The following is a 72089-nucleotide window of genomic DNA, read 5'->3' on the forward strand; positions in this document are numbered from 1 at the left end:
CCGAAGTCGACATGAAGAAACCATTTTCCCTCTCTGCTTGGCCAAAGGAAAAGAAAGAAGGTAATAGAACCATTTACTCTCAAACCAATGTTTCTACAAAAGATCCTACTACTAGGTGTAACATAACTTCCAACCATACCCAGCACACGAAACAAGAAACAAAAAGGACATGAAACCCAGACACAAAAGAAGAGGCCAAAACAAAGGACCTCAAACCGCAAAGGCTGCGCAAGCACAAGATGCCTCGACTGCCTTCACAGCGCTTGCAGTGAATGAGCACTCGTGCAACCGCCATGGTGTGATCCAAAGCAATTAGCTCACACTTGTAGAATCTGGCTAACAGTCCATGCTAAGAAGAGATGAAGCATAGAAAACTGCAGCTCTATAGGCACAAAGAAAAAAAAAAAAAAAAGAACCTGCCACATTGGAAGAATATAGGAACAGGGATGGGGGCAACGAGTTTGAATTACCTGCCCACCTGTTCCGACGCAACTTCGCACATAACCCGAGCCTATTTAAGGATCTATATCACATTCCCACCCGATCTGATCGGCATTCCTAATCAGTTTTATTTTCATATGTTCAGTGACAATGCAAGCCAGTTTTAAATACTCTACTTTTATAATATTACTTTTCCGTACTTCTCACTGCAACATTTTCATGGCGAGCATACTGTTCTCCAGATCACGAGAGCCGCGCACAAGTAGCGAGCCTCAGTTTGGGCATCTAGGACGTAGTACGTAGCAGTTGTGCGTCTCGTACGCACTGCAAAATCTGCGTAAAACGATCCAAACTTCTTTCAGCAAGCGCTGTGACCCAAGGGGGTATCGGAGGTCGAGTGTGTTAGCGCACCGCAGCTCGTACAGCGAAAGGTCCCGCTGCCAGGGATCCCCACCCCCACCGCGTTTCGATCTGTTGTGAGGCACATACCCCAGGCTAGCAGTCGTACTGTAGTGGCTAAATTTTCTCATATACAGCCTGAAACGGTGTCGCCAGAACCTAGACAGGCCGATCGCACGCTATTTAAAATAGTGAGCGTCTTATTTTCTTCCGATGTGCCCAAAATGACGACAGTGCATGCGATTGAGACCAGCGGACAGGTGGGCTACCACTCTTGCCTTCGAATCGTTCGGGAGTCGGGCACCTGCATTTGCACCACGATCGAAGAAACAGAAAGAAGCGATGTCAAATCACATTCACACAGAATCACTCCAAGCTTCCTTGCTTGTGCCGTCAGCCGTATCAACGCTAATCAAAATTAACAACGCCTGCCGCGCGCGTTCCGCTGCTCATACAAACAACAACAAACAATCAGGGTATTTTGCTGCAGAAAGTTACTTCCGCCAGTTTTAGCGAAATGCGGAGCTCAACTGGCTCAACCCCTGCTGAACCGACGTTATTCAAGGTATTGAATTTGGCGTAAGGGTAGTGTGTTTGGGGTATGCGAAAAAGACTACGGTATTGACTATGGCGTACGCCGAAATGACTACGGTATTGATTTTGGCGTACGCCATAACCACTACCGTAGTCGAAGCAGAGGGGTAGTGAGATCGGCGTCCTACACCGGCGCTATGCGCCATTTAAACACGAGGTTACTTTTCTACTAGACTGTAGCTATGTGGTGTGGTTCCTTACACATAAATGGACTACGTACAAACAAAGCTAAAATAAAATTGGGCGGCTGCTTGCGCCACCTAGTGAGTATGCGGAAAACTACAAAAATGAAGGACATTTCGGCATTTATGGAAGTGACACGCTCGAACACGGCGGCAGCATACCAACACCACATCACAGCACATACCACAAGATCAACATACAAGCAGCTACATACACAAACAACGAACAGAGGCACTAATAACCCGACACTCCTACTCAATTATAATAGAAACCCGCTCGGTATATATAGCAGACTTTTTGTTTCAGACGAAGGTCCGGTGACACCCCCCGTATTTTATATGAACGTAACGATATTACACAATTATTACTTATATAGTACGGCGACATAAATATAATTTGGGAAGGTACACATTTCTCTTAGTCTAGATTATAGCTAAAAGACACCCTATATTTTTAAAAAAATGTTTCGAGCTAGCCAAAATGTAGCAAAATCTGGTTTCTTTTTGGGAAGTTCGAGCGCTCAAGGCTGGAATGCGCTAGCGAAGTGTGTGCTTGCTTCTGTCAAACTATAATCCATTGTATGACGCTCTCAAAGCTGCTGGCTGCAGCCCCCGTCTTGGTTTAGGGTTTGATTTACACGCGCTCCTGTGGAAATGAAATTATGCGCGCTCGAGTCGATATTATTGACAGCGTGAAGTATAAACCGAATGTAAACGATTTTGCGAGCGACGAGAACAGCGACGGCGACCCGCTTCGCTGACGCTCGGTCACTCGCGCGACGACGCAAGCCGCATGAAAGCGGAACGATGTTTCCTAGAAATCCAAAAACCGAGTGACGCGACGAGCGATAGTAAGAAATCTTCGTAATACGTCGCTGACTCGTCGCTGTCGCCGTCGCTCGCTAAATCGCTTTATGCAGTTCAGCCTTTATACTCACGCTAGTGCCGACCTGCATTACCCGCTGAGCCCAAGCAAGCGATAAGGATATTCAAATATGTCAGAACAGTGGCGTGCATATGCATTCGCTAAGAAAACATATATCTCAAATTCCTGCAGTTTGACGTCGGGATCCGTTACTTGTTCTGCTGTCACCTTGGCGAAACGGTCACTAAAGAGAAACTAGTCAGGTTGTTTTATCAGAAATTATAAAAACCTTATCTAGCCACTGTTATGCACAAAAGCACTCTGGAATTTCATATAAATAGTTTAGAATAAACCGAACACAATCGGTAACTTAATTTTCCAAGCATAATAATAAAAAAAAATCTTAGAAAACAATGTATTTTTAAGGTGTTTCAAATAAAAAAAAATGAAAAAGGAGCCTTATTTCAGATGCACTATCACGTAAATACTTTGGGAAAAAAATATCTATTGAGAAGTAGGTTTTGCAATCTCTAATTTGCTTCTTTCAACTTTTCAGTTACTTTATGCGTACTTGCAGATTGTATCCTGACAAATCTAGACAAAATTGTATAAAAAGTAAGAGTCTATATAAAATTTATAGCTTAATTAAATTCACATTTGTTTGATAATGTTCAATCTTAAATATGAGTTTTAAATTTCACATCTATTATTACAAATGATTGAATTACATGCTGCTTGATGCATGCTGTGCCGCCCCCCCCCCCCCTTTTAAATATATATATCCTGTATATTTGCTGGTTAGTTGTTGTAAACCTCTTAATGTTGTGTTATTTGTTTGTTGTTGTAGGTGTATGAATGCATATGTTGTACCCCACTCCTACTTGGGCCTTCAATGGCCAGTAGTATCCTCTAAATAAAATTAAAAAAAAACAAGTGAGCAGTAAAAATCTGGAAGACAAAAGCAAACACAGAGCCGTGCAAAAAGGCATTCAGTATATGAAACAGATACAGATATGGGCCTCTGGCGGTCCATCGGTTCAGCCTCCAAACCGCCTAAAGACGGCAGTGTTGCAATATTACGAACCAGCGCACAGGTAGGCAGTTACCAAAAATCCAAACACAAAAAACTCACATCAGCGCTGTGCGAGTGTATATTTTTGTGTATTTAAATTTTGAGTAACTGGTCTACCTGTGCGCTGGTTCGTAATTATGCCGTACCAACTCGCCCAATCTGCCGTATTAATGGTGTTGCAAAATACTTAGATCAACTATAATGCTAATGACTGCAGTCTATAAAAGCAAGCTACTCGTCGGAACGAGCTTGACGGTACGAGAATAAAGAGAATGTTTTCGCAGTTAAACTCAGAGTCTGTTGCACCGTCTCTTCCGTCCTCAAGATTGAAAGTGCTACAGATTGGTGACCTGGACATGATGATTGACTCCGAGCACCTGCTATCCAGGGGAATGTTCTTCGTGGCCAAGGGCACGGCAATGGCTCTGCCTTTTCGGACAAAAATGCAGTAGGCACATATTCAACTTTCTCAGCCTCCACATCTGCAGCGCCTCCGCAACCACCTCTGCTCTGTCGCATCTAGCACCGGCATCTCCCAGCAATGGGCTGCGACCACCTTGCTTGCCCCACCGGCTTGGCAAGTGAATATTCATCGACATCTTTACACTGTTCAAAAGGCATGTTGCTAGCCGACCAGGGTCTCCTCATCGTTGCCATGTCAGGCATTCGCTCTCAGTTTGGTTCCTCATCTTAGGGGATGTTGCATCGGCCCCGCAGTCGGCCGGCATCCCCCTTTCAGTCCGAGGCTGTACACTCCAAACTGATCGAGCCGGACTGAAAGCACGACAGGGTCGATTTCCCCCGTCTGCTGCCTCATTTCCTGACCTCGGCGTCAACTACCATGCACGGCTTCCAAACGCTCTCTTTCCTGCTATCTAGTATGTCATCCTGCTTGCGGTACATGTCAACAGCAACGACACCTCTCTGGAGTCGCAATCACTTCAACAAAATCGTGCCATTCCTCACAGTGCAGAGCTGAGGGCGATAGCTCTGCGGCAGTCTATCGGTTCAGCCTTGGCATCGCCAAAGATGACAGTGCTACTCATACTCGTCACCACGAGCTCAACGACATGAGAATAAACAGAATGTTTTTATTGCTCGGAGTCGGTCGCAGCATCTTTTCCGTCTACAACATTGTATACTTTATAGGTAGTAAGCAAGAGACACACTTCAGATGAAAAGAACAAATGCTCAGATCACACATGCCGCGGGTGTCCAAAATTATCCATCATGTTGAATATTGTTTTGGTTTTTTTAATTCTAACAGAAGACAAACATGATTATCGCGCAATCAAAATGAATACTTACTAAACACCTAAGTCGCAGTGTAAGTGCTCATCGCTGAGCTGCGGCTGTGGCATATATGTATTTATTTAAAAGTGCACCGATGATAAAACCTTCAGGTTTGGCAACAATACCGAGATTACAACGGTTGTTGTCCATTATAAAATACAAAAGAAATAAAAAATACCGGAAACAATGCAAGGTACGAATCTGCACAACAGGCTTCCGAATTCAACTACTTCGTCGTACTGGAGTTTGTTACAGTAATAACAGCTTTGGATGGGCTGTGAGGACAGCATTCACACTGAACTGGGTGCCTTGGTGACTATCACCAGTGTTGAGGAGTTGCCACTCCAGAGTTGGAACGATTCCGCACTTCCACAACCCTGGAATCGAATGCAAATAAAATGGTGGCAGCACTGGAATGGAATGGGAATGAAATTAGTAGTTACATTTTGCCCAGAATAGAGTAGGAATGGAATAGGCTTTGTTCTAATGCGAGCTGCTTAGATGCCGTCAAAGGGGCTTTCGAAACGGCATTATTGCACTTAGGTAACTGACGGTTTGGTTATCTGACTGCTTATGTTCCTTCGAGGATGAAAGTGGCAACCCCAGTGAAGCAACCCAAACTGTAGAGTTGTAGGCTGACAAGGGCAATTTACTCGATTTTAATCCAGGGTAAGGGTTTTGTACCTCAGCGTTCCAAAAACTACCCGTGCCCAGCACTTTTCAATCTGTGTTGTCACGTGACACGACCCACCGGAGTAACTCGGATCTATTTGGGTAAGATTTGGAACACAGCCAAAGTGTCGTTCCTGGTGCTGCGAGATGCAACCATAAGGCCGTTGGGACCATGTGTGATTACAGCACCAGTTGCAGGCCACCAGGCAGGGACAATGTCACACCGCCCGCACTTCGTTAATACACGTGACTCCTCACTTATTATGTATCTCGTAAAAGTGGAGGACATATACGGTTCTTTTGTGGAAAAGATGGGCGACTTAGTTTTCCTCTCTGTTACGAGACTTTTACACCTGGTGGTGCGATCAATATCTGCAGTGCCCCCATACCAATTGCCACTAGTGCTATGTGCGACCAAAGCTCAACTTAGTAAAATCAATGATTGCGGGTAGGGTTTTGAATTTTGCAGTTGTCTACGCATTTCACAACGCCAGCTTTACGCCGACGTTATTTTCTGGTAACTTAGTACTAGCTGTCAAGTGCCATTTTCACAATTGGGAGGGATTGAGAGGAATGGAATGCAGCAGTTCAGCCATTCCAGGAGTGGGAATGGGCCCAGTTTTTCCTTTCCAGGAGTTCAAAGGACTGGAATTAGTATTAGAAAATTCCAATTCTCTGCAATGGAGTTGGGTGGAATGGGGAATCTTTTGTTTGTTTGCACGCCTAGAATGTTTGAGATGACTCGAGAATCTTGTTTGATCGAGCTCGGAACCTTCTAGATACCTACGGGCTTACAAAAAGAGCTTCGCATGGCTGCTCGAGTCAGTCGTCCTTTTGTCGCTGTCGAAGTATGTGCGGTCTTTGTTACTTTATGTTTCTCGGCACAAGTTCGCTGCATTTAACATTGATCTGAAGTTTTATTAATCAAGTTTGTTTTTGTTCATGACATTTTGGTGGATGTGCAGGGTAACTCAGTCTATGCCCATAAAGCGTACCATCTGTGAACACGATAACTCTGAAGACGACGATCGTGAAGGCGACGTCCTTGAAATCATCCGAGGACGACTCCAACTCTGACACCAATGACGACCTCAACTATGGCCTCGGAAGCGACCCGGACAATGAACTTGACAAAGCCCCTGGCTACCACACTTAGACGAAAACATCATGACGACTTCTACGCTGATGATGAAACGGACGACAACTCCAAAGACCAAACCCGGCTACAATGTCAACAACCAACCTGACAACGGCCTCGATGACAAACAGTCTTCAACCGTGGTGACGAGACTGATGACGACACTGATGATGACCCAGACGAAGACTCAAACAATTTCATAAAAGACGATCCCGACTACGGCTTTGACAGTTATCCAAGGACAATCCGGACGATGACTTTAAAGGGCAACTCCAGCCAAAACTCGAAATTAAAGAAATTACTGGTATCGCTGTAGTGACACAAAATACGACCCCAGCCAAAATATTACGTCCGTGGGATGCCGCATTCTCAACTAATGCCGATAATAAAAATGTGACCCGCCGCGAGCCGCTGCACCTTAGCGGTCGGCTAGCGGGTTGCCGATCACTAAAGCAACATTGGGCCGTGACGTCAGTATCATTCTTTTTTTCCTCCAAGCGTTACGCGGAGTGCGCTTCTTTGAGCCGCTACCACCGCTACTTGGACTTGTGATTGTCATGTTTAGCCATTGCTTTTATCTGTAGCCCGTGTAGCTTCGGTATAGCCTTTTGTTTATTTGCTTGTGAGGACTCAAAGACTGGTTTTAGCGAGCAACTCGTAGCGCCCAAGACTGCCCAGCTGTTCCTCGAAGGATGCCGAGTAGAACTTGTAGTGCTGTGGGCTGCTCAAACAACCCGCTGCACAACCCGGAGGTGCTTTTTCACAAGTTTCCAACGTACCAGAAATTGAAGAAGGTGTGGGTAAACGCTGTTCGACTAGTGGACTTTGGCTTTTACGCACCCAAGGAAAAAAGAATGCAAAAACAGACATGTACAGCCCTAACGCAGCAGCCCGTGCCGGAGAGCCTCAAAGCTACGTGTCTGTTACTGACCCGCAGCGCGAAAGCGAGAGGGCCCCCAGTACTGTACTTCATTGGCAGCGCGTCGTAGAGCAACGCCGCTCCATCCACGGAGCCCCGATGACAATTTAGGCCTAGCGACAGAGTACGGAAGACTGCACACACGGCGACAGCCGCTGAGTACGGTACTGAACGAGTTCACTTGTTTTCCAGTCGCTACCTTTTGGGTATACTAGCGACAAGTACGGCATGGCGCACGCACGGCGGCAGCGGCCGCCGAGTACGGCACTGTACGAGTTTACGGGTTTTCCAGTCACTAGCTTTTGGGTATACGCACTAACTCTTCCTACATGTGCTGGATATCTACCACATATACAGAATTAAAATAAAATCAGCTTACCTCCTACCTTTAGACGGCTAGCGCAACAGAAGTAGCTGCTGATCAACCTGCGTACTCGTTGAACGAGAACGATCCTGACGTCACGTTCACATAGCGGCTGATTTCTAGTGCTGCCAGGGCCTCGAGCGGCTAGTTTCGGTTTTGTTGGCCTTGCCCCAAACAAAACTTTGAGGCGTCCACATCTTTAAAACTACGCACAATAACGAGGAAAAAATTACACCTTGCAATTCAGGGACGCTTACTGCACTAAAAACAGTCATAATCCCAAAATTGAAAGTATGGTCCGGAGTTGCCCTTTAACGACAACCACGACTACAAACTTGACGGCGACCTTGATGATGAACCCGATGACAATACCTACGGCAAGTGTGGTATCTCTCACGAAGACGAACAGGACGACGACGCCTGGTATGTCACTCAACGAACGGAGGAAGTTTGCCAGCTTGGTCGCATTTTGATGCAAGCCACAACTTCCTGACGATGACTGCTACAATCTTTGTCACCACGACGCCCAGTTTCAGCCTGGCTACCCACTGTGAATCTAAACACCAATTCATCGTCGCAGCAACGAACTGTTAAAGTGGTGCTTTGACCTCGAGGTTATTCGCTACATGAGACCCAAGTTGTAAGTCGTTGGCCAATGGCACATCAACATTGTCACGCTGCCCTCTGCGACCCGTAGGCGATTCACGTCTTCTGACTAAACTGAACTAGGTATGCTCGGTAGGACTGTGAAAATCTGCTATTTACAAGACTCTGTATTTTGACCTAGTCTTGCTTAAGCTGTTAATTTAATTTTGTGTTGCATAAAGACGAGTCTTTCACAAGAGGAGAGTACTGCCACGTGCAAATAGCCGAGTCAGCAGCGTGATCGACTCACATGCCGCTGACCCCGCCAGCGCACGTCCTTCTTTCTTTTGTTTGCGTGACTGGAATGATGAGACGACTCTAAATTTTTTTTTGTTCGAGCTCAGAAACTTCTAGATACCCACGCGCTTACAAAAGTACCTTCGCTTGGCTGCTTGAGGCAGTTGTCCTTTCGACACCATCAAAAGTCTTTGTTAATTTATGTTTCTCAGCACAAGTTCGGCGCATTACACACTGATTTTAAGTTTAATAAAGAAGTATGTTTTTATTCGTGACAATATTTAGATGAATTTTGATAATTCAATCTTCTGATATTTCAAACTAAAGTGTGTGGCTTCCAGCTCCTGTTTGCTCAAGCGCTAACCGCGGCTAAAGTTAACCGCAGTACCTAGGAGAGGGATTTTGAAATCACGTGACTGGCTCGGCAGGAATGCAGGGAAACATGGCGGTGCCCCAGTGAGTGAGCGCCGCTCGCTTTGAAACTAATATGTCGTTGTAGCTGCAATATTGGGCGCGTTAGTCAGCAATGAATGGTGCCAGAGGCTTTCGCTTTGCCTTACCTCATTTAAATCGCAAAGCATGAGCATATGACCTCGCCGCATTTTTTAGATAGTCTTTCGATTCTGGCCATTCCTAAGCCTAAATGAACGCGATAAATGTTAGCATGGCAATGTCTTTGGAAAGTGGATTGCCTTGACTCAATCGGCCGGGTATTAATAGCACACAAAAGCAGACAGCGTCCCAATAGACCATATTAGACCTTTCTCTAAATTTCCCAAGCACCGAGGTGCATGCTACAAGTGTAGTTACACGCGTTGCACGTGCTGGCGTCTGAAGTAGTAACTGTTCTAAAGCAAAAAGTCTAAAACAAATTTTGTCTTGCACATGCGTTGGTCAAATATTTATTATGATTATTTACTTCGAATCTTTTATAAGAGGAAGGCCAGTGCGCGCGGACCGCAGAATTATACTTCCAGCGTTCTTCTCGATGCTTGGGTAATTTAGAAAAAGGTCTATAGGGATGCTGTTTGCTTTTGTGTGCAATCAATACCCGACCGATAGAGTCAAGACAATCCGCTTTCCAAAGATGTTGCTAAGCCGACAATTACCACATTCATTTAGGCTTAGGAATGGCCAGAGTCGAAAGACTATCTAAAAAATGCGGCAAGAGCCTTGCTCATGCTTTGTGATGAAGTGAGGTAAGGCAAAGCGAAAGCCTCCTGCACCATTCGTTGCTGACTAACGCGCCCGGTATTGCAGCTACAACGACTAATTAGTTCCAAAGCGTGCGGCGCTCACTCACCGGGGCACCGCCACGCTTCCCCGCATCCCTACCGAGCCAGTCACGTGATTTGAAAATCCCTCTCCTAGGTACTGCGGCTAACTTCAGCCGCGGTTAGCGCTTCGAGCAAACGGGCCCTGGAGTTTGAAATAATGAGAGTCGACTGTAAAACACCATTTTTGCTACCCCAAGTAGCAATTTATTTTAGTGTAATTTCTGGAATCTTTTATTCAGACCGAACACTTCTTTTTCAATAAGCTTGTCGGCATAAAATTTAGACTATTTTTTATAGCCTAAACGTAGCAAGCGTTCAAAACAAATACAACCTAGTGCATCAGATACACAGAAAACACAATATTAGCAAATGCTACTTTTATTGAACACATCTGGAGTTTCTGTTGGATACATACAGCGCTGTGAAGAAGTACACCATTCTTATATGAAAATAAGCTTCCCACCAGTGAAATTTCTCAAGTTGGACAGCCTTGTTGTAAGTCAGGCATGTTAAAGGGAACCCTGCCCAAGTTTTCATAGACACTCTTACAAAGTTGTTTCATCCGTAAATAGCGACTTCAAGGTATATGTGTAGAAACTTCCCAAAGTGCAAACATTATGTGAAGAAACTGCATTTCAAAGTTGACGTCCTCGCAACCCCCCCCCCCCCCCCTATCGGTAGCTGCTCTACCGGCAACAATGAAAAGAACTATAGAAAGACCGCTGAGGCCAGATAACGTAAGACATGGTGTCCAAGATTCGCCATGGACAGCATTGTTGGTAGTTGGACTTGTTTGTGCTCACTCTTTTACCCAGTCTGTCGATTGACAGCTATTTAGAGTGCATGATAGGAACTATTTGTGCTGTAGACATAAAAACATGTACATGTTGCCCCCCCCCCCCCCCCCCCCTCCCCTTTGAATCTGGCAGGCGAGACCACTCGAAAATGTTTGAGAGTAGCTGTGTAGAACTGACATGTTCTAACATTCTGATGACACAATTATTCATATTAAAAGGTATGCTTAACCGAAATTCGAAGCTTGCAAAACAACACTGGGGCGGTAGGCGGGACGCTGCAAAACCCCCAAAACATCACACATAGAGCATTATTTCTAACGGATGGCCGTATTTTTGGAAACATGTGGGATTCAACAAGGACGACGAGACATGTGATGTCGCGATTCTCATTCCCTCTCCTCTAGGCTTCATCCCCTTAAGCAGGTGAACCGAAGCGGGAATGAGAGAAGCGAGGCCGCTTCCCCTCATTCTAAAGTGTACCAGGAGAAGTATGATGTCACATTTCTTGTTTGATTGTGCCCTTTCCTTTCCAAGAATACGGCCATCCGTTTGAGATATTAATGTACGAGTGATGTTTCGGAGTTTGTAGAGCTCCCATTCAAAGCTTCCGCGGCCTCATTTTATGAAATCCATATTTAGGTCCAGCATCCTTTTAAACAAGCTTTTTCAAATATTAGCATAATGAACATACAATTGGACAACTTGCTAACTCACAACAGCATCCTCCCGATGATGCCGTACAAAGGTTCTGTCACACGCACCAACCGAGGGGATTGCTGCAAGTCCATCCACCCTCAACTTTTAGTCACCTTTGAGACTGAAGAACTGCTGTATGAGGCCCGTCCAGCCACTGCGCACACAAAGAGAAACACGGGAAATAACACTCAGTGACGAGCAAAGTCTCTGGGCGGAAAGCCCTCCATGACAAATGAGCACTGTTGGGTTACGGCAACAGCGTAATACACAGGTTCTGCTTCTTGGATGCCTTCACCGCTGCGGTGGGTGGTCCTAGCTAGTCGTAGCAGATAGTGTCACGTTTGTTGCTCATACCAAAACACCAAAGCCGTGTAGTATTCTTGTTGCCGAAGTTCATAAGCCTACGTTCCCGGTCTACACACACTACACAAAGCCAGCCACGAGCAAAGCTAGCTAACCCCGTTTCTGCTTCGGCGACAAGCCGCCAGGGCGGTGACACCGCCGCTGAAACTTCTGCCTCGGCTCTTCAAACCAGGGCCCCTCAGTGCACAAGCATGACACTTGCTAGGCTGCTCTGCCTGTACCAAGTGACACGCGCCCGCATGTTCCCTCTCATAATTCTTCTGACTGTACTATCGGGGAAAAATGAAATGCGAACAGAGGAGTGCGTGGCTCGCGGTACAGGCTGCGCCGCCTGGAAGTGAGCCTAGGAGCGAGGGTGCGTGGCCAAATTCGATGTGTTCACGCCCCTCGATTGGCGCTCCCCCAGCTTCGGCAGTGCGCCTCTCAGTGCGCTGAAAGCTGTCACCGCTATCTTTGCCTGCTCGGTGAGTGCGGCGAGCTTCTTTGCACCGCACGCGCTGAGCCAGCAAAGATAGCGGTGATAGCTCTCAGCGCACCAAGAGGCGCACTGCTGAAGCTTGGGGAGCGCAGAGGGAGGGGCGTGAACACGTCGGAGTAGGCCACGCACCCTCGCTTCTAGGCTCACTTCTAGGCGGCGCAGCCTGTACCGCGAGCCATGCGCTCCTCTGTTCGCATTTCATTTTTCCCCGATAGTACGTGCCCCGTATTGTACACGGCCAAACTGTGCACATGGCGAAAGTTCCCTTTTGAAAGTGCTCCACGGTCGGCTTACAATGCTGCGAACACATAGCACATGACCACTATAGGTGACGACACTTGGGACACTTGCCTTCCGTCGTTGTGGCGCAAAGTCGCTTTCTCAGTCGTCCTCACAAGGGGCAAGGAAAGGCAGGCACTGCATAAAAAATCAATACATATTATAACACTGGCTGTGGCAAACTAGTTTCAAAGATGATACAGTCATGTCTTCTTAATATGGACACCTCCGTACTATAAAAAGATTTTTTTTTCTATAATGTAAGGTGTTTATATGAGAAAATTATATTTAAAACAAAAATTGGATAACAAGCATAACCAAACAAACAGTTTATTCAGCTAAAAGATAATGAGATGTGAGTTTGCTCTATCGCTTTAGAGCTGTTTAACATGTAGCACTACTGTCGTTTACAAGAACGGATACCCAGGCTGTAAAGTGATGATCGGCTGAATAGCAAAAGATGTTGCACTGTATGCACAAGCCGGATGTAATTGACACTTAGCTGCCGGCAGTTAGGATCCTATAATCTTATGATCGCAGACGGGAATTACATCTGGTGCCTACGGCTGGAATAATGTCTCGCTTTGTAATAGAAAAAGCACAAAAAAACACAGGATGGAGAAACCGGGTGTCACAAATTCAGGCTTCTCTTCATTTTTTTTAAATACTTTTATGATCTTTTTTTTGGACCACTTTAAGTGTTGGTACGGTCAAAAAGGGGGAGTGTGGTGCCACTTTTAATCTCAGTTCGTCCCGTCGTAGTTCCTTTCTAAGTCCCCAACGAATTTGCTCGTTTGCGGAATGGGTTTTTGTTAACGGGCGACGTAGATCATCCCAGGTCACAGTTTGTGGCTTTGACCTCGCGGACGGAGGGGTGCGTATGCTGGCTCGCGTATGGTGCCGATTTGACATGCAGGGGCGCCGCCGGGATACAAAGATGTTTACGCTGGCTAGCGCGCTTTTTGAAGGCGGCGGCTTTGCTCAGTCTGCCGCCTGTCGTGTTCTATGTATCGGCGATAATTGATGTTTTTGGACTCGTACGGGGGAATGGATGGGCACATATGTTTGGTTGTCTGAAAAATGTAATAGGTTTTGCCATTAGGGTCGTTGCTGTGTAGCTTTGTTTTTCTTGAAAGTTGACTGACCCCAAAAAGCGGGGAAACGGGAGGTTGGTCGGTAGACGAGCCTATAAAAGGGGGTTCGGGAACAAAGAAGGTAGTCCAACCCCAGAGCTGGCCGGGTCGCTACTCAACGCGGTTACTCCCTCCAGATGAGTCTTGGAACGTGTAATTTTTGGCTTCTGCCCTGCCTGTCGGACAAGTGTTTGAGTTTGTTGTGCTGAAGCGTGTGTGGCTGTGTGGTGCGCGGTGTCGACCTCATCAAGCCTCTAATTGGACCGCTGGACTTCGAGACGCCGTTCTTCGGCCGACAACTCCAGACTACGGACTGCTCTGGACTCGGCACCTACCGGAAAGCTAAGCCTGGTTTTCTAGGACTTGTCTACTGCATTCTCTGGCTCTGAAGTACGAATTGTTGAATGTTGGGAAGATTTTTACACAGTGCTACTTTCTGTCGCGACTGTTTTGGGGGATTATCCAATGTGTGTAGCGGTAACGTTTGAGCTCCATCTCGGTTTGCTCTCGTTGTTAGTGTCGGGTTTTCTTCACTGTTTTGTTGGCTTATTCCGGTTTTATGAGCGTCGAGTCTTTTTAGTATTAGTTTCTGGCTCGCAGGGCTCCATAGCTTTGAGCTGGAGTGTGGTTTGTGTTGAGTGCTCTATTGCCGTGTACAGCTTAGTTTTTCACTTTATTAAATCTAATCTTTTGTTTGCTTATCCTCCCTGTGTCATCATCTTTCTCTACTGATTATACACCAGGCGTGGACCTAGCGCTAGTCAATGGTCGAACTTAGCTCTCTTGTTCTTTTCCCGTAATTTCTCGTTTATTCTCAGAGTGCATCATTAAATTATTTTTATTAATTTGAACCCCACTCCGTGACACCGAAACAGATGGGAAAGCACCACAACGTATTAAACTCGTCAAACATTAAATGTTCTTGAATTATACCTCACCCATGCTTGCTACGTGATGAAGCCCAAAGGTTAGTTCAATGCCAATCAATATTAAATGTCTTTAGATGGGCACCTGCTGCCCGATCATGGCCTTTATTGCAAAGCACTGTTCACACATTTGCGAGTCCTGCAGTGCCTTGTGGAATGGTGGGTGATACTTGCCGTTCCGCAAGGCACTGCAAGACAGATCAGGCTCAACTTTTGAATGCCGACGTGCTTACGGAATGCTGCAGCAAATCAATCATTCGCCGAGGGAAAAAGAAAGAAAGCTGCATGCCTCCGTGTGCTCATTGCCAGTGTTTTCTGCTCTGCTACGTACCCTGCTTGTGTGCTGTGATTTGCAAGCCAGCGCGGGATATATTTCCTTGATTTGTTTGTCAGTTCAGCTGTGCGAGGTTGTGATTGAAACCACCAAGAAGTATAGACCGCCATTCTTTTCATCAAGCTAAGGCTTCGCTCATCCGAACCGGGGACGATGACAGCTGTTGTTTACACGATTTTCGACAGCTATGTGGAGTGGCTTTGTGTTAAAAATTGCAATCCTAAGTGCAAAAAGAAGTTACCGCAGACTATATTGTTAAAGGTTGATTTCAACTGGCAGGCTCTGGCTACAACCACCTTAATATTCATTCAACATTGTTTGCATTTCTACTTACCCGTGATCGCTTCATTTGCCAAACACGTTAGTGGCCAGTCACCTTACCAATGGAACTAATGTGCTGGTGTCTCCGGCGAAGAATTCCCTCACGGCTACATGCAATGCACAACCCAGTTTGTAGCCCGTTGTGACTGAAAGCTTTCACACTGGGGAAACGTTGTTATCACAAACGCAGTCAAAGAATGCGATAGGATTGAGGGAACAGGGGGATTGTCCAAGTTGACTGACTGCATGAGCATATGTTTCTATCGCCACCGTGTTTCCTCCACGCAGGCGACGGAGAAAACGATATAGAGACTCCTCGCGCTTGCCAATGCCAAGTTTCTCTAAAACGTCGAAATACGAAACACCCAGCAGCTAAGTGTCGATATTGCCGGAGAGAGCGGCGGGACAACGATCAGCGCAGGATCGCGGCTTCGCCACTCTTATGCGACGGTGTCTTCGGTTTCCGCTCTCTGCAGCTTCCAGCGGGACGCTAGCCGTGCCTAATTGTGCTAGCTTTGAGCACCACAGTTCATAGGGTTCACAGCGCCCGAGCGAAAGCTCGCGCAAAAGAACCGGCGAGCAGTCGAGTTGTTTCCAATCGACAGGGTGGCTAAACGCCGGTTGTGTGAATCGGGCTTAACGCCTGAGCCGGCTTGCTCAAAGCAAATCTAACGTTCTTGAATGTCATGTAATAAAAATCTGAGACGTGCTACATTCTATACAAACTTGATAAAAAAAAAAAAATCAAACACTCACCTTCGGCTGCTACGTCCGCCGTACCGCTTCAAGGCAGAAGCAACATGGCGCTCGACGTTTTGGGGTGTTGGGCTGGGGTGTTTTCAGTGTTGCTTACACGCCTAGTCGTGTAAACCGAAACCGAAACACCAATTTTTACTACCCCAAGTAATTTTTTGACGATTTATCACTAGCAGAGCGTGTAAAAATATGCTAACGAGTGAAAATGGGGTGTAAACAGGCGAAATATTACATTTTCGCTAACAGTGTAGCTGTGTTTGGAGATTTGTGTTCGTCCTTTGTCCCTCTTGTTCCCCTTCTCTAGGGATTATTCGCGTCATTGAAGAACATTTTCTGTAATTTAAATATGAACAGCATCCATGGTCAGTAAATAGATCGGCCAAGGTAACTTTCCCAATATGTGCTCAAAACGAGTCATCAAACCTTTCAGAATATATTAAAACGCGTGTAAAAACCTCACAATATCGCTGTCCCTTTTGCTTTACACCCTGGCGATTTACACTGGCCTTAATTAATTTATGTCCGAAATAATTTTGGCTTCTGCCAACTGTATGTTAGAGATACCGGGTTCCTTATAACCGTGAAATCAGAAGGAGCTTGTGCGGCTCCTCAATAGTTTCGGTTGTTTCGGTGTGTTGTGCTCCTGTACCCCATGCGCCATTTAGTTGCTGCGCTCAGAGTATGAACCTCGGAGCGTCGTAGTAGGCATAAAAAAGCGTGGACTTCACGCTCCCAATGGCGACAAACGAACAGAAAACGTGTATTCAGCACGTTGCCGCCCAGCAACGCTCCAAAAGGTTGATCTTCCGCTTCCCAAGATGGCCGTCCGGTAGCCGCAATCGCGGAGCAGAGAAGTGCGCACAGCAATTATCGTAAAGATCAGTGAGAAAAACGGAATGAATACCCTCCGAGCCTCTATCAGGTAGGATTTGCGCTTTCGCCAACCATGTTCCATTTGTCAATTTTTCACACGTCCCTTACTCCTCCAATGAAAACAGAACGAGAGCCCTCCGTGAACAGACTTAGCACCCTCGTGTGGCATATAACCCCGGATGATTGCCCCTCCTCCCCCCCCCCCCCCCCAAACAGACACACACACACCTGACATGTACTAAAGCCATAGAGCACGAGCTCAAAGCATGGCTAGATGCTCGCACTGAATGAACCCTCGTGCAGCTTGCGTATGTAGCAAAGCTGTTAGCCCGTACAGTCTGCCCGTATATAGCCTTCGCTTTAGTACATCCCAGGATGAGATGTAATATATCATAATAGAGCCAATGTGGTCTCACCATTTTGAGCAGAAGTGCGTGAGTAACCGATGCTATTTTTGTGGTCGCTTGCACGTAAACAACCAAAGGCTTGAACAGAACAAACCTATTCATCTGGCTCGAAAAGTAGTTGAGCGTTGGCTTGGCTTGGATGTTGTCTGCCAATTGTGCTTACTCAAACTGCACAATATTCGCCAAATATAGCGAGGCTGCCTCTTGACTTCTACTCTAGAAGTACATGTCTGTACTACTTTAGAAGTACAATTTGATAATTTCCGATTTTGACGACTCCCAAATCGTGGGTGTACCACTGCAAACTCTTCTTAAAGGGCAACTCAGCTTTATTTTTGATATTTATAAAACTATGCAGCCCTCTTAGGTATCATATAGGAAGCCCCCGTGTCAGATGTTACGATCTGGTAAATTTAATAAATTGGCAAGCAAACCTTCAAGCGAGCCAAGTCGCCGAATTCGGCCAACTCTAGCGTGCGACGTGAGGCGCAATAGTCAGCGCAAGCAATGCGACGGAGTTATGGCGCGTTCACACTGGAAGCGGATCCGTAAACGCGAAGCGGATCCGCGCGTTCTCGACCGCAAAGCGGCTAGGATCGAGCGGTTGGAGCGCGTTTTTGCCAACCGCTTCGGGACCGATTTCTCCCAACCGCTTTCACAAACCGCAAAGCGGCAACCAATCACAACGCGACGCTGACGTGACGTCAGTGACTTGCGAAACAAGATGGCACCCTTCGCTGGTGAGGCGTCCAAGCGCTGTAGTCCTAGCACTGTAGTCCTAGCTTTCGACAAATCAACGGAGAAACGTGATGTTCACGTCCGTCACTTGGATTCGCCGCGAAAAGAATTGAGTCGCAATTTTAACGGGCTTCGCAGCCGTGATTTGGTTCGGGTAAGAGTTTGTTTATTATTGCGGGTGCCACAGCCCAAGCTCGCTACGCTGCCTTGTTAGTTTCTGCCCGTAGAACGTCGGAACCCGCCCCTGATCGACCGCAACGTCAGTTTTTTTTTATCCACTAAGATAGTCGCGTGAACTATTGAAAGCTTTCGACACCGTGCGTGACCACCACGAAGGCCGATAGAGACGTCGTGAGCTTGATTGCGTAGCCAACGTACTACCGCGGAGCGGGCAGGGTACCTGCGCTAGCTCGACCTGTAACGTTTCCTACTAACAAAATAAAGAAAGGGAACCTAACCAAGGAATAAAGTGTACGTACCAGACAATGCAGAGGTAATCCATACGGCGTTTATTTGAGCTTAATGTCAAACAAACAGTAGACTTGATTGACGTGCGAGTGACGAGAGGAGAGTCCGCCACCAACGAAGCCACGACCGGCTAGCACCGAACACATTCCCCGCACCACGGTCCACCCCACCGCTCAGTCACAACTTCAAAAATGATAAGAGCGAACAACGAGGGGGGAAAACTGGCCCTCTATCCCGAAAACAAGGTCAGCTATTCGTGCGGGAAGGATGCACTTCGAAGAAAAGGTTGGTGGCATCCTGTTCTGAGTCAGCAAGGCGCGCCTAGCTGGGCTTTGCTTGTGGGCGAAGTCGAGGGAATCGCAGGCGAGTTTGGCGGGCCCATGCTTCTTTTTTCACCCCCTGAACTCGTGATGCGAGCAAACATCCCAGGAAAAATCTTTAGAGTGGCAAAACAGCAAAAGTTCGGCTTTGCATCGTTGATTAAAGTGGATTTTGGATTGTAAAACAGGGTTGCCAAACGCAAGTCTCGAAAGATCACGCGTGATCGCCGAGAAACCGCCAACCGCCTCTTGGTGTGTCTGAACGGGGTCGCTAGCAGACCGCATCCGCAACCGCTTCGCGAACGCGGATCCGCTTCCAGTGTGAATGCGCCATTAGAGCGGCCAACGTTGAGCCACTACGTCAGAGGCATGTGAACGCCATCCTCACGTTTTGCTTGTTTTTACTTCTCAGGGAGAAATTAAACGATGACGTCATGAGTTTCTCCTCCCGGTGTTGGCTCAATGGCGTCCACGTGATCACCGTAACGCAAATGCACCAGTTTGCGCTGCCCTGCGCGCTTATTCAGTACCTCTAAGAAATAAGGCCGTAGCGCTCTTGTTGTGACGTCGCAAAGGAAGGCCATCGGGGGCGCGAGGCGAAGCGAAGGCAACGCGCGTGGGTCGACCGTCGTAACGCGCTTTTCGTCACATACGCGTGTCTTATTGGCTGAAATGAAAGCTGCTCATTGCAACGGGTCAAAGAAACACTTTATTACACGGGCAAAACATTACAATGCTAAATAATCGACGCGAAATGGCACGAGATATCCTTATAAGACGTCTCTAGAAAAATGTGATTGTTTTAAGTAGAAAATATTGAGTCACGCAATTATTCCTATAGGAATACATACTTTCTACAAACATTTTTCGACAAAAAGGTGAGATACGCAGTGATTGGGCACAGCAATTCTGATCAGTTAAGAATCAGGTGTACGTAGCCAACGCGGTCACGGCTCGACAAGTGTCACGACCATGTAAGCGATGTTATCGCGTGCAGTCACTGAATTAAAATTCATGCAATTTCGATCGAATGACAATATAGGGCCGACAAATCAGCTTGCGACACTCTTATAATCACTCAAAAGAGCGAGCTGATTAAATCCCGTATTATTTAATCAAAATATATTAACTTTTCCGTGTGGCAGGGGTACTAAACTTACTATTTACAGTCAACTAATTTACTTCTCCTTATGTGCTCGAGCTGCCTACGAACAAAATATAGCCTATTTTGTATACAATAACACAATTACCTTCATACAGTTGAGATTCTAGTATAAACGCGGTAAACACAACAAAATAACTATAGTTCAAATAAACACGTAAGCACAAACAACGCACTTTCAATAATCACACAAATTTGGTATTTACCTTCCAGTATAAACTAGAATAACACCACTCATATTTACAAATGTCGACGCAATAGCAAACGGATAACGACGAAGAACAAAATTCCATTCTATCATGAGATTAAAAGAAAATTGACTGCAGCACTTTACTTGCGTCTTAGATGACCAAGAAAGCCCGTAACTACTTTGTTCCTCACCTGTCGATCATATCCATACGTCCCAAACGATCCATCACGAAAACATTTCAACACAAACTTCTAGAAGTTTTTCCGTTGAGAAAGAGGTCATCGGCCACTGTCATCGTTGATTAGTTGCCAGACACGTCGCTCAAACCGTAGCAGCACTTGTTTCGCGAATCCACGTAAATGCCGAAGTATCAAGTGAACACAAAGAAAAAACTACTCGAGTCTGCGATGACGAGAAAAAGACGACGGTTAGGAGGATCAAAAGAACCACACACACACACACACACGCGAGAGCAGCACCAGCAGTGTGGGTCGAGAGGCTTAACATTGTCGACCCATCTCTTGCTCGTGGGCGCTCCCTCCCTGCGGCGATGAATAGATCTTTTTTCGGTTCCTTTTCCTTCTAAAATGTCTCAGCGTACCTTTTCAGACAGTCAGCAGCTCACACGCAACGTAAATTTACCAGAACCCGAGCCCGCGTGAGGGAAGAATATGTCGCATTGGAAATTCTGAGCCAGTTCATTCGAAAAGTGGAGGAGCTGCGGGACTGCGCGCAGTACCGCGGTTACGGGGATAATCAAAAATATAAATTTGGTACTTTCAACCTTAATAGCGCGTTGTATATTACGTTTATATTATATATATAATAAAATAAAGAAGACTGCGCTTTTAAAACGGGTATTACTGTCGGATAAACGCGCACGAACATTAATGCGCCGACTGCGCCGATACGCGTCGACAGCCGCATTTTCTCACACAGTTGCGCCATGACCAGTGGCGTACCAACTTGTTTTTGAGTGGGGGGGCAAACCAGACCCTCCCCCCCCCCAAATCGAAAATTCGGCGCAACTTTTGTCCAACTTTTTTAAAGATTTGGCAATGATTCGGCAAAATTACAACGTTACCAGACTTAACATTGATATTTTGTTTTTTCTCACGAAACAAATTTTGCTTCTTCTTCTTAAAATAAATACAACTTGTAGTGCCTATTGAAAGAGTTATGACTAAATAAGGTGATATTCTAGAAGATAATTGTATCGATGTCGCTTTTGTGTGTTTACTTGTAATTTTGGTGTATGCTTCCAGAAAGTGGCGTGACAACGAGGTTGGGTAGTAGCCGGCACAGTCACGAATCACACTACGAGAGCTTTGATTTTGAGGCTTCATCAGCGCACGCCTGCAAGTGTGCTTACATTGTTAAAATAAAGGCAATCACTGCGTTCTTACTTTCTCTGGTAGTCGCCGTTTCGTGCGCGAAAACGGATGCAACGGTTGCTGAGCCTTCACCAGAAGAGATAACAATATTGTAAATATGCATGTTTTTCGATTTGAGTCACTTGACGTCAGCTTTGCATGAAAGTGCGCGTTCCATATTCGCAACGTGCCGTTTTTAACCTTTAAAATTCCGGTTTCTGGTGTTCGGACACACACGGACGTTTAGGAAGATGGGGAGAATTAGGAATGGTCGGATGTGCAACGTCGACCATGATAGTTCTGTGTTTAACGAATATTTTTCATCAGTGTCTACTAACGAGTGCTTGGATTCCGTCCCCACTCTCTCTGAAGAGCTTTACGAGCGCATGCATCCTATTAACGTTAACTCCGGCGGTATTATAACATTGATTGATAAACTAAAACTTACTTCGTCCGCTGGAACCGATAACATAAACTCTAAAATTTAAAAGAAACACCAGTGTTATTTCGAGTGAGTATTTAAAACTTATCTTTATTCAGTCCTTATCTCAAAGGTGCCTTCCATCTGACCAAAAGGTGGGAAGGGTAATTCCCAGTCTTTAAACAGGGCAGCCGCTCTTCCGCATCTAATTATCGCCCTAATTCATTGACTTCAATTTCTTGCAAACTACTTGAGCATATCCTCTGCTCCAATATCATGAGGCACCTATCATCCCATTTCTTTTCATTAAACAGCAGCACGGTTTTCAAAAAGGTACACTCTCCGGCAGTATGAAAGACCCACTGGGAGCGCGTGGCCGAGGCGGTGGCTGGCGGGGGCGCTGCGAGCCCTCCGGGCAATTCCATTCTGCTTCGAGGGGAGGACGCTCACTCGGGCTCAGATAAAGCGAAACGCGCTTATCAGTTTGTGCCGAGTGCCGAATGAGCATCCTCCCCTCGAAGCAGAATGGAACTGCCCGGAGCGCTCGCAGCGCCCCCACCAGCCACCGCCTCGGCCACGCGCTCCCAGTGGGTCTTTCATATCGCCGGAGACTGTACTTTCCTGCGAAACACAACTCTGCGACTTCATCCATGACTTGCACACTAACCTTGAACCTTGAACCTTGAAATGAAAAAAACTGACGCAGTTTTTTTTTTTTTCCAAAGCGTTCGGCCGTGTTTTTTATCAACGCCTTCCTTCTAAGCTATCAACTTTTTGCCTCGACCAAATAACCGTTTGCATAGATTCGTGACTTTCTTTTTTCCCGTGTACAGGTCACGTCCATGATGATCATGAATCTTCCTTAATAAATGTATCTCCTGGTGTTCCCCTAGGATTCGTACTTGGGCCCTTACTCTTTTTAATATTTATTAATGACATCCCCATTGGGATTTCTTCAAAAAACCGCTTTTTCGCCGATGACTGCGTCATCCATAACAAAGTAACTTGTGTGCAAAATAATAACCAGCTTCAGGAAGATCTAGAGAAAATTAACAATTGGTGCAAAGAGTGGATTATGTCATTAAACAAGTATAAACGCAAACTAATCCACTTCACCAAAAAAAACAAAAAAACACTGTCATTTAATTACTCCTTGTACTCCGATCTGATTGAGACCGCTACTGTGTATAAATACCTTGGTGTAAGACTAACATCTGACCTTCCCTAAAATAACCACATTGAAGTCATTACTGCCGATTCATCTGGAACTCTTGGACTAAGCAGACGTAACTTAAAAAGGGCTCCACCCTTTGTTCGTAAGCTAACCTTGGACACGTACGTCAGACCAAAAATAGAATATGCTTCAACCATCTGGAATACCCATCGACTGTACCTCATCAATACCCTGTAGAGGCAGTTCAGAACAGAGCTGCTCGCTTCATTTCATCCACTTATGACTTTTTTTTTTCAGTGTCTCAGCGCTGAAAACTGAACTAACCATGTCCTCTTTGCAGCTTCGCAGAAAATTCTCTCAGCTGTGCTTTATTCACAAAATCTACTACCACATTCCCGACCTCAAAACCACTTTGTTATTACCCCCCGACCGAACATCTTCTCGCCTCAACAACGTCTGCACCATCAAGCACATTTCTGACTCTACTAACGCTTTCAATTCGTCATTCCTTTCTCAAGCCATCAGCCACTGGAACAGTCCCCCATCCTCCATTGTCACCATCTTGGACCCTGCTGATTTCTCCTCTGCAGTAAAACTACACCTTTCTTGGCCCATGTGATGGTGTGCGGGGCTAGGCAGATAGGTGAAAACCCTTACGCAGAGCGCCTGCCGGGCCAGACTTGTACGTAGTTCAACTACTTTACTCAAGTTACTGTAGTTTAACTACTTTTCTGGGTAGTTTAGTAACTTTAATTACATTTATATTCTAGTAATTCGTAGTTTACTTTAACTACTTTTCCGAGTGACTTCCACTCAAATTACAAATTACTTTCTAATTTTAGTGGTTGTTTTGCCTATCAACACAGAAAAGATGTCGGAAGGTCAGCTGATATTTGCAGAGGGGGAAGCATGCGGAGTAGAAAAGGGGGGGATGGGAAGGAAGAAAGTGATTTAGATAGTCCAAAAAACCCCAAAATTTTAACGAGCCCCCCCACTGCAAGAACACTGCTACGAGGCGCGGGGAGCGAACAGACACGACGCAAGAGAGGTCGAGTAACTGTGGGATTAGAATAGTGGCGTTTCTTTGTATTCCGAAGCTCAAGGAGACTTGACGCATTTGAAGAAAGGGCTTGTCCCCGCTTCTCTCCAATGTAGGAATTCTTGCCCACTACAGGAGGTGCACACACTGCTCCTTTTACGGTGCAGGCGATAGAACCCCTAACAACGACGCTCACGCCGGATGGGCTGCTCGTGTATCACTCGAAGCGCGTTAACCCACCCCCGCGCCTGCGTTCACGCCGCTTCGCGGTGACGGTGTGCGGCTGCTAATTACAAATCTATTAACCCACCTAGCCCCCCCACCCCCCCGTACACGCCGCTTTGCGGCGTCCGGTCGGCAACCCAAGCCCCGCTGCCCCCCATGCACTTCCGTAAATAGAGTCGATACGATTTAGTTTAGCGATGTTTCGTCAACAAAATTCGTTTTTTTAGTGTTAATGGTAAAAACGAAATGTAAATATCGCCAAATGCCTCGACAAACAAAATGTTCGAGAAAAAAAATAAAAAGAAGTAAGCCGGCCCACACCATAAATAGAACCCGGGTCTGACACGTATGAGGCAGACATCTCACCACTAAGTTACGCTACCTCTTCGGAAACTCGCATTGCATCCGCTGCCTATGTTGACGGCGGCAGCGCCTATCTCCAAGCAAGCAAGCAAAACTTTATTTTGTGTAAGGGCCTACGTCCTGGTCTGGACGGCCCGTCCGGCCCATGTCTCGCGGATGGATTCCGTTAGGTTACCGTGTAGCCTTGTTCGTGGGGCAAGGCTCCACAAATTAGCCAATCCGGCGTGCGTGAGCACCGTTGCTAGGGTTTGTATCGCCTGCGCGTTAAAAATATGCCCGCGCGGGTCGGGGGGCAGTGCCCTTGGTATTCCTTGGGCGCCGCCGGCCTGTGTCTGCTCTGCGCAGTGGCGGCCGTTTCAGGGGGGGCAAAACGCATGCTTGCCCCCCCACTCTGAGAACTGGGGGGGCAAGTGCCCCCCTTGCCCCCCCAGTTTATAAGTTTATGCTTATAAGAATTCATAGTGGGGTGCAATGCAAACTATGGTTCATCGAAAGTCCGGGCGTCGATTGAGATGATCGTCTGCAAAAAGATCGCAATGCACCCGGGAGAAAAGCACTTCAGGCGATCGGTAGAGATCCCGAATTGTGTTTGCGGACTCGCGCTATCGTAGGGTGCTGCGTATCTGATTGTAACCATCGCGTGGAGAATGATTCCTGCAGTTTCTTCAGATTTCCGCAAAACCCCAAAACGCGAAAGAACTGGATAAAAAACATAAGGTGAGTCCATTACAGATTGTACTCTCATCGCGGGTTCGATAGAGATCTTCACCGAAAGAGCACATTCATTAAATTTAGTTTATACAAACAAAATTGCGAAATTGCGATAGACATGCAATATTTTAATAACCTGACAACCTCAATAATAATAATAACAAACGACTTATCTCGACAGCGTACGATTTGTTTCTCATTCTTGCCGGAACTACGCCGGTAATGCACTTCAGGTCGTCGTCGTAACTGATCTCCTTGACGTGGTGTGATTTTACGGAATTTTCGCCCCTCTGAACTAAGCTGGGTTCTTCACAGAACAAAAACCCACATTGCGGAGGCCTCTGCGGTCTTGGCGATTCACTTGCTTGTGTTTCTCGTTTACCGACGCAACGCAATGAAGACGCCCGCTGCAAATGAGGCCAGCAAACCTATCGTGTCGTCTGCTACCAAAGCAAAGCGGAGTGGAGCACTTCAGAAATGGTTTTCATCGTTGCAATACGACGCTGAGATGACAAGGACATCTTCATAATTAGATATCAAGAAGTTAGGTTGCTTAAAAAAATTATTTACTTACAAGCGAAAATCTAGCCTCGTGTGGAGTCTCCATGCATTAGTCCATAGCAGCGCCCCTAGCAACGGTTTGTTTGGACCCAGACGCTAAGTTGTGACGTCGTCACTTACGGGGTCAGTTAAGAATACACAAATAATATTCCACATTTCGCGAATCCGAAGACGTAAATCTGTTTAGTAATGCTTTGTGAAATGGAATCACATGAGAGCCTACATTTTTCGGAATTGAGCACAGTTGCCCTTTAACACGATTTCGGTACCCGAAGGGTGTAGACACATATACGAAGGGTGTAGGCCTTTCTGTACACCATTGAATGTTCAAAAACATGTACAAAAGGTGGAGGAACGGTGTGAGCTGGAAAAAATACCCTTTAACACGAACATGGTTGTTAAAATATTAGTGTGTACACAGTACAAACAGTCAGTGCTTTAGCTTTATTAAGCCTGGTTTAGTTTCGGGAATTTTAATAAGAAGTTTCCTTCCTAATTTTCTTTGACTTGCCCTTAGGCTTCTAACTCTTCTTCGGTTTCTTCTTTTTTTGCATCAGTGTCATTGGGCACACCTGAATCTGTTGTCAAATGGCATTCTCCGTTTTGACATAATCCCTCATCACCATTGTTGTACTGCAAATGAGAGAGAGAAAAAGGAGTATTGAAATTTCAAATGTTCCTGAGATGTACGCTCTAAAAAAGGGTGTATTATTGCACCCTTTGTCCCACATATATACCTCTAAATTTCAATTCGACGTACAACTCCCTACAGTCGAACAGACCACCCAATATATTACGAGGGGCGTGAGCCGGTGCAACTTATTAAAATAGCTGATGTGCGTGTTACTGAATACAAAAAAAAAAAATAATAATCAGGGTTTTCTTGGCCCTACTGCAAAAACTCAGTGTTTTCTTTGTGTGGTCTTTGATACGTTCTTTAGCTACTTAAAAATTTATATCCCACCGTTATTAATCCCCTCGCACAACTTGGGGCCGTCTGTTGGAATATAGGGCGCTCTGCAGCGTACTGAAGTTTTGAGGTGTATTATATATCAGAAAAGGGTGTAAGGTGATACCCTTTTTTTTAGAGTGTAATCTGCGATAACGGAACAGTTCAAAGTATGATATCCCATAATTTATTAAATCTACCGCTGAATATAGCCGTGAAATGTGCCTGCTACATTTAACGTAACAAATCCTACTCTAGACTTAGAGCGGAAAATCTCCACGGGATCTGATGTACGCGACATCACGTGAAGTTGTATTTTCCGCGCAAAGTTTATCATAAACTTATATTTGAAATACTTCATACTGAAATTAATTAAAATATAATAAAATATAACTTTGTAACGTTGTGCTGTGGCGATTGAAAAAAAAAAAAAAAGATTGCGTGTTAAAGAACCCAAAAGAAAATCTGGCCTCGTAATAAAAAGATTTCTATTCCCCCTTGTGAGATTTCTCAGCTGAACGAAGGAAGACATACAAAATATAGAAAGAGACAAGGAATATACACTTTTACTCAAATCTCACAAGCGTGAATAACCAACCAGCTCAGCTCTGGGAAATCATGATTGTATTCCAACTACTCTGGCTCACATTATTGAACTAATTTCTGTTATGTGGCATATGCACAGCGGTCAAACGAAGCGGTCAACTCATATTCTTCACTTTTTAATCGGAGACATCAGCGTCATTAGCCGCAAACAGTCTGCTTTCGAAACTCCTGTGGACGGCATGGTAAAGGATCATGACCCGCACAAAAAGATTGAGAAGCTCCTTTGTCTAGAAAGGAAATCATACTTTCATTTAACAATGTACCGTCATGTGAAAAAATTCCTCTCTATATTTAGGGGGAACATTTACCTTCTAAGAGTACTATCAAAAAGGTCACGTGAAGCCTCATGATTCTGCAGCGTCACATGACGTTACTGGACCATGATAGATCATATTAATGGATGTCAGTTACACGCTACGTCACAGTATTAAGTGACAATATATTTTCTACGTCTTTACCAACTTCAATTTCAGGACAGGGCAAGGTACAATAAGTTTGTTTGGGTTCAGAGTACGAAGGCAAAGTTTAGAGCATATACAATTTATTGTGTTTTGTGATTTTGAAGAGTCACCGCCCATATCAGAGATCATGGAGCATAGATATTTAGACTAGGAATTAATCTCATATAAATAATGTAGTATCATACCATCTTGAGCTGTATTCTTCTGAGGGAATCATAACACAAAAACTGATAATCTTTGGCATAAACATCGCAGCATAGGAACTAAAAAAATTAAACCGCGTGTACACCTCTTGGTGTTTCATATTGCAGAGAGGCTACTGTGAATTTGTTTGAAAATGAAAGGAATTACACTGCGTATGGGAAAAGCATACGTGTAAAACATATGACCCGCAAGCGCGGGAGCCAATATGTCTGGTAGCAAGATTAGATTTGCTACTCACAAAGCATCGTTCTCCGTTCCCGAAGAAAAATTTGTCCCATGATTTGGTCTCAGCGTTCCAGCAGTAATAGTCGCAGCCTTCTCTCTTTTCTTCCTATAAACATAATAAACCGAAGAAATGAATTTAAAGTAATATTCCCAAGATCTTGTTTACACAGGGTGCATCGCGTGCATGATATACGAAATTAAATAATAGTTTGCGGATGCATTTAAATTCATCAAGTACCTCAAAAACATTTTGACAGAAAAGCGGCCTACATAGACGCGTTGATTTTGTTTATACTTCAGCACACGAAATGTTTTCAAATATGTACTGGAAAAATTGTTACCGAGGCGGGTCTCGTTCCGTTTTGGCAATTGTGGGGCGCAGCGGCTGCGACGAAGGCCAGAGACACTGCAGACAATGAAGCGATAAAATTCAATTCAAGTAAAGCCACGCTCAAAGCTTTTATCTAACAGATATTTGTCTTCAGCGTTTGTCTATCGCAACTAATAATGTAACAATAAGCAAACAAAAAGAATTATGAAGTGTTAGTTTATTCAGGGGCTACAAGACACCAAAAATATATGGAAGCGGTTCTTTAGAAATAAACTTACAGTCTAATATGAAGGCCTCCGTTACTGCGAAGCCGATTCATGTTCTCAGCAACTATGCTCACGGCTATTGTTATTACGTTTATATCTCAAACATAGTTTTGATCAGGAATGCGGTTCCAGAAATTTAATTTATGGTTAGACATTCAATTATTATAAAAAAAGATGACAAGAACACCATTTTTGAACACTTTTTTTTTGTCATGCGGAACTGCACTGAAAAAATATCTATACTTGTCAAAAACGCAATGCATAAGTTCACTACGCAGAGATTTGTGCTTGTCTTTTTTACCAAGGAGACTCGACATATAATCAACCATTCTTGTAGCGACTAAGCAGGACCCTAGGCGTAGGCTGCTATATTTGATGGTGTTTCACGAAATATATCTTCAAAATCTACTGCGAAATTATTTTTTTTTCATGTTGGTCTGAACGAAAAATGAATATCGCAATTGTTTTGAAAGCTCAGTAGAAACGCATATTAAACCCTCTCTATCGTTAAAACATTTTGAATGCATAAACTCTCCGTGAAAAAAAAATTGTTACATTCAGTTTATTCATTACAAATGTATGCCTTTTAGGCAAACGTATTATAAAACTAATGAAAGGAATTCATTCTCAGCATATATTTTGAGCGACGTTTTTCCTAGAAAGCTTCCACTCAAATATAATTAATGCACGTGGTATAGATTGTATTCGGTCAACAGAATTGGCAAGAGTGAAAAAAATATAAAAAAACATCCTCTGTCTCAAAAATACTGCGGTCGTGGTTTGGTCTTAAAACTCCTATACATTTATTTACCACAATCGTGTGCAGTGCTGAGGCTATGTTTTGAGTTTGATATATCAATTTGACGTAAACTTGCTAGAGCTTTTGTCTGAAATGCACGATATAAAATTTTTGATATTCTTCTCAATAAAATAAATAAACGTCTAATCTTTATCAAAAACTATCAATTTAGGCGTGCATAGGTTCAAAATCTGCGCCTGGAGTCCTCCGTTCTAGCTCAGATATTGATATCAGCTGAAAGTGTCGGGTAAATCAGGTAATGAGCACTCTTCATTTATTTACAGACCAATTTCATTATTCAGTTCTTTTTGCAAAATATTCAAGCATACTATTTATTATACCTTCGTTAATTTTCGTGATTGCAATTCATCATTTACATCATGTCAGCAAGGTTTCCGTAAAAGTTACTCGTACGAGGCAAAAATTTGCACAGTAAACTTTTTCTGCTATGGACAGTAATAATAAATCGACTGCGTAGTTTCTTAGCGTTCATTCTTTTTTATTAACAACTATCTGCATAAAGCACAGTAATCATCGACTGCAACATAATCGGGAGCATTCAACATTTCCTACATAATACAACGCAATTCGTAACAGCTAACGACTTCGAATCCCCAACTTCTCTGGTTGAGCCTGATGTGCCGCAAGGCTCTGTTGTTGGCCCCCTGTTATTTCTCATTTACATGGATGATCTACCTGAATCTCTCACTTCCTTCATAAAGGTGCTTGCCACCCATCGTGTCATATTTCGTATTATGTCCTCTAGTGCTGATACCTTCTTACTTCAATCTCCTCTAAACAAAACTTTCACTTGGTGTAGATCATGAAAAATGCCGCTTAATTATAAGTGTTAATCAATGCGAATTTGACACAGACTACTCAGTGCTATCGGTTGAAGAATATTGCAGATATTTTACTAGAGGAGGTTCCATGATATAAATACCTAGCAATTAATTTAACTGCACACCTCGAGCAAAACACACGTAAATTTTATAATTAAAAGCTCCAATCAGATGCCTCGATATTTACGGCGTAACTTCGTTATGGCGTTTTCATCTTTAATTCCTACTCTCTTTAAAATTCTCCTTTATTTTAATCTTAAATACAGATCATCAGTATGTGATCCAGGCAGCTACTTTCTTACTAATGAATTATAGGCGGTAGAACATCGCAGTGCGCGTTTGAAAATCTGTAACTGCATGCTTATTAACGGTGTCATTAATCAAAACCTACTTAAATCTCCGTCACATTTTCCTAAGTAGAAGTGTGACACAACTAGCTCTATTTCATAGAATTGACCATTATATTCAGTCAATAAAAGCAGCTTTTTTTGTAAGCCGTCATAGTCGCCCTCTCGTACAAATCACCGACAAAAAGTAGATATTCCTCAGTGCCCTTATCGTTAACATGTTTTTTCATTCATCCATACCGAAAACCAGCGCTGAATGAAACCGCCTGCCCACCTTTGTTTTTCTCTTTTAACCTACATTCGCTGTTCCTTTGTTGTATTTTGACAATTTCGCCTATTTATTATTTACTTTTCACACCTTATGCAACGCCCTCTGCGCCCTGAACTTAAATAAATAAATCCATACAATAAGTTGAGCGTTATATGCACAAAACTAATGCCTGAGAGTCGAGGCCATCAGATCCTCTAGCAAAGTAGAGGGCTGAGCTAGTTGCCTAAGTAATTAAAAAAAAACTCACCCAACACCAGCATGATCTCAGTCAACCCCATAGCTTGTGTTGTGCTCTCAACGAGTATGTGAGTGCTTATGCCCCAAAAGGGGAACATTATATAGTCGCGAAAATTCCGGTTGGTTTTTAATTTGTTCTGCATTTTTCGTCCGAACCTCAGACCGTTTTAGCATTTGCACTGTTCTCTCGTGCTGGATTACGTAGTAATGCCTTTGTTCTAGACATTTTGAGCTTGATATATGAGTGTAAAGAAGCTGAAGGGACATTTGCACGATGACTCATCTACATGTCATATACACTGTCACTACAGGTGTCAACGCTTTTTGGAAGAAATGCTCCGGACTTTTACGTTTCGTTTCTATTTTAACCTAAGCAGCGAAGGATAAGAAAAGGTCGCCGTACTCTAGCTAATAAAATGTGATCTGCGGTTGTATTATCATAATTTGTCCTCACTAAAGAAGAATATTCGAAGGTCGTCGATTCAAAATACATCCGTAGTATTTTTAAGGGTTTCCCTGTCATGATAAAATTGTAATATGTCCCGCTGCACAGTGTCTTATTTATACAAAAAATATTTTAGTTGTTTCAGGACCGAGACATGGCGCTTTCCTAAGCTAAATATTTATATGCCTGTTCGTCTATTAAATGTTGGTTTTGAAAATGGGGTTCATTCTCGCCAGCTCACGTGACTGGTTTCCTTATATCCAAAAGTTTCCTTAGCGCCAGTTGTTGATTCAATGCTCCCGTTAGTGCAGTGGTTCTCAAATGGGGTTCCGCGGACCCCTTGGGGTCGGCGAAGGCATTGTAGGGCTCCGCGAGGCCCTGCCTCATCAGTCAAGCCCGGTAGTAAAAGTTGCCTTTTCTCAGATTGAGAAGAAACATTCAAATTTTCGGGCAAGATCTCTCGTGTGAGTGTCAATGAGAGAAGTGTACTTCACACTAGCCCTTAGTTATATCCAAATATTAAATCATTATCAAAATTGACCCCTTCCTCCCGTCACGAACCGGGTCCTCCCGGTTCGTGACGGGAGGAAGAAAAAGGATCCACAAGGGGTCCACAAGGGGTTTTGCGGATCCACAAGGGGTCCGCAGAACAGCAATGGTTGAGAACCACTGCGTTGGTATATTCTTATTTTGATCCGATAATGTTAGGTCTAAAGTGTTGGTCTGTTTTCCTAACCGATGAAGGTATTTAAGGCGGCATGAGTATTTGGTGATGGTTCATTTTAGATTCGAAGTGCGAGAAGAACAGCTGTCAACAGTCGACAGCCCCCGCCTAAGAGCTATTAAATAAATTGATCAGGAACTTAATCTTTCTTGAATAATTCAGATAATATTACTTATAAAGACCACTTACTTCTTGAGCAACTGTGAATATAGTATGAAATTAGTATTGATAATCAGCAATGAATATACATAATTAAGTGGCATACACATATGATTTTGTGTTTATGTACTTTGGAGTGCTTAGGAGTATCAGCTGAAGGAAACAGTACTCGACTGAATTAAAAATTGAAAGATGATGAATATCGTATCAGATGTTCATAAAAGCGCGTTAGGCGCATGAGATTGCGACTGTGCTGTTTTTCTTCTCCCGATACTCTTCAGTATTTGGCAAGGTTCTGCAGATAAAATTATCTGTTCCAGCTCAACAGCCATGCTCGTATTTTTGTAAAAGAGCAAAGTCCATATTCTAAGTTAAAAACAAATGCTTCAATCTAGAAAATGCAATTGTGGGAAAATAAAAAGTGTCTCTTCTAGAAATTAAAAACCTAGCAATTAAAAAAAAATATAAAACGGTGTCTTTGCGCTTGCTATGCAATACTAAACTATCACTTGAACGAGGCGCTTGCTTGAGTAATTCTCTTGATTAAATTATCCACATTTTATTATAATAAGCTGTGCGGGCCGAACCCGAGAACTACAAGTATTCGCATGACACCCTCAAATGTTGAGCTCACATAAGCTTATAAATCTCGTCACTGAAATCGGTTCAACAATAGAGCGGATGAACGTCGGGAATGTTCAGGTCCGCATCGGTGACTGTCTTCAAATTATTGCTTCATTACCTCCAGCAAGCTCAAGTGTCGAATTGTTATTTTATATGATATTATTTTTGTGTTCGTTACAGCTTGAAGACATTCATTAACTCAATCACGTATTTTTGATTTTTGTGCTTATGAACATCTGTTAGAATTTTAATATTGCCCAAACAAGGAGATTAAAAACGTTTACAGCGACCTTTATACCCAATGTCCTATAGAGAGAAAATACCCTTTATTTTTGATAATTTTTCCGCTCTATTGAGCGGAGAAACCGGGTACATTGGTCACGTGGGGTTAATTCCCCACTTAATTTAGAGTGAAATCTAAATTCGTATACGGGTCACGTAACGTCACATTTCCTTCTAAATTTTGGAGCAAAATTTATTGATGCATTTGTCAGATGTAGGGAAGATACGTGACGATAGGTTCTCCGCTAATTATGGCGGGGATTCTGAATTGGTGCATAGGTCTCATGACGTAAGTTTTCCCGCAAAATTTAGGGGGCAACCGTATTGATGTATGTCTTACGTGTGGTAATGATTACGCTACGCTAATTTTCTCGCTAAATTTAGCGGGGACGCTAAGGGTGCTTAGGTCATGTGACGGTGATGCTCCCGCCAAATTCGCCGGGGAATCTGAATTGGTGTATATTGCCGCGCGCCAAGTAGGCAGGGCGGCCGTGTCCTAACGGCTATCGCGCTTGCCTCTCACGCGAAGGGCCAGGATTCGGTTCCTGGCCGCGGCTACACATTTTTTTGACACTGTAATGTGGTGTTCTGGTGAATTCGAGAACCGTCTTGCTGATTCGAGGCTAGAATGTTCTACGCGCCGAACCTTCTACGCCGAATGCTCCAGAAGCCCACGCGTGTACAAAAGCGGCTCCGCGTGGCAAGCCGGAGTCAGTTTCGCCCCAGCGTTCGACTCTGCTCTTTCGCCGACCTCGACGCCCGCGGCGATCTGCTGTTATCTTTTGTTTCCTTTTAATTTTTGGGCACAAGTTCGCCCCCATTAAACGTTTCAGTTTCCCCAGTTATTCTTTGTTTCCCCGCCTGTTTATTCGTGGCATTTTGGTGGAGGTGCGGGGTAATCGCATGCCCCTGCAGCGTACACCTCCGAGGACCCGGAGTGCAATTCCGACAGCAAGCCCCCGACGACCCGACGAAGACACTACCAAGACCGGATTGAGTCGCCGCATTCAAGGCCTACACCCGGAATTTGGACTCTTACCACCCAGGAACGAGCAGTCAAACAGGACGACGATGAACAACCAGTCGCCGCAGACCTCGAACGCTCCATCCGTCGTCTTCATGCCTGTCGCCCCACGCGATCCGACGCCATTCCATGGTGAGGCCTATGAGGATGTGGAGGTTTGGCTACAGCATTACAAACGAGTGGCCCGCCATAACCAATGGACACCAGAGCAGTGCCTTCAGAATGTCTACTTCGCTCTGGAAGGCACGGCGCGCACCTGGTTCGAGAACCACGAAGCGTCGATTTCGTCGTGGGAAGAGTTCCAGGCCGAGGTGCGACGCACCTTTACCAACAAGCAGTGACGACAGCGTGCCGAAGAACTTCTCCAAGCAAGACACCAAGTGCCAAAGGAGAGCGTCCAAGCTTCGTCGAAGACGTTCTCCGCCTCATGAACCGCGCCGACCCAAACGCTCCCGAAGAGAAAAAGTTGCGGGTCCTAATGCGGGTCGTGAAAGAAAACATTTTAGGGGGCCTCGTGCGAAGCCCGCCTACCATTGTCCAAGGTTTCATCACTGAGGCCACCAACACCGAACGTGTCCTTCACGCAAGGGCCTCACACTACCAAAGACTTCCCGGCTTCCCTGCCCTCTCGCCATCCAGCTGCAGCATCCCTGACATCCGCGACATCATCCGGGACGTGGTCCGGGAGGAAATCCAGAAGTTCCTGCCTGCTGCCCACCAGCCTGCTTCGCTGTCAATAACCGAAGTTGTCCGCGAAGAAGTTCAGCGGGCATTCCAACCTGAGGCTCCTGCCAGCGCAGCAGTACCCGAGGAGCCTTCTCTGACCAACGCCGTGGTAGCTCGGAGACCGGCTCCAGCTGCCCGGGAGTATTCGACGCCATCTCGACGTGGCCTACCAGAGCCGCAGACTTTCCGACGTCGGGCAGGGCAACCCCAGCTCGTCCGCACTGAACAACCGGCGCCTAGGAAGAATGTCTGGCGCACGGCCGATCGACGACCGCTGTGTTTTAAATGCGGCGAGGCCGATCACGTCTACCGGAGGTGCCCGTACCGACAAATGGGCCTGCGAGGCTTAGCGCCGAGCGACCCGCGACCTCGCCTTGGAGAGCGGCCAAGAGACATCGAGGAGTACCTCCGACGACCCCTGTCCCCGGTGCGGACTCCACTACAACCTAAGTATTGTTATCAACGGCTACGACGCATCGGCACTGGTAGACACCGGCGCAGACTACTCAGTCATGAGTGAGAGGCTCTCTCGCCGCCTGCGAAAAGTTACGACGCCCTGGGGTGGACCACAAATTCGAACCGCTGGAGGACACCTTATCGCGCCTGTCGGAAGTTGCACTGCTCGCTTCGAAATTCACGGCGAAACGTGCCCTGTGAAATTCGTCGTTCTACAAGACTGTTCCAGAGATGTCATTCTCGGCATGGACTTTCTGTGCGAATACGACGCCGTCATCGACCTGGGTGAGAACAGATTGACGCTACGGAAGCCTGTTCCACCTTCAGACAAACTCCAAACAGCATCGCCCGCCGTCCGAGTCGCCGCCAGCCACGTGAACCTGCCTCCGCGATCAAGTGTTGTCGTACCCGTCGTGGCCGATACAGCTACCTGCGCGACGTTTTCCTGGAAGGCAACCTTCAATAGCTCCTGGGAAGAGGAATAGGCGTAGCAAGAGGAGTAGCTGAACTTCAGGATGGGCGGACGGTGGTCCTCGTGACGAACATCCGAAATGAAACGCAACACCTCACGAAAGGTGCAGGCGTGGGCCAAGCCGAGGAACTTCAAAACGCCGCAGAAATCGCCGTAATTACTGACGAAACCTTGCCACCTCAGCGAGGCACTACGTCGCCAGCGCAGCTCGACATTGACCCTAAGCTTCCGGGCCCGAAACGACGACAGCTGATTAACCTTCTCGCCGAATACCACGACTGCTTTGCGACGTCGTGGAAGGTACGCCGAACCGCCGTAGCGAAGCACCGCATCGTTGTCAAGGACGACGTGCGCCCTGTGCATCGATCGCCGTACAGAGTATCCGCTAAAGAAAGGGAGGTGATTCAGGAGAAAGTTCAAAATATGCTGAACGACAACATAATCCAGCCTTCAAGCAGTCTGTGGGCGTCTCCAGTAGTGCTGGTGAAGAAGGACGGAACGCTAAGGTTCTGCGTGCACTACCGGCAGCTGAACACGGTGACGAAGAAAGACGTCTATCCACTCCCCCGCATCGACGACACTCTAGACCGGCTGCGCCACTCTCGATATTTCTCATCGATGGACCTAAAGAGCGGCTACTGGCAGATCGAAGTTGACGAACGGGACCGAGAGAAGGCAGCATTCGTCACGCCGGGTGGACTGTACGAGTTCAAGGTAATGCCCTTCGGACTATGCACGGCACCAGCAACTTTCCAGCGTGTCATGGAGACAGTACTGGCAGGACTGAAGTGGTAGAGCTGTCTCGTCTACCTCGACGAGGTCGTAGTGTTTTCCAGCGACTTCGACGAGCACTTGCAACGACTCCGAGCTGTTCTCCAAGCCATCCGAACCATGGACTCACCCTGAAGCCGTCAAAGTGTCGGTTCGCCTATGACGAACTGAAGTTCCTAGGCCACTTGGTTAGTAACGAAGGCGTCCGCCCAGACCCCGAGAAGACTCGCGCCGTCGCGTCATTTACAGCGCCGACAGACAAGAAGGCCGTGCGAAGATTCCTTGAACTTTGTGCCTAATATCGACGCTTCGTTCGGGATTTCCCAAGGATTTCCACACCGCTTACAAAACTCACGAAGGACGCCGAGAAGTTCGAATGGGCCGAGGAGCAGCACCAGACATTCGACGATCTGAAGCGAAGACTCCAGACTCCTCCTGTCCTTTGACACTTTGATCAGGATGCTGAAACCGAGATTCACACAGACGCTAGTAATGCAGGACTTGGAGCGGTACTAGTTCAAGTGCAAGAGGGCACCGAGCGAGTTATCGCCTACGCAAGTCGGACGCTGTCCAAATCGGAGAGAAATTACTCCACGACTGAAAAAGAATGTCTTGCGGTCGTATGGGCAATCACGAAGTTCCGCCCGTACCTGTACGGGAGTCCGTTCCGCGTAGTCACGGACCACCAATCGCTCTGCTGGCTTGCGAGCCTCAAGGACCCGTCAGGACGCCCCGCTCGATGGAGCCTCCGACTACAAGAGTTCATCATGACTGTGGTTTACAAGTCAGGACGCAAGCACAGCGACGCTGACTGCCTGTCCAGGGCCCCTGTCGAAATACCCTCCTGCTGCGGTGACGACAATGACGACGAGTGCTTTTAGGGGCCGTGAACACCGACGACATGGCTCGACGTCAACGAGACGATCCGGAGCTGCGCGCCTTAATCGAGCACCTGGAAGGGTGCGGGGGTACCGTACCACGCATTTTCTCACCAGCCCTGCCGACATTTGCCATTCGACAAGGTGTACTTTACAAAGTGAACTTCGGGGACAACAATTCGCCGTGGCTGCTGGTAATCCCAACCGACCTTCGGGAGGACATCTTTCAAGCATGTCACGACGACCCGACGTCCGGACACCTTGGTTACAGCCGGACGCTGGCCCGAATTCGTGAAAAGTATTACTGGCCCAAGCTCCCCAAAACTATCCACTTCTACACCCGATCGTGCCACGAGTGCCAGCGACGCAAGAAACCACCGACAAAGTCGACAGGTCTCCTGCAGCCAATCGCCCCGCCAACTGCACCATTCCAGCAGATGGGAATGTATCTACTTGGTCCTTTTCCGTCGTTGACCCTGGGGAACCGTTGGATAATCGTTGCCACCTATTATCTTACGCGGTGCGCTGAAACAAAAGCCCTTCCTCCGTGGACAGCTGTTGAAGTCGCCAAGTTTTTCATCGAGTCCATCGTACTTCGGCACGGCGCTCCCGAAGTTCTGATTGCAGATCGCGGATCATCGTTCATGGCACAGCTGACCCAAGAAATCCTACCGCTCAGTCACACCAGCCATCGTCGTACCACTGCGTAACACCCGCAGACCAACGGGCTGACGGAGCGACTCAACAAAACAATCGCCGACATGATCTCTATGTACGTCAACGTAGAGCACAAGACGCGGGACGAGGTGTTGCCGTACGTCAAGTTCGCCTACAATACGGCGGTTCAAGAGACCACTGGGCTCACACCTTTCCAGGTGGTACACGGTCGGAAGGTAACGACCATGCTGGACGCCATGCTGCCCCATGAGCCAGCTGACAATGAGAGCGACGACGCCCAGGTGGTTGCTCAACGGGCCGAAGAAGTCCGCCAGCTCGCCCGACTCCTGATTCAAGACCAGCAACGCGTCGACGCGGGCCGCTACAACCTCCGTCGCAGGGATGTCCACTTCCAGCCCGGAGACAGGGTGTGGGTGTGGACGCCCATCCGTCGCCGCGGCCTCAGTGAGAAACTTCTTAAACGGTACTTTGGGTCATACAAGGTACTTCGCCGCCTCGGGGAGCTGAACTACGAGGTGATGCTCGACGGAACAAGAACATCATCACGCCGCCCACCACGGCTTGAAGTCGTCCACGTCGTGAGCCTGAAGCCGTAATACGCTCGATAGGACTGTGGACCTTATGTGTTTCACATAACTCTTTAGTTTGCCATTCTTTTTGTGTGCTTTGATTAGTGTTGTGTTGCATCGAGGCGGTGCACTTTTAAGGGGGGGGGGGGGGGGGGTAATGCCGCGCGCGAAGTAGGCAGAGCGGCCGTGGCCGAACGGTTATCGTGCTTGCCTCCCTCGCGAAGGGCCAGGGTTCGATTCCTGGCCGCGGCTACACATTTTTGTTGACACTGTAATGCGATGTTCTGGTGAATTCGAGAACCGCCTTGCTGATTCGAGGCTAGAACGTTCTACGCGCCGAACCTTCTACGCCGAATGCTTCAGAAGCCAACGCGTGTACAAAAGCGGCTCCGCGTGGCAAGCCGGAGTCAGTATCGCCCCAGCGTTCGACTCTGCTCTTTCGCCGACCTCGACGCCCGCGACGCTCTGCTGTTCTCTTGTGTTTCCTTTTAATTTTTGGGCAATAGTTCGCCCCTATTTAACGTTTCAGTTTCCCCAGTTATTCTTTGTTTCCCCGCCTGTTTATTCGTGACAATATATGTTCACGTGACAATATGTCACGAAACGTCACTTTGTTTTCTGCTGTGTTTTTCGATGATTTTATATTGGAGTATAGGTCTCGGGTCGGCCGGCCACGTACCATAAAGTTTTCCGCTACCTCGATTTTGACGCTGAAGTTAAGGGGGAGAGAATTCGGTGTATACGTGACGTGATAAATCGCCTTGCGTGGCATAGTCTGTACCATGTCTGGCTCGCAACCGGAGGGTCGTGGGTTGGAATCTCTTCAAAACTTTCATTATTTTACTTTATAAAGTGAAACCATTTGATACATGCGGCGACCTTTAATTAGCATTACATGTCATGTTTTTAATCACTTCCATTCCACGCGTGACGTCACGTTTCGCGGGAGCATTTTGGGGTGTTTGAAATTCCCGTGCGAAGTCATGTGACTATGACGCCATGACCCTATCGACCAAAATTGAATTTTAGGACACGCCACCGATGCCGGCTTTTCTGCACCACGAGCTCCTTAACGCTCTCGCGGTAAAATTTGCGTCGCTCAATAACTGAGAAAGTTAAACTGCTACATCGGGTAGAGAGAGATGTGCCGACAGTGTAGTCCTTATAGCCGCATCATGAGACGGTGTTGTGTGCGCCATTTTTATTTCAGTGTCTCCTGCTTTGTTATGTTGCAGCATGATCACCCACCCTATTTATTTATTTATTTACATCTTTATTTAGTTTATATTTTACATATTTATTTGTTTATTTATTTCTGATACCCTCAACGCCAGAGGCACTGCAAAGGAGAGTTAGTAACGCGATTAGAAATAACGTTCCGAAACAAGGTGGCGTCGCTGATGGTGACAGTATTTCCCGCAAGGTCGTTTCAGCTCAATATGACGTCCGGAAGGGCAGAATAAAGACAGGCTGGTGAGCTGCATTTGGGCCGGGATATCTTTCAGGGAAGATGGAACCTCGGAGAGACGTAAGTAGGCGGGTGATGCAGGGAGTGATGTAAGGTTGGGTGGTTATAAATATTGTACAGAAGACAAATACGGGAAGTGTTATGACGAACAGAAAGATTGGGGGATCTCAAGCTGGGCTCTTATGGCAGACACTGGAGAAATGTGAGAAATGAGTCAGGGTGAATCGAACGGCGCAATTTTGGACAGATTCAATTTTATTTGCTACAATAAGTTGATGAGGACTATAACGTAGACCTCTATAAGGTCTTACGTCTTGCCACGAAATAAACACCAATTATTATTAACACTTCCCGAACCAAAATTCTCATTATAAAGCGGAAAGCTATCAAATAGACACGCCACAAACGTATTTTGTTTACAACACTCGCACGCTGGGGGTAAGAACACCGAAAAAACAGTGTAATGCTCTGTGGTCGCTTAACCCGTCTAGGCAGGAGATTGATTGTACCAATGCAGGGTTATCAGAGATAACTAAATGCAGGGTGCTGGAACAATTGCCTACAACTCTAGTCGCGAAAAGTACCAGCTAACTGAGGTTAAACGTCGAGCACACATCTAGAAATGCATGGGCGCCTGCCTCTCCAAAAGCACTTGGAGCAGTACAGCTCCAATTTATACTGGGGAAGTTAAAACCCCGAAGATAAACGTAGGGCAATTAAATGGGAGCATGATAAGACAAATAAGTCACCTTGTAAGGAACCAGTAAAAGATGGAAGTGAATCAGGGGGACGACGACGATACCGCCACGCCGGCCTGTCCTGTCGCAATGATAGATGTTTTAATTCATGATTATCGTCTATAAATTCAGAATCATATATATCAGTAGAAAGTCATGTTTCCGATATTTAAACAATACTTCCTTCACAGGAGCTCATTAAAGAACACAAATCATCTTCCTTGAGTTGAATAATTCTAGCAGTTGCATAAAGAACCCTGATGGTCGTGGATTTCGCTGTTTCAGAGCACGGGACGCGAGCATTTGCAGCATTCTTATGAAAAACACTAATTCCCCTGGTGTTCTTTGTTACAGAGTCAGCCGAACAAGCGCTCCCCGAGCAATTCTATCTAGTCTGGTTTTTAACAGCTGTAGTTCGGGGTCGTAAAATAAAGTCCGTTCACCAATGTGCAGATTATCATAGCGTAGTTTGTACGGCTGCGGCTCGGATTTTGCAAACGCAAAGAGGCAGCTACGGGCTGCTCCCGTCGTCACAGAGAAGACTTCAGACAAGGAAAACGGTGAGCCTTTAAATTTAAATGCGATCTGAAGGACGTGTTTTTTTTAATAAAGAACAACATGACAATAACCGGTCTAGTCTTCTTTGTAATAGACGTTCCTATCTTGTGGGCACGCTCAATGTGGGAGTCATCAAAGGTAATGCCGAGATGTTCATTAACACGACAAACAACCTTATGTTTCCATTCTAACCATGGTTTCACCCGCAGTATTTGGTAAACCATTAAATGTAAGGTTACACCGCCATGTGCGATATTCAGCGTCACCCAGACGAGGTACTATGAAGGACGTAGCGGCTGGCTGGTCATTAAAGTTCGTGCTCAAATCGTTCAAATCATTTTTTGATCGAGGTAACGAATAAAAGCTCGCTTTCAATAGTAGCAACTCTTCTATCAAGGGAAGCTATACTGTTATCTAGAAGCACTTGTTTATCAATAACAGTTTTGACATCAGTTTCAAGAGCAGCTTGCCGGTCCTCAAGTCTTGAAGACATAGCATCGAGTGACCTAGCGAGCGTTTGCACTGCAGCAAGTAATTGCTCCTCTTGCTGAGCGGTCATAGGTACTGGGTTCGACTCAGTGTCACGCCATAACAACATTAGCGACCAGAGTACACTCGCACAGTCACGAACAACATCATAAAGAACCCGGGGGCACAGGAGCACAAGAAAGTTATCATTGGTACTTTTCGCTTTACGTAAAGGTACCGTTTACATACCTGTTCGAAAACAAACATATCGGGGTCAGGAGGTTCTACCGGGCGCGCTCCCATGCCCACTAAAGTGGCCGCCTGGCTGCAGATTCTTTTATAGGATGCCGAAAAGCATTATGGGTATCTTGATTGCGTTGTTGATGTCGCGTAGTCAGGGATAGTGGCGCTTTGAAAGTTGATACGCGTTGAGATGCTGTGCGTCATGCCGGTTGTCGACCGAGAACCGGTGCAAGCTGTAGGGCTGCTACCGGCATGCCGAACTAGGGAAGGTAGATGAGAGGGAACTTTACGAAAACAAACATATCGGGGTCATGAAGTCATGCCGAGCGTACGCTCCCATGCACAGTCGTTAAAACATTGACGTGTGTGTACAATATATAATGATCCTGGAGAACGTTCTCGATATAACGGTTTACTTAGGGCATATACGGTAAAAAAAACCGGCACAAGAAGAGACAATTTGAGGAGGCTGTGCACGGAATTTACTCAATTGTGTCATAACCAATTTTTAATAGCGACGATGGTTAGAGAGAATGGATTTGCAGAAACGCGCCTTCGTTATGGTTAAACCGGTATTTTCGACAGGCAAGAATTCTTTTGTGAAGACCTCAATGTTTGAGATAGATGGGTTTAGGCATGATTCTGTTCCGAATCCTATATCAACTTTGACAGACTAATGAGTCTAGCAAGTCTTTTAACGTCGTTTTTATTATACTTCTGTAGCTTGCAACGACGGCTTTTAAATCTCAACAGTCGTGTTTCTTTATGCTCACAGTGGCGGTAGTGCTTTACTAGCGGAACATCTTCCATTTCTTTGGAGCCCAGCAGTGAATCGTTCTTTGGGCTCCCTACCCAGCCGCTACGTCAATGCGTGACATCAGCAAAACTCCATGCATCCATATGTGCATTTAAGCTGCGCGTGTTTTTTTCGTCACTCACCCGTGGACAAGGTACAGAACTGTTCTCGAAACGTCAGGTTCGTATGACGTCAGGTCCACGTGACCATATATATACCAATTTAGATTCCCCGGCAAATTTGGCGGAAACATTGAGGTCACGTGACCTAAGCCGCTTCGGTATCCTCGCTAAATTTAGCGAGGAAATTGACGTCGCGTAACCTTACCAAACGGGATACATACATCAATATTATCTCCCCAGTAAATTTAGCCGGGACATTGACGTCATGCTACCTATACACAAATTCAGTTTCTACAGCATAATTAGTGGTTAGACTAACGTCACGTAACCTCACGCCATGTGACACATGCATCAATACAATTCGGCCGCAAAATCTAGAAGGAAAAGTAACAATCCGTGACCCATATAGGAATTGAAATTTCACTCTATATTAAGCGGGGAATCGACGCCACGTCAATTTATGCACCCGGTATTTCCGTTCAATGTAATGAAATAATTAACGCAAATAAAGGTTCTTTTCTCTCTGAAACGATGGTTCAGTGTCTTCTAGATATATTTGAAATGACCACACCTTAAATTCTGCATTTTATGCTTGGGTATAAAGGTTGCTGTGAATTGTTTTAATCCCCTTGTTTGTGTAATATTACAATTCCATCACATGTTCATAAGCGCAAAGATTGCGAATAAGTAAATGATTTAATGAAGGCCTTCAAGATTTAACGAACACATAAATGTAATATAAACAACAATTCAACACTAATACTTGTTGACGTTAGAGGTTCCCAAAATACTTGCATATTTTCAGTCATCATTAAAAGCGCAAGATTATGTTTCTAGAGCCGCTCTAAATGCTCAGTGAATTATATGCTCATGCGCTATTCGATATCGCACGGAATGGGCCTTAATATAATATTCGTCTAACTTTGGTACAAAACTAGCGTGAAAGCTAAAAAATATAAATATTTTTGTTGCGCGCATTGTCACCCTGTCCAGTGTTCACATTCCGGAATCACTACGGCTTATATATAGAGTAGAATATGACCATGAAGTGAGCTGAGATGCTCTATTGAAATATAGTACTTCTCGTTCCTATATGTGGGCCGCCGTTTCGCCTTTATAAAGGTATTTAAAATAATTTACGAAGAGTATTAGTGATACAGCATCATATTAAACACTGGCATGCTTGAGCCTAGCCAATTCCTCCTCGCCCAAAGATACAGCCATATAGTATGCAAGCAAGTGATTACAGAGTACCGCAGAGCAAGCGTAAGCACGCCGTTTTTTTGTTTTTTTTTTTTTTTTTTTTTTTAATGCCGCTAGGGTTTTGGTTTCTAGCAGATACACACGTTTTAATTTCTTGCAATTGCGTTTTTCAGATTAAAGCTCTTTTTTTTTTATTCGGAATATGCACTTTGATTTTTTACAAAAAATACGAGAATACCGTTGTGAGTAGGAAGGGACCATTAGGTCTGTACTACATTGCCGGCTAAAAAAGAGTATCGCCTGCAGAAAACAGCACAGTCGCGACCACATGCTAGCCCTAGCGCGCTTTTGTAGGCATCTGACAAGGTATTTTTCATATTTCAATCTTCACTCTTGTCGAGTACTGTTTCCTTCAGCTAATACACCTAAGCACTCCGAAGTACAAACACTCCGAAGTAAACACAATATCAGAAGTGTAAGACAGCTAAGTGTATAGTTTTATTGCTGACTATCAATACCAATGCCTACAATATTCACAGTTGCTCCACAAGTAAGTGGTGTTTATAAATAATATTATCTGAATTATTAAAAAAAAAATATTAAGTGCTTGATGAATTTATTAAATAACGCTTAGGCGTCGTCTGTCGACGGTTGACAGCTGTTCTTTTCGCACTTCAAATAAAAAATGAACCATCGCCAAACACTCATGCCGCCTTAAATATCTTTATCGGTTGGGAAGCCAGATCAACACTTCAGACCTTACGTCTTCGGATCAAAATGAGAATAGACTAACGGAAATATTGAATGAACAATTGGCGCTGAGTAAACTCTTTGCATACAAAGAATCCAATCACGTGAGCTTACAAGAATGAAACCCGTTTTCAGCAACAACATTTATTATATTAAAATGCACATAGATATTTAGTTTAGGAAAGGACCACGTGTCGGTCCTCAAACAGCTAAAATATATTTGTATAAATGAGACAATGAGCAGCAGGACATATTACAATTTTATCATGACACAAACACCCTTAAGTATACTATGCATATGTTTGGAATCGATGACCTTCGAATATTCTTCTTCATTGAAGACAAATTATGATAATACAACCGCCTATCCAATTGTATTAGCTACAGTACGGCGAGCGTTTTTCATTGTTTCCTGGCGAGGTCAAAATAGAAACGAAACTTAAAAGTCTGGATATTTCTTCCAGGCAGCGTTGACACCTGTACTCACAGTGTATTTAACAAGTAGATGAGTCATCGTGCAAATGCCTTTTTAGGTTCTTCACACAGATATATCAAGCTCAAAAGTTTAGAACAAAGGAATTGCTACGTAGTCCAGCACAAAAGAACAGGGCAAATGCTAAAACGGTCGGAGGTCAAGATAAAAAATACAAAACAAATTAATAACCAACTGGAATTCTCGCGACTATATAATGGTCCCCTTTCAGGACGTAAGCACTCACGCACTCCTTGAGAGCACTACACAAACTATGGGGTTGACTCAGACCACGCTGGTGTTGGGTGAGTTTTTAATTTATTTAGAGAATCTAAACATGGTGTAGGTGTAACACCGCGTTACAACGTTGCTCCGTGCTCCATTGCCTGCAGTGTCTCTGGCCTTCTTCGCAAGCGCTGTGGCCCACAATTGCCAAAACGGAACAAGACCCGCCTCGGTAACAATTCTTTCATTAAAAATTTTAAAATATTTTGTGTGCTGCAGTATAAACAAAATCAATGCGTCTATGTAGGCCGCTTTTCTGCCGATATGTTTTTGAAGTACTTGATGAATTTAAATTCGTCTGTAAATTTTATTTAAATATGCAAATCATGCACGCGAAGCACCCTGTGTAAACAAGATCTTGCGATTATTACGTTCAATTTATTCATCCGGTTTATTATTTTTATAGGAGGAAAAAAGAGAAGGCTGCGACTTTTACTGCTGGAACGCTGAGACCAATTCATGGGACAAATTTTTCTTCGGGAACGGAGAACGATGCTTTGTGAGTAGCTAATGTGATCTTGCTACCACACGTACGGGTCCCGCGCATGCGAGTCAAATGTTTTACATATATGCTTTTCCCACTCGCAGTGTAATCCCTATTGTTTTCAAACACATTTACAGTAGTGTCTTTTTTTTTTAATAATAATAATACATTTATTGTATGGAGCACAACACTGTTTGCGTGACGGGCGCATCAAAGCCAAAACAAGGCTTGTGGGATGCTACCCTAAAATTAACACTTTAAACACTGCTACCCGGTATACAAAAGGAAATGAGACAGATTGACATACACACGTCCTTAGAATGTCCCAAAGTCAAAGTCAGCAGTTGGGTGCATGCAACACACAGAATCACGCCTCCAAATACTGATTCAAGTACATAGATAAGGTTTAAAAGAACTTAATATAAAAAATAACGATAATCACAAAAATCGAATTCATATTCATATCTAGAATATGAAACTCCAAGAGGTGTACTTGCGTTTTTATTTCTTTAGTTCCCATACTGCCATGTTTATGGCGAAGGTTATCACTTTTTGTGTTATGATTCCCTCAAAACCATACAGCTCAAGATGGTATGGTACTATATTATTTATACAAAATTAATTCCTTGCCTAAACATCTAAGTTCCGTGATCTCGGATATGGGCGGTGACCATGGGCGTACCAACCGGGGGGTAAGGGGGGCGCTTGCCCCCCCCCCGCCCCCCCCCCCCCCAGTTCTCAGAGTTGGGGGGGAAGGCATGTGCTTTGCCCTCCCCCCCCCCTGAAAAAGCCGCCACTCGGCAGTGCAAACACTAGCCGGCGTTGCCACAGGCATACCAAGGGACCGCCCCGGCCATGGGGCGGTCCCTTGTTTCCTTGCGCCCCCCCCCCCCCCCAACCCTACACTCAAAATCAAGTTGGTACGCCCCTGGCGGTGACTCTTCAAAGTCACGAAACAGAATTAAATGTTATATGCTCAAAACTTTGCCTTGGTCCCCTGAGCCGAAACGAAATGACTGTACCTTGCCCTGTCCTAAAATTGAAGTTTGTGAAGAAGCAGAAATTGAATTGCCACGTAATACTGTGACGTAGCGTAAAACTGGCATCTATTAATATGATCTTACGTGGTCCAGTAACGTCATGTGACGCTGCGAAATACCGTGACGTCACGTGACCTTTTTTGCTGTACTCTCAGAAGGTAAAGGTTTCCCCCTAAATATAGCGGGGAATTGCTTCACATCACGGCGCATTGTTATATGAAAGTGTGATTTTCTGCGAAACCTAGGCAAAGGCGCTTCTCATTAAATTTTTGCGGATCGTGATCGTTTACTATACCGTTCGCAGGAGTTTCGAAACCAACCTGTTTGCGGCTATATGAGGTTGATGTCTCCCTATAAAAAGTGAAGAATTTGAGTTGACCACTTCGTTTGACCGCTGTGCATATGCCACACAACAGAAATTAGTTGTATAAGTGTGAGCAAGAGTAGTGGGAATACAATCATGATTCCCCAGAACTGAGCTGGTTGGTTGCTCATGCTTGTGAAATTTGTGTGAATGTGTATGTTCCTTGTCTCTCTCTAGCTTTTGTATTTCTTCCTTCGTTCAGCTGGAAAACCTCACAAGCTGGAATAGAATAGTTTCATTATGAGTCAACATTCCCTTTTGGGTTCTTTATCACGCCATTTGTTTTTTCAATCGCCACAGAACAAACGTTTGAAAATAATATTGTATTATATTTTATTCATCTAAGAATGGAGTATTTCAGATAAACATTTATAATAAACGTAGGAGGGAAAATACGACGTCACATGACGTCACGTCACGTCAGGTCGCGTGGAGCGTTTCCCCACTGCGTTTAGAGTAGTATTTGTAACGTCAAATGTATCCGGTACATTTCATGGCTACTTTTAGCAGCAGATTTAAGAGATTATGTGATATCATGCTTTGAACTGTTCCGTTACCGCTAATTATAACTCAAGCGCATTTGCAATTTCAATATTTTTTTTCCCTTATTTGCAGTACAACGATGGTGGTGAGGGACTATGTCAAAATGGAGACTGCCATTTGACAACCGATTCAAGTGTGCCCAATGACACTGATGTCTAAACTCCAGCTCCCACTGAAAAGCCGAAGCAAAAAATGGAGAAACCGAAGAAGAGTAAGAAGCCTAAGGGCAACTCAACGAAAGATTAGGAAGGAAACTTTTCATTAAAAGTCTTGAAACTAAACCAGGCTAAATAAAGCTAAGGCACTGACTCTTTGTACTGTGTACACTGGCTGAGTTAGATAATCCTTTGAAACCTTTAAGGTCTTCTTTTCCTGGATTTTGCGTTGCATTTGTTCTTTTATGTATAGTTATGAATGAGATTTATATACCTCAGGTTACACCTTGGTATTGTAGTTGACCTAAGGTCGGTACTAAACCGAGCGACTAGATCGCAGAACTCACTGATTCGGTATAGTCGTTAATATGTGACCACATGAACATAAATGTTCAACAGTTTGTTACCGAAAGATGAAGCCCTAAACTTTTGTCGGAGTAAGTTTCCAATCCTTTATAATTTTGGCGTTTTTAACCCTGGAGAGTGGGAAAACAAGACAGGACAGCACGAACTTCCTATTCGTGTTGTCCTGTCCCTATGCTTCCCCGTTCTCCAGAATTAGAAACGTTATTTATCTATTTATTTATTTTACTACCTACAACACCTAAAAAGGCATTACAGTAGTGGGGGGCAGCAAGATATATACATGATAAACACATTATAACTAATATGAAATGACGTTATACACGAAAATTACAAACACAACAAATTCAGTCATAGAGTCATATTGTGACGGGTGGTGACTAATAAACAATAAATAAACAGAAAGAAATAAACGTTTAATGTGGTGAACTTGTGCCAAAAATAAAAGGGTACAAAAGATGACAACGGAGCGTCGCAGGCGTCGAAGTCGGCGTAGCAGCAGAGTCGAACGCTGGGCGAAAACTGACTGCAGATCAGCACGCGGAGTCCCTCATGTACGCGCGTTGGGTTCTGGAACAATCGGCCTAGATTGTTCGGCGACTGGAACATTCAGAACTCGATCTGACGAGAATGTTCTCGAACTCACGAGAACGCAATGAAAGAACTAATAAAAGAGCATTCCACTGACTGGAATCGAACTCAGACTTTCTGCACGACAGTCAAGCACGGTAACCACTCGGCCACGCACGCGGTCGCCCGCTGACGAGCGTGGCATTAAATTGATTATGAGATTTAAACATACAACTGGACTTATTCCACGACAAAAAGTGACCGCGGAAAAAAAGAACATTTAAAAACATCAGTTTTACATTTATTTGAGAGACATGTAGACAGGCTGCAGTAGATATGTTGATTTAGAGATACAATTATTTTCGTAACAAAATGTTAAATTAAAGCTTCAAATGTAGGCATTAACGCTTCTGACTCAGAGGCCTCCAACTCGGAGACGACTTAAGTTTAGTAACACACTCTCTGAAATCATAATTTCCCGTAACAAACCTGGCAGCGCGATTCTGGATTTTTTTTTTTTTAATAAAATGTTCCAAATTTGGCCTACAGGGGTCCTGATTATACACGCATAATAAAGAATAGATCGATCATGTGAAAAATGGAAGGTTTCTTTTAGCGATAATGAAGCCAACCTAAAATTATGTTTAATGAAAGCTATTGATCGACCAGCCTTTGCAGTGATCTAGTCGGCATGTTTGTTCCAAGTTAGAGCTGATGAAATCATTACTCCTAGTTATTTAGCCTCAGTTAAAAGCTTAACCGGCGACCCTCCAATACAGCATGAGGAAAAAAAATTAGCTTTCCTAGTAAACCTGATGTGGAATACATTTTGATAGATTTAAAAACATGCTCATTTAAAACACCAAGCCTTAATCTTATCTAAGTCACTTTGGAGAGCAAACATGTCAGTGTTGCAAGCGACGTCTCTCTGTGAAACACAGTCATTGGTATATAATCTTATGTTAGGGGAATCGTTTTCAACTATATATATTTGATAATAAGAAACAAAAAAAGCGAAAAACAAGAGCGGTGCTAGCACTGATTCCCGAGGGACACCAGAAGTAGAATTTACAAACGGGGACTGGAAGCCAATAATTACCATGGACTGCTTCCTGGAATTCAAGTAATAACCTATTCAAAAATACCGTTATGATCAGTACTAAGCTTTTCAAGTTTAAAAATTAGGAGAGCATGAGGAACCATATTGAAAGCTTCTTTAAACTAAAAAAATGCAATTGACCTACTTATTTTTATTGAATGATAGTGCTAAATTATGATAGAATTGCGTTAACTGCGTGGTGCAAGATGACCCGGAGCGGAAACCATGCTGAGTTGAAGTAAAAAAAAAAAAAATCAGTGCTAGGTGATTTATGAGAATGCTGTAAATTATGTGCTTCATTGTTTCGCAGGATTCGCTCATGAGAGAGATAGGCCTATAGATCCAAACCAGATTCTTTGGACCAGACGTGTGTATCGGGACGACATTTCCAGACTTCCATTCAAGTGGTAAAGAAGCAGAGTTAAAAGATACCGTAAATGTAATGACCACGTAACAAGTGATAATATCAGCACAGGACTTTAAAATAGTCTTTGGAATATCATCGGGACCAATCTCTGAACCGTGTTTTATTTTGGGTAACAATTCAAAGATATCTTGCACATGAAATTGAATTTCGGGCATGTAAACAATAAGATTAGAAGCAACAAGTGAGTATGTGTAGTGACACGTGACATGCGTAAATATGAATCTAAAGTACTTATTGAAGGTTATAGCCTTTAAGTTGCCCTCAGACAGAAGTTTGCCATCGACGAGCAAAGACGAAACACCTACAGTATCCTTGCGATTAGACGTAATGATCATCCAGAACTATTTAGGATTTTGTCGAGCTTGGCATTCAGCGTCGCGAGACGAAGGTATTGCACGTTTAAGAAGAGATCCTGCCTCCACTAGTTTATTATATGACGCGGAGTCATTACGTACATGCGGTATTGTTTCAGTGCACGTTTAGTTTTATTTGTAAGATTGCGCAGCTCAGATTTTTTCCCATGGTTTGTCACGACGTCGCTTGGCCGAAAGAACTCTCGATGAAACAGAAGTTTCAAGACTTGCTAATCTTTAAGAAGTCAATAAAAACAGCTCGCGCTTCAGTATGAAGATTCATGTTTTTATTAACGTCCGTCTTATATTCAAAAAGCTGGGTGCTACAGAACAGAGACCGCCGGAATCCGTCCTGGTTTACAAAATGTTGACCATTCTCAACCATGCATGTAGTTCATAATTTTTGAGCAAACAATATGATATATCAACTTATTTGCAACACAGGGGAGGGAATCGGGCAGGGGCTCCGGAAGTATATCTGATGTGTGCGGGCGGCGTCTGGGGGCTCGTGTGGCATCGTGTAAATCACCTCTCTCTCTTTCTCTCTTTCTTTACATACACCTATAAATACATATATAAAGAAAGAAAGTAAGAAAGGTAGGTCTGAAAACGGGCGCTCCGAAGGCTCGTGCGTTTTGACTGGAGCTTTCACGAACTGCGAATGCATTAAGCCTCATTGTAAAATTCATATATTAAGTCATCATATACGACACTTATATATATATATACGTATGATTATATAGGGTATTTCACGTCAGGTGGGCAAAATTTATATTACAAAAACTACATATCACACCAAAAAAACGCTTGTGTCGTGAGGACAGGTGCCTATTTTGGAACATTCTTAAAGTTCGGGAAAATCAAGTTCTGAAATGTTTTCGGGTAAATACATTTTTAAATATTCAGTTTAAAGGCATGGTTTCATTTGGACACCTGTTGATCATCATCCAAGAACACAAAATAGAAAATGGGAGTGCGATACAAGGCACGCGCTGCATTTTACAGCTCTGTGAAAAGCCGCACAACTTCGACGGGTTTTTAAGTTTAGGTTTTAAATGGAGCCCGTCTCTGTACCGACGGCACCACGCCCCTTGGAGAAGTAGTCCAACCTGCCACTGCGGCGTTGCGTGAAGACAGCGAAGCAGATGTCGGTTGCACTATATCTCCACCGGGCGCGGTACCGTCGATGCCGAGAAGCGCTTCGATTGCAAACCGAAACTTAAAAACCCGTTGAAGTTGTCGTGTTTATCAGAAAGCTGTAAACTGCGAAGCGTGACTTCTTTTGCACTCCGATTATTTCATTTAGTGCTTTTCGATGGTGCTCAGCAAGTTTCCAAATGAAACCGTACGCTTAAACTCAATATTTAAAAATAAATATTTACGCGAAAATAATTAACTCTTTAATTATCCCGAACTTTAATATTTTTTCTAAGTCGGCCCCTGGCCAAGTACCAAAACGACAAAAGCCTTTTTTCGGTCCGATGCGTAGTTTTCGGAATATCGAATTTGTCCACCGTTTGTGGTACATCCTGTAAAGAAGGCGTATTTACTGCTACATTAATGCCATCTTCACTTCATGTTTCTCAAGCTCGGCAGACACACGAGGACCAAATAACCGTCGCTGTCTGGTGAGTAATTAACCAGAAGTCGTTAATTAACTTTTTAATTAGTGAAATGAGATATATGTTGATAATTAGAAACTTACTGAGCGTCATCAAAAACCACTGAATCAACTTTTTTTTAGCATGACTTGAAGCTCGTGGAAAACTCGGGGCCGCGCCAAAGTTGCCACTCGTGAAGCAGCTCTGAAATCGAAGACGACTTTTGGCGCGTCTTTTTCAGTTCAAGCCTCAGTCGTCGCCTCGTCTTGGTCTCTCACTTCGCTAATTCTGTAAATTAACCAGTCTACGCAAATGCAAACAAACATGACATACTCGTGTGCAGGAACTATACCAACAGAGATAAGCTGAACTCGGCGTCGCGTTTAACGGATAAGTTAAATTTTACTACGCCATGGCTGCATTGTGAGCTTTGCTGACCTTTTAAAATTCTGAGCAAGCTCCGTTTCGCGCGTATATTATAGCACCTTGTCCTGTGCTAAACTATATAAAACCCGCATTCACGCGGAGCTGGAAGCGTTCTCTGAGGGAAATGTACCTCAATACAACCTGCCCCATGCTGAAAAGATGTTTGATGTTTTCACTTAGCTTACGCCTCCAGTTGGGGGAATTTATTGTCTTGAATAGTGTGGTGTTCTTATCTAAGAGCAGTTTTCCAGAGGAAGGTAATATTTATAATGAAATCAGCACATAACCATTATACTATACTAGGTCCCTGAAAGTACGGGAGCAGCTCATATAACCTATTAAAAGAACAGTGTCTTTGTACATTCGTGCAGAGAGCTCGCGTCATCACCAGTGGCATGAGTACTTTGTTTTTTATGCTTTCTGAGAGGAGAGGCTTTCATAGATATGGAAATATTTTTCGATATTTCAGCACCCGGAGTTTCCTATATACTGTCACAGGTTTTCTTTGGGAGATCCGGAACTTCTGAAGGCGTGGATAAAGAGAATGCCATGCGAAGTCTGAACACCCAGCAGATGCTGCAACTTGTGTTCAGCGCATTTTGCGAATTACTGCTTCTACCAGATCGGCAGCAGGAAGTAGCTCAGAAAAAGAAGTGCGCCGCTGAAGTTTAACTTTCCGGCAACACGTCTGAATGGTCCCTTCGGAAACGACAATGATCACAGCTTCATGTGCAACTCTTCAGCGCCAGCAACGCAAGCAAAGGCACAGGTACATTGCAGCGGATAGCTTTATTTATTTGCCTGAGAAAGACATCTTTATTATTACGATGCATGGCTGCTTCTTGAGCACACATTCATGCACACACACTAAGATAAAATGATCGAATTTTACCTTAGTAACACAATAAAAAAAATCTGTAGAGCATGTAGACGAAGAGGAAAATGCGTGGCATTTTTAAGCAACTAGGTAATGCTATTTCAATCCTGGGCTCTCATTGGCAGAGGCAAAAATAGCTATCATCGAAATCCAATAAAAATGGATGGGTTCGCAAAACTACCTGCCTAATGTGGCATGTATATATTTTAAAAGGAGTCGCTGCAGCTTGGTTAATTAAAGAAACACCAGAAGCTACATTTATGGTTTGTGGCAAGTAAAGGAACACCAGTTCAAATCTTACGGCAGATTTCTTATGCGGAGCGCAATTTCGTCTGCTTCTTTTGCAGGGGTTGTGGTGACTACAGGACGCCGAGCTCTGATTGGCTCTGATTGAATGATAGTGGGTCGACCTCAAAGCAAACTGCGTCGAGATCTACCACTATTCTTCAATTAAGACCATTCAGTCGGCGTTCTGACGTCAGCACGATACCTGCAAAAGCAGCAGACGAAGCTGCGCACCGGATGGACAAGATAAAAATTGTACACTACGAAGCGAGCTGCCTTGCTTACGATGATATCAACTCTAGTGATTATGTGTTTTTTTTCTGTTGGAAGGTCCTCGAGCCAGACTCTTTCTCCTTCAGAAAGGCAGCCTGGGCCGGAGGTTACTTATTTAAGCCGCGGGGAGACTCCAGAAACCAGCTCCGCTACTGTACCCGGAAGCAGTACGGAGTCGACGCTCGAGGCCATACCCGAAGATTTGTCAGTGCGGCGCCACGCTTGTTCCAATGATCATAAATATTGTAACGATAATTCTCCTCAGTCACTCAGTCGAGCCGTCCCGTTCTCAGTTTTCGTCGTCTTCCTCTTCTCTTCCCTTTCTTGTCGTAGCAATATTTAACTGTGTCACCATGACAGCATGGGTGTATTCTGCGTAGCACTAGACGGAAGCTACAGAGGGCAAGAAAATTGCTTAAACAGACAAAAAAGGTTAAGAGAAAGACGTTTATAATAAAAAGGCTGAATGTCCACGTCTGAGAACTGAGAAAGTGGCTTCCTGGGCCAGCACTCAACATTGTTGACAGCATCTTCACCGACACGCTTCGCAACCTCATTCTGAGAACATCCATGAGAGCGAACAGCACGTAGTATCCTGTAGGACACGCGCATCCTGTGCGCACATTTGCGCATCCTGTAGGACACGCACATGCTTAGGACACGCACATCCTGTGCGCAAACTTGCGCACAGGATGTGCGCAAGTTTGCCCTAATGATGCACTTTTACTCGGCCAAGGCGTACAAGTTTCTGCGGAAGGAGGTAAGGCTATTCCTACCCAAGTGCTCTCCGAAAATGGGCAGCGGTTATGTATTCAAATACAGGCTTCACCAGGGAGCCCTTCAATAGAGTCTCACAAGGAGCCCAGAAGGGTCTTATTCTAGTCACCCTGATGGTCGACGAAATGAGCATAAGAAACAAGTGAATCGGGACGGCGAAGGGATCATCGGGTACCGTACAGTGACCTGGGCCACGGCATCCTCAACAACGACTGCGTCGCCTGTGCCAAGCACGCGTTTGTGTTTGCGGCCCTGGCATCAAACAGAAGCTTGTTAGTGAACAGAAGGTTATTGTGCAAATCTTTGACAGGAGGTCCAAAGGATGCAGAAACTGGCTCCTAAGGTTCCACTCTGCGACGATGGTCATTGCCTGCAAGACCTCGCTTTTCATGAGTTTCGATTATTTTTCTCTTGCTTATACAGTTGGGAATCAGTCGCATTGTGCTATTATCATAAGATAATGGCGGAGTACTACTTAAAACTGCAAATACACCACATGTACCGTCAGCAAAGTGCCTCTAAAAAGGGGTGGTTCTCCAACAGCTTTTTACAAAGTTGGTCGTCTCTCGAGGGCAGAGACAAGGCCACGCTGCATTAAGGTGCAACCCCACCCTTGGTTAGTGTGATTCTGAACCAACAGATGGCGGCGGGATCGCCTTCCAGGCCTGTACATCAAGGCGAGAAGTCGTGTGTGGTGGCGCTTCGATACAGTGGGATATTTTTCTATATCCTGAATTTGACATCCCTGGTCCCTTGCTTGTTTTTCTCTGCACGAGCTTTCTTTGGAACGCGCACGGCTGTGCCAGTTCTCGTGCAAGGGGCCAGTTGCCTACGCTCCTAGCTCATGTCTCTTGCAAATGTGGGCAGAACAAAACGCGAAAATAGTTATGAGCCAAATGGCGAGACACACGCACAACAAAACCAAAGACGCGTTAAAATATATAAAATCGCCTTTGCGCCGTTATCGGAGATTTCAGAGGTCAGTTACACATATTTCTATGTGGTTAGATTTATATTGACACGAATGAAGGTGACGAAGGACGAACAGTGAACTGAAAAATAAAGATTTAATCGGCCAACTTGTGCCAAACAAAAAAAACTAAAGAAAGGTCGTCGAGGCAGCAGAAGAGCAGGTGGCGATTCGGCAATGTAACCGAGAGTGAGAACGAGACTGACTCGACAAGGTCACTGGCAGCTGCTTATCATTCTAGAGTGCGTCACCATCTCGAAAGTTCTGCAAGGAAGGTTCAGATCAATCAAATTGTTTATGCAGCGAAAACGAAACCAACAGCTAGACCACCTGGAAACGATACTAGAAGTTCATCCAAAGTCTGTTTGACCCGCATGTGTAAATAGAGCGTGGCTAAGATTCACCAAGCTCGACCAAGTCAAGTGACGCATTTGAACGATTCGCCGATTGCCTTCGACCCGCGGTCATCGCTTTTGAGGCAAAAACCCGCAGCCTCATCACCGATCCAGTGGATCCGCCGAAATGTGTACCTAGATACCGCTTCGTGTATCTAGTTGCCGCTTCAGAGGCGAAATCTGCATCCTTTGCTTTGCAAGCGCTCCTAATTCGATCGGTGGCCGTCGCAGTTGTGTTTGCGCGAAACGGCATACGTTTGCTCGACGCTTATGGCTGTTTTCGAATAGTATCCTGATAAGAGGCATGCCTTTTTTTGCACACGATTGGGAACTGCAATAAAAGAACCGCATTTCAGTAGGGTACAGCCTAGGGCAGTGGTTCTCAACCATTGTTGTTTCGCGGACCCCTTGTATATCGGCGGAGATGATGGAGGACCCCGTTTGTGGTGAGAGGAGAGGAAAGGTGTAGGTGAAATATAATAATGATTTAATAAATGAATATAACTAAGGGCTAGTGTGAAATAGACCTCTCTTATTGACGTTCACACGAAAGAACTCGCCCAAAAACTAAGACATATACTTTCAACCTGAAAAAAAAAAAAAAAGACAGCTTTTATTGCCGGGCTTGACTATTCAGGCAGGGCTTCGCGGACCCCCATTTGAGAACCACTGGCCTAGGAGACTATATAATTCGAAACAAAATACAAGACATCCATCAACCAACGATGGATATATCCCGACCATCCGACAAACCCTTGCGTTTTGTGACGTCACGCAGCAGCTACGGATGTCAGCCATTGACACTGGCGAAATTCGGGGTGCAGTTTCGTACATGCGCTCATGAAAGGTTTAGTTAATAACGGGAGATCATATATCAAAATAAAAACGTTGTTTGTCTAACTGAAGGCTCCCTCAACGTAACGAGCGCAAAAACTTAAGTACTTCCGGTTTCGACCGGACAATCCCTTCAACGTGCGTTTGTAAATATTTGTGTAATGTAGCTTGTATTTGTAGTTTAGATTGAGCGTTTTGTAGCGTTGTGTTTTATTGTACCAATAAACTGGGAGCGGAATCCCACTCCCGTGAAAGAACCAGGCTGGACTCGTGTTTTTGACGGACCACGTGGGAAACGGCGAATCGGCGGCGGTACGCGATTTCCTACAGTATTTTCAAATACATTTTTGACTATTTCTGCCCAACCCTGCAATGCAATGCAGCTGTCAAGTACCAATTTTTACCTTTAGGAATTAGAGGAATGGAATGGAACGATTCATCTATTCCAGGAGTGGGAATGGGTCCAGCGTCCCCATTCCTAGGAGTTGAAAGGAATTGAATTATCGAAAACTCTAATTCCCCGGAATGGAATTGCAATGGAATGGGGGTTCCCATTCCGCAACACTGCTTAAAAACCACCGAGGTGGTTTTTAAACAAAATATTGTCAAACCATTCTGACAAGCATAGTTTGATTGCGGAAATTATTTTGGCAAGTGATAAAAACATTAAAATGTTTTCGCATACGTGGCGGCATCTGAAAGGGCAGAATGCATTTCATGGCACCCATTTCATTTAGATCGCGTCGGGCGTGTGTACCGACGCACAACAGAACGCGCGCAGCAGTAGCTGTGGTGCACCCGCAGCCCCGCGCTTGTTGTTCTGACATCTCTGGCTCACTCACTGCAGGCATCCAGGCATCTGACACCCCGACATCTGGCGCGTTTTCTGTCTTTCACGTGGCGTTCCAAGCGGCACACGGCGGAAAATGCACATCAAGCTATTCTTGAACTCGTGTCGCCATCTGTACTTTATATTAAGAAACTAGAATTTGTCGTAACTGAATGGGAAATGTTTGAGGTCTTATAACATTCTTAACGTGTAATATATCAATATGGAACTTCTGGAAAATGTAATATCAAAGCATGCTTCATAATTTAATGTCTCGTTATTTTGATTAGTTGACGTGATTCCGTTTTTATAGCACCATAAAAAAATACCATTTTCAACCTAATTTTTTATTTTAGAATATGCAATATCTGTACAGTTTTTTGCTTAGGTTTTTAGTTTATTACAGCCAACCGAACGCTAACGTAAAATATCGTGGACGATGGGACGTTATAACTCGAGAAATAATTTTTTCAGTATTAGAGACTGTGGTCTCTTAAAAAATGAATAATTAACTAACAACTAGAAATAATTGTAATACTGAGACATTAAACTATTGTTGAAAAACAGCTCTTCAATTTGACATTAACTTTATAATTGTAAGATATATAGAGAGAAAGTTATAAGCCGTCAAAAAAGCACCAAAACGTCACGCACGGTGGGGTTGCACCTTAAAGCACCAAGAAAGGAGCACTGTGGACTTGCCCACTTCAACAGAAGGCATACATAAAGATTTGGTGGAACACGCAGAAAGAATCATGATTTCAGCAAATGCAAGAACTGAAACATTTTGACCTCCTACGAAGCTTTGCAAGCTACAAAGTTCAGAGAGACCAGGACGCCTCCATAGTTCGACTGATTAGACATTACGACCGCGCGATGAAAGCGCGTGGGCTAAATGGCCAGTGTGCGACAGAGACTGGCTGGTTGACAACCAGCATGCACTTGAAGGAAGTGGACAAAAGTTTTGTTGTGTACGTTTAGACAGAGAAAATTTACTTAGCCCCAACGGACGTCGGCATCTTTGTTTAGGTAAGAAATTCAGCCTGTGCAGTGGCACTGCTAGTCTGCAGGTCATTAACATGCATTACGCAGTAGTGATACACAACCGCACGCCGGTGCCATGCCCATTGAGATCAAAATAAGCAGAGGTGGAGACTGAACACCAAACATCTTGGTTCTGTAGCGTAAGGTTTCGCTCCACATGCTCCATGCTGCGGTGCACAATCACACTCGGACAATGATTCTAGGCCCCGACACCGCGTGTGGTGGCGGTACGAAGATGTACACCCCCCGGCGATATGAAGGTGAACGCCGGACCGTCGACCCCTCCGTGCTATCAGCGCATTGACGTGGCTGCCACGGCAGCTGCGTCATGGCGCTGATAGCCCGAAGCGGTTGACTGTCCGGCGTTCACCTTCATATTGCCGGTGGGTGTACGCTTGTTTTGCTGGGGCGTGGACAGCAAAATCTCGGCACACAAGAAACGTGTCTATAACATTACCCGTCTCCAGATAATTTAGATCGGCACCCCAAGTACGGAGAGGTCACGGAGAACTTGTTCACTACACGGGCCAAAATGCAGACCATGCGAGGAGCTTGGCGCTACTTTCCCTCGATTCAGTTACTTTACCCTAAACCATAGCCTCCTATATACTGACAAGGCCTGACAGATCGCCACGAGAAACGACCGCCGAAATGGAAAAGGTAGAGCGGCAGACAGCGGATGAGAGGAGAGCCACTTGATGGGCGCCCCGCTGCGCCGAGACGCCGAAACACACTTCTCCCGAGCGAACAAGGCTGTTTCGAGTCCTCGTCGCTGCAAAAGCTGAGCGATGACGTCCAGTTTCTCCAAAAGACCCTTCATGTTTCAAAAGTAGCGCAAGGTGCGTCGATTCACAAGGCACGTGCAACGTGCAGCCATTGGGAACATCATGGGGGCACAGCGCAGCACTGAGCTAGATTTCAGACGCCATGTTTTTCCCAGAAGTGGCGCGCGGCACGTGTCTCGAGCATTTCCACAACAATGAATGGCGCCACTTTTCCAAGGATAGATGGGCTTTAGATTCAAGGAGAAGTGGCTCTTTGATACTCTGTGCTACCAGATCCTCGCGCTCCAAATCTGCGACCGGGTACTCAATGGCTCCTTCATCGAACTGCCAGGGTTTGTGAGTATAAAGGAGGCATGCTACAACAAATGGCATCGTGCACACGCGTTCGTCAATGCTTTATTTAGGTTATTTACTTCGAAATTTTTATACGGTGAAGGCGAGCACGTGTGGCGTGTGTACACACATTCCGAGCATTCTCCTTGATGCTTGGTCAATTTAGCAATAGGTCTGTTGGCGTCCCTCCTGCGAAAGAATGTTTCAAAGCCACGACATCTTATTCACGCGCTTATGTACGTTTGCAAAAAAGACTCCTGTGCGCTGCCATTCTGAGCGATGCTGGCGCCCCGTACAGTTTCCACCATGCTGGGGTGCGCCAGGGGCACGTCACTGGGGTGCGCGACGACAGGATGGTGCCGTTTGCTGCATCGCCGATGGCTTACGTTAGCGGCACACTTAGTGTCTCGGAACGCAGGAGGAGGTATCCACACAGAATCGTAGCGTCACATATTGTAGGACGGGGCATCTTTCAGGGTTGGAGCTGACTCTATAACGATCGCAGCCTCTGTTCCTGTATGTTGTGGAAGCCAGAGCTGCCGCGAGCGCAGCCATCTTTGATGCAAAGGCCATGCGACTTTTGGCGCATTCGGAAGAGAGCGCCTTGAGACTTTAGACCTTTTTGAAAATTTTCGATTTGTTACCGCTTTAGGCATTTTATTTAATTGTCCTTGCTATATCGCTGTCGAAGACGACACGTGTACGTTTTATAATTATTTTTCAAAATTTCTTTCTGCGCTCAGTGGTGTACGCTTCGGCGAGAGACGCTTGGCAACATTGTACGACAACCAGCGAACGTCCTGGCTGGAGAGTAGGTCCGCCTCACCTTGGCGCGCGGTTCGAGGTTAAGCCGGGATCCCACTTCCAAAGGTGTATAGACAACGTTATTTACACCATTTCACTATTTACTAATCAGCTGAGCGTGCAACCCACTCAGCGCAGCACGTGCAGCTTCCTCTCTTCAAAAAGCAAGCAAATCATGCACCAGGTGCATGAACACTAAGAATGAAACCGGCCAGGAGCCCTTTTTGTTAAAGGTATCTTGATTTACCAGCTGACAAGCTCAACGGGAGAGCGGTGGTCGAAAACGGCTTTTCTCTGCTGCCGGCACGTGAGCATGATGCGGGCAGACATAAAGCCCTTTCATGTTTCAAATGTAGCGAAAGGTGCGTCGATGAACGAGACACGTTCAGCGTGCAGCCCTACGGGAGATCATGGCGGCATAGTGCAGCAGAACGCTGTAGCAGCACCGAGCTAGATTTCAGAAGCCAGGTTCCTTCCAGAACGGCACGCGACGAGTGTCTCAAGCATTTCCACAACAATGAATGGCGCCACTTTTCCCAGGGTAGAGGGGCTTTTAATTCCCCTCTATCCCGGGAAAAGTGCCGCCATTCATTGTTGTGTAAATGCTCGTTAAAAGTGCGGTGCAACGATATTCAATCGGGATGTTTTTCACTTTACACGAGCTCACTGGCACTAGTAGGACTCAAGGATATTCGCAAACAAAGCCACGGGCCAAGAAACTCCTTTGTTGCGGTGTAACTTCAAGGACAAAAGCGACCATTTTCATTCAATCTCTCGTTCGCAAACTTCCATGACGTAACGTGGGAATCGCATTACACCCCAATGACGATATTTGAATGCGGTTAATAGATTGCACCCGAGCATTGTGTGAGCACTCGATTTGGGCTCGTGATAATTACTAGCTCGAGAAGCATTCGGGTGGTGGCTCGTGTCCAATTGCTGCAACGACGACAATAGCCGAGCCATAACAATGTCTAAAACTCACCGCGAGTCCTGTGCTTTAACAACCCTAGCGCGTGGCTATGATCAACAATGGCAGCATATAATCGGCTCCAGATCACGTGGCCACTTGTTCTGGCTGCGAGTTGAGGGGCTGAACGCTGCTCGTTTTTCTTTAATATTTTCTGGGACTTCTACTGCGTGACGTGAAAAACGCAGGCGTGTTTTATAGGTCATTAACATGAGGGATCCGTTCTTAACGGTATTTGCGCGAAGTACAAAAATCGTTGCATCGCCCCTTTAAAGCCCTTCTACCGAGAGAAAAGTGGCGCCATTCATTGTTGCGGAAATGCTCAAGACACGTGCCGCGCGCTACTTTTGGGAAGAACATGGCGTCTGAAATTTGGCTCAGTGCTGCGCTGTAACGCCACGATCTTCCCAAGGGCGGCACATTGCACCTGCCTCGTGCATCGACGCGCCTTGCGCTACTTTTGAAACATGAAGAGGCTTTAGGGGCTGCATGCGGATAGCGCTCCTAGCGCCCCCAGCGGCAACGCCTTCAGGCTGTGTTACCACGGCGGCCATATCTTGAACAAGACATTAGTTGAACCATCAGGCCAGCGTTGGCTGTCCGTGTGAGCAAATGCTGCGGAACCTACGTGCCAATTTCGAAACTCGCGATCCCGTTGCTTGAGACCTTGGGTTTCCTTTTCCGCTCTTACGCCCCCCTTTTCACGTGTTCACCCTCTTGCGCGTCGCGGGTACGTTCATTGTTGAGTGGGCAATGTCCGGTTGAATCCCCAACTGAAGGCCTCTTCTCCCAACCTGTCCAGCTGCCAGGTGATCTGAGCGAGATGAGGTTTTGCACTGGTATGAAAAAGTAGGACCGCCAATTTTGAACTATGCTTTTTGGATGTTGCACAAGTAGTGTAGAGGGCTGGTAAAGGCACGGGCCTCTGCCAGCCCTATACGACACGTATGACACGGACCAGATGAGCTTGAGAGCAGGTGCTGCATTTTGTTACTTTCATTGAGTGAGGATGCATTGTGTACACCTCCTGTAGTGGGAAAGAGGTCCTATATTGGGGATAACCCCCTTATCCCCAAAATCCTCACACCCTTTCTTCAAATTCTTCAAGTCTGCTTGAACCTCGGGACACAAAAAAACGCGTCTTCGGCGCTAATCCCGTAGTTACTCGACCACATTTGCGACGTGTCTGTCCGCTCCCCCGCGCCTCGTAGCAGAGTTGTTGCAATCGGAGGCTCGTGAAAATTTTTGGGAGTTTCGGACCGTTCAAACTTTTACCCTCCCTTCGCCCCCTTGCCTACGCCATATGCTTTCCCCTTTTTGCAAATACCGCCTGATCTTCTAATATATACCTTTTTGTGCAGGAACGTTTGTTTGTAAGAGAGCCTACCAATAAAAATCGAAAGTTATTTGGAAAGTAATTAAAGTAGACTACTAATTACCGAGATCAAGATGGAATTCAAAGTTTGTAATCTACTCAAAAAAGTAATAAAACTACAGTGACTTGAGTATAGTTGAACACCGTACAAGTCTGGTGGCGAGACTGATGATGAATGGGCGCGACTCAGAGTGTCCCTGATATTGCCGCTTCACTGGCTCCATCTCTGTTTCGCGCCTCAGTCTTTTTGGAACTGAAAATAGAGCATGGGCATTCATACTTGCATGAATGCCAAAGAAGGTAAAACCTGACAAATTTTCAAAACACTCCTTCTAATTCCAGCCCACAATAAATCATTTAAAAATGTACCTTCATCTTCCTGTTTACAATCAATGTATATTTGCTGATACCTATGCACTTCCACAGACACAGAGAACTAGCCCCAAAAGAGAAATATTAAACTGTTCTTGGGGCTTGATTTTTTTCATTGTAGAGATCGCGATGAAGATCTCACTACATTGGCACTGTGATTAGACACGATGCCTCAGACGGGTGCTCTCGTCCAATAATTTTTTTTTTGCTGTCGACGAGGAAATTTTTATGTGAGAACCTCTCAGTTTTTTCCGGATGGTGACATTGTTATTGTGGCCAGAGTGGTGCTTGCTCCAAGCTCTTGTTTTACCAACAGTGGGATTCAGGTTACACATAACCAGAACACGAATCGGCATAGTCAAACTAAGTACGGAACGAGAACGGCGTCCGTAAAATAGACGCTGTTGGATATTTTCATTAGTTTTCGATCGCACTCTGCACGGCAGACGATTCGTAAGAGACAATTGTCCATTTTTGGCTCTATGTGCAGATGACCTGTCTGTGTATTCTTTTTTTTTTTTTTTGTTTCCGTCAGGGAATGACACCTAGTAGCAAACAGACTCATTCTTATTCTCTCATGTTACCAGACGCTGTGTCTGCTAGTGGTATTTTAGCATCCTCAGTGCAAGCCGGCTGATATCTCGATGACTAAAATTGTGCCCCCGGTGAGATGAAATGGTAAACTGAGAAAGATTTAATGGCCAGAGGCCAAAGAAATACTAGGTGCACTGTATGGTGAGAGTATTAGCCCCGAGAAGTTTGAGTGGCGACCCCTTACGGCGGGGCGAGCCGGGGTGACGTCGCGCCGAGGACAGAATTTTTCCCTCACTCGTCCAGCTCGCCTTGCGGAGGCTGTGGTGGCGTTAGCTGTCGGCGCACTAGTTACTGTTTTCTCTTTTTTTTTGTGTGTGCGCGTTTTTCGTAAGAAAGGTAAATTATTATATGCGGCGTCATTGAGGTAAGGTCTGTAGCTGCAGGCGAATCTTGAACCAACATTCCAAACAAGCTTTCCCGGGCAGGCAGCGCATGAATCACAGCTGGTATGTGAAAAGGAAGAAATGTCACCACACTCGCGGGAAAACGCAATAAATTTACACGTCACACAATCAATTCTGCTGATGATTTGAATAAATTAACAGGTTTTATCATATTGCTTTCTAAACAAAAATGCCTCAGCAAAAAAAGCTGCATTATGGTCCAGCAACATGTTAAATATATTCTGGGCCATCATGTGAGAATCATAAGTGACACCACCCAAAAGCCTTTGATATAAAGGCCATTTGTATCTCCGTAAAGCGGGATATTATGTTCTCCTAACTCATGAATATGCAAGGAAGAGAATTTCGATGTCTGAAACACTTACACCGCCGCTTCCCCGACCCCTCGCACGATCGACTTATATCGCATGTAGGGGGATGAAAAGTTCATCGACGGGATTGCCTCCGGCGATATCTTTCGGTACTTATAACCTAATTATAAAAGTAAACTTGAGAAACACCTTACAAAAAAGGTACGAAAATCCCGTCGTTAAAAGTTTCACCCAGCGTCTTGTAGTAAAGTGGTTAGTTGGGCCAGATGGTAATGATTGAACATGGTTAAAATCGCGCACAAATAGAAAGGACCAGAGAAGAGGGAAGGGAACAGAGGTAAGGGGAAGTTGTGAGTTTGCGCTTGTCTCTTCTTCCTTCCCTCTTCTTTGTTCCTTTCTATTTGTGCGCAATTTTAACCATGTTTAGCGTCTTGTGCAGGGGGTAAACGAAGTCCCGCTCCTCAAAGTGCTTACAGCACAAAACGACCGACGTTGACGGTGCCTTTCCCATCCTTAGTTTGACTGTCCATGCTTTATTTATTCTCGACGTCTTCGGGTGGTAAAATATAATACCGGTTTCTTTTTGGAATTTGCATCCCGGCACTGAACCGTAGGTCAACATGATCACAAACTTATGATCGTGAGGAAAAGGGCGCAGGGAAGCGAGCCGCGGACACCAGAACGTCAAGTGGAGTCCTTCGCCTGACGTCACGGTACACCTCACCCAATCAAGACGCAGCGACCGCAGCGAAGCTTATCTTCGCTCTAGGGCGTAAACGTACGCTATGGAAGCTATACCATTAGAGAGTTTTAGTAGACCGTTTTCGGTTTCCCGCTCCGCTCTATGGAAAGCGGAGTCGCCATCGCGCATGCGCGACCCGCTCTGGGATTTGAGCATGGAGCGTCAGCACCGCTATCGTCGCCATTTTAAGAAGTACGTTCCACTCGCAGTAAAGGTTCAGTAGATGGTGCTTTTCTGGAAAGGTGGGTGCTCGCTATTTGAAATCATGCTTGGGAGCGCGCTTGACCCTTGTGAACCTCGCTGCACTAAGAAGCTGCGCAGACTTTGTTTGAAAAGGCGTCCCCCAGAAAACGTTTCACGGTAGTCAAGAACCTCTGGCTGCTTCGAGAAATCGCTGGCCGCAATCCTTTCACGGCCTCTGAACGGTGGGAACAGGTGCTGCCTTGTCTAAGCCAGCGGGCTCTATTTTTCTATGCGAGATGACGACGACGACGTCGAGAGGATGACACACCGGGAGACGGCGGTGTCTCAATCTGAGCCCTGGGGGGCTATGTTGCGCTTTTTGCACTCCCAGGAGACCAGGGAGAGGGAAGTGACGTCAACGACACAGCAAACGCAGATTGGGTGTTGATTTCGTTTTCTTCTGTCAACATCCAATCTGCATTTGCTGTGTCGTTGACGTCACTTCCCTCTTCCAAGTCTCCTGGGAGTGCAAAAAGCGCAACATAGCACCCCTGGGCCTCGGTTCCTCGAAGGCGGCAGCTTCTACTTCGGCTGGACGACCTCCTTGGAGCATGATTCTTTGACCCCAGTGGACCCCAGTGAGCAATAGCGCCATTATGTTCCTGGTGCTCCTTCATGCACTGATCGAACGGCGTGCAAGATCCTCATAGCTCGCTGCTCACCCGCCCAACCCGCCTCCACGAAGTCTGGACTACTGCAAATCGGACTGCCACCCTCCCCAATACCAACAACCCATGTCGTCGTCATCTTGCACGTATATACTCATCACATTACCATGTTCCCTAGACGCGGCACCGCGGGCCTCGGTGGTACGGGCTGCTGCTTTCCGCGGTGCCGCAGCTCTCCAGAGCGAAAAATTAAAGGTTAAAGACCAAAGACTAAAGCAGTCGGCAAACGGACAGATATTTTGTTTGGTTACTTCAGGCAGCAAGACAGTGAACATTAGCGAAAGCGAGTGCTCCATTTATATCTCTACTTCTTTTTTCCCAATGAAATGAGTCTTTTCTTCTTCGTATACGCTTCGGTTTGTGATATGGTGCCTTGGTGTTTATGTACACTGCGCGACACTGTTAGCGGGAGCATTCAATATCCTGTTTTCATTTTTCACCTTAAATTCGAGGGGCTGACATTTGCCTATTGGTGTGGAATAACGCGCTCGTTTGGGACACCAATCTGAGCGACAAATTTTCAGCTTTTTCAATAGCTGTCAAAGAAATAAACTGCAAATAAAAGCGATTTTTTTCGTGTTCGTATTAACAGTGGAGCGCAGTGTATGTATCTGCCTTGGGGGGTGACATGAAACCATTTTGCTTCCCTATACACTTCTTTTTATTTCTTTTGTGTGTTTATGAAAGTGCGTTTTTCAGCTTAAGCTCCTGCCCAGTTTCTGCCTCACTCGTGCTACGGTCTTTTCTTGCAATAGAAGGCCACGCAACATAGTCTACTCTTACAATGCTGAATTCAACAGTAACACTGTAATTTGGTTAGATGCAATATTCACACGCACATCTGAGAAGTAAAATGGGAGTCGTTAGTAAACGTTTTTTATTAAAATATTTCTAGATGCCTTTCAGCCCAGTTGGACAGGTATTTCGCTCAGTACAAAAGCTTGAACATGATTTACTGTGATAATTTTATGCATTCTAAAATTAAACAAACAAAAAAATGCCCATGGTCTTTGTAGGTTTCGTCCAGCCGTCAAATTATGCCGTCTGCGCACATCACTGCCTGGTGCTTCACGACGAGCACCCTCTTGTGGTCTTCTTCTAATTTTTTTGATGGACGGCATATGGGCATGCTGTGCGGTCAACAAAACCCTTGTCCTTGACGTTCCCTTGTCCTTGACGGCCTAATAAAAAAGACAAAGAAAAACACTCTTACTACACGGCAGTATTTAAACACTACCAAAACATGTGATATGGGACTTGTTACTCCTCTAAGATAAAGCGTATTTCCATTGTAGGGTTGTAAAAAACTGGGTATCGTAAATTAATATATATATATATATATAGTGGTTTCTTAATTCTGCTAAGGTTTGAGGCCGTCAAACTGTGCATGCGAGGCCCGCTACGCCGGAATTCAAAACGAAACTTCTGAAAACTGTTCTAATCTACCACTATTGCTTAGAAGTCCAGGGTTGTGTTTGCTAAATTTTGCATTGTTTATGCCTGTCTGGTTTTCACCAGACAAAAAATTGACGTGGAATATTCTTTCGACCGTTATTGGTAACTCTTTTCAAAACACCACCGGGTAACATATTCGGCCGCCATATTTTGGGCATCGCTTTTAGTGCGAGACCTGTGACTAGAACCCATTTCATATTCAGTATTGACGCAGCATTCGTGTCTAATACATTTAGACTCGCATCCGCGACAAACAATGACGTAGCTCTCTTGCTCCCTAGACACTTGGCCAAAATAAGGTGGCCTCGAAGACTAGCGGCACTATGGGTTGCACTTTTAAAAAGGCTGCATTCAAGTTTCTATTATTTTCTAAATCTACCAAGGAAATCCAATGCAAACATTTCTTGAGGAAAGTTAAACAATTCAAAGGTTGCGAGCGAGTGTGAATAAATAAAGTTGAGAGGGAATGGTTTCTTTGGTGCAGCTTGCGAGCACTATGCTCGTGGTCAGCTTTCAGTGGCATTTTCGACAGGAGGGCGCATGCACATATATAATCGGCGTTCAAGCACGCGCACCCGTACATCTGACTGCATAGCCATAGGACGTCCACAAAACGCGGCGACCTTACCGACCCCGTGCTGGTTGCAAAGTGATACTCGTTCACTTCGTTTGACTATGCTGTTTTGTGTTACATAGAACGCAAATCGAATGGTTTACTCTTTACGCGCGGGGCGTACGCTTCACTTCTTGATTCGATTTCTTTCAAGCTGAGGTCACGGTCAAAAACATCGACGCGTATTGAGTAAGTGCAGCCATCTTGAGATCTAAGCGATCACGCTAAGCACGCTGAGGGCAGTCCGCTCTACAACTTGTGAAGCGGAGCGCACGCTCACTCCGCTAACTATACGCTCCAACTCAGAGCGGGCCACGCATGCGCGGTGGGGACGATGCTTCTCGCAGAGCGTAAAGTAGAGCAAAGAGGGCTCATAAAAGTGGCCTACTAATACTCATAGATTACGAACGCGCTCGTCGTGACTTGTCCTGACACTGCCCATGTACACCTTTGGCGTATAGAAAAAAGTAACTTTTCACCAGACAGAGCAGCTGTGCTAGAAACAATGGAAACGCGAAATTTACACAAACCATGCAGGGTCTTACCTGTGAGCACAGCTCTAGTTTCGCCAGGGTCAACCACCTATGTTTGTTCATGTCAGCAAGCAGGTGGCCGAACCTCTCGTTGATGTGACCCACGATGAGGTTCACAGAACTGAAGAACACCGACAAGTTCCGTCCATACGCTCATCCAAGTACGAACAGACGGTTGGAATAGGCCAGTCGAGGAAGAACCATGCAAAGTGTCTCGCCAGATTGGCAACACCCTGCGCCGATCTGTCGGGTGCTGGTATTCGGAGGCCCGCATGCAGAACAGCCTTCTTTAAGGAGGATAGCTTCCTAAAGGGTTTCTTTTCTACGTTCGAAATATCGAGCAAACCGCGTTCGGAAAGGAAGCTTCGGCGCTTGATGGCACGAGGGATACGAATCATAGATTCGATGTCTCGCCAGCTTAATCTCGCTAGTAGAAGCCTCCTTCCTTGAGAACAGCGGGGATTCATCGTGCAGATGCCTTGCAAGCCTTGAGCAACACTGTACTCGTACTACGCAAAAGGATGTACTCGCAATGCGCAAACTTCGTCCTTTTTTCTTATTTTTCTACTTCGAATAAGTAAATCTGTTTCAGTTTTAATTCGAGTGGAGCAGAAGCTACAAGAGCGAGTGCCGGCCTTTCAGCGTCCTTGATAAGCACGCGCGCTCGTGCAGTGCAAGTACCGTTTAGAGCAACATGCTCATGCTTATACCTTCGGCTTCACTCGCACACAAGGTGGAAGGATTGTATTTAGATTTTATAGCTTAATATTTCTTCAGGTGTGTGCCTACTCTTTTGTGTTCATGATTGTCGCCTTCGTTTTTACTACCTCTACAATCACGCTCCCTTTCACTCTCTTGGTGTTAACGCTTAGGTTTTTTTGTCTTACTAGTACTATAAACGTCCACTTGTGGGGCTACGCAAGCAAATTTTTCGAACCCGCTCAAAACGCTCTTACGCTGAAGAAAAACGCTCTACTAAAACGCGTTTTTGGAGCTCCGCTTTCCATTCCGGCGAAGCGGGCCGCGCATGCGCAGTTTGGCACCCTCAGAGCGGAGCGGAAGATGAAAACGGTCTACTAAAACTCTCTATTATCTCCATGACAATTTGCTGGATCGCGCGTCCCCGCTTGGTCACTGCAACGCAAATGCGGCCACCGAAGACCATCTTGGACATGGAAAATCGATCAACCTTTTGGAGCGTTGCAGAGCTTGGGCGGCAGCGAGCTAAAGACATGTGAGAATTGCTTTTCAAAATGCGCGGAAACTTTTAGGCGCAGCTCGTCAATCGCAAGTCTCGCCGGTTTCGTGGCAGGATCAAAGCTTCCTGGACACGCCAAATAGCTGCGTCTCTGCCTTCGGACGCTTGAATACCGACCAACACCTTAAAAAAAAGGTGTAAAGGGGTGTATCGTTACACCCTTTGTCCCATATAATTCACCCCAATACTTCAATTCGACCGTACAGCGCCCTATAGTCGAACAGACGGCCCCAAATCTTACGAAGGGCTTGAGCCGTGTGATACAA

The 72089-nt window shown here is 45.3% G+C and overlaps 2 protein-coding genes across 2 annotated transcripts; one reads left to right on the top strand and one right to left on the bottom strand.

The window, feature by feature from the left end:
- Window positions 1-26689: 26689 nt before the first annotated feature.
- Window positions 26690-31785, bottom strand: LOC115314351. The gene is made up of 4 exons (XM_040210614.2): window positions 31755-31785; window positions 28993-29057; window positions 28665-28757; window positions 26690-26839 (listed from the first exon to the last, which is right to left on the bottom strand). Exons 1-4 carry the CDS (start codon window positions 31783-31785, stop codon window positions 26720-26722), a joined length of 309 nt encoding a protein of 102 aa, XP_040066548.2. The 3' UTR covers window positions 26690-26719.
- A 14825-nt stretch (window positions 31786-46610) lies between these two features.
- Window positions 46611-49407, top strand: LOC115331413. Its single transcript, XM_040210615.2, has 4 exons — window positions 46611-46674; window positions 46762-46826; window positions 47061-47153; window positions 49158-49407. Exons 1-4 carry the CDS (start codon window positions 46644-46646, stop codon window positions 49242-49244), a joined length of 276 nt encoding a protein of 91 aa, XP_040066549.1. The 5' UTR covers window positions 46611-46643; the 3' UTR covers window positions 49245-49407.
- The last annotated feature ends 22682 nt before the right edge of the window (window positions 49408-72089 follow it).

This window comes from Ixodes scapularis, unplaced genomic scaffold (genome assembly GCF_016920785.2).
Source record: "Ixodes scapularis isolate PalLabHiFi unplaced genomic scaffold, ASM1692078v2 PGA_scaffold1__304_contigs__length_218370807, whole genome shotgun sequence".
NCBI lineage: Eukaryota > Metazoa > Arthropoda > Arachnida > Ixodida > Ixodidae > Ixodes > Ixodes scapularis.

What these genes read in the sequence shown, in the direction of transcription:
- LOC115314351 (XM_040210614.2), bottom strand. Translation starts at nt 31,785, where the DNA reads ATGGGGTTGACTGAGATCATGCTGGTGTTGG. An exon ending in ACGGAACGAGACCCGCCTCG is followed by an intron (nt 28,758 to 28,992) that starts GTAACAATTTTT and finishes TTATGTTTATAG; the next exon opens with GAAGAAAAGAGAGAAGGCTG. An exon ending in GGAACGGAGAACGATGCTTT is followed by an intron (nt 26,840 to 28,664) that starts GTGAGTAGCAAA and finishes TCTCATTTGCAG; the next exon opens with TACAACAATGGTGATGAGGG.
- LOC115331413 (XM_040210615.2), top strand. Translation starts at nt 46,644, where the DNA reads ATGGGGTTGACTCAGACCACGCTGGTGTTGG. An exon ending in TCAGACCACGCTGGTGTTGG is followed by an intron (nt 46,675 to 46,761) that starts GTGAGTTTTTAA and finishes CATTGCCTGCAG; the next exon opens with TGTCTCTGGCCTTCTTCGCA. An exon ending in ACGGAACAAGACCCGCCTCG is followed by an intron (nt 46,827 to 47,060) that starts GTAACAATTCTT and finishes TTATTTTTATAG; the next exon opens with GAGGAAAAAAGAGAAGGCTG.